This window comes from Pinus tabuliformis, chromosome 8, assembly GCF_031772625.1.
Source record: "Pinus tabuliformis cultivar Carrire ecotype Pingquan chromosome 8, CPIR1, whole genome shotgun sequence".
Taxonomy (NCBI): Eukaryota; Viridiplantae; Streptophyta; class Pinopsida; order Pinales; family Pinaceae; genus Pinus; species Pinus tabuliformis.
Genome location: NC_142294.1, coordinates 2,045,192,947 through 2,045,265,035, shown reverse-complemented (window position 1 = coordinate 2,045,265,035; position 72,089 = coordinate 2,045,192,947). Strand labels below are relative to the sequence as shown.

General features: G+C 39.3%; 1 protein-coding gene and 1 pseudogene across 1 annotated transcript; both read left to right on the top strand.

The window, feature by feature from the left end:
• The first annotated feature begins 49,516 nt into the window (after positions 1-49,516).
• Positions 49,517-49,954, top strand: LOC149244669 (uncharacterized). The gene has a single exon (XM_089374961.1). The coding sequence runs from the start codon at positions 49,517-49,519 to the stop codon at positions 49,952-49,954; it is 438 nt and encodes a 145-aa protein (XP_089231087.1).
• A 50-nt stretch (positions 49,955-50,004) lies between these two features.
• LOC149244668 (homoserine kinase pseudogene) lies at positions 50,005-51,362 on the top strand (annotated as a pseudogene).
• Positions 51,363-72,089: the final 20,727 nt, after the last annotated feature.

The window sequence follows — 72,089 nt, the reverse complement described above, 5'->3', positions numbered from 1 at the left end:
CAGAGATTGAGTGAGGGGAAGGGGTCCAAAAGGGCAAAACACAGGCCCAACCTAGAAAATTGTCAGGTTGTAGCTAGAAACTAGGGTTTGTGCAAAAATGAGGAATTTGGCGGATCTAAGGGATGGGAAGTGTTTGATAAGGTACTTTAAGGATAGGGGAAGGTGTATGAACATCAGGATACAAGTTTTGCCGATGATTTGACCGTCCAAGAGAGATTGGCTTCAAAACCCTAGGAGAGGGAAATGACCTTGCCTGGGCACAACTAAAGCATGAACAAGGTGTAAAATGACCCAATGGAACCTGATATGACGATGACAACCCTCTGAATGATAATACACTCAGCTGAATGATGACATAGACTAACATTTGGGCAACTTTGAAAAGAGTGAAAGCAAACCCTAGACCTAATGCCAAGTGACCAAATTTTGCTTGAAGACTCACTGAAATGACAAAATTTGACCTTGACACTTCGAAATCACTTTGTAAGAGCACGTTTGATCACTGGAGGAAGGTTGGAAAGACTGACACTAACACGTGTCACTATCCCTCGTGTTCTACTATTTGAATGCATTAACTTATGATGAAGATACTTTGTGCTCTTCAAGTTTATCATCTAATGAGTAGGATTTTGGATTGACATAAGGCAGTGAGATTATCCTAGATTAAGGAGAAATGAGGCCATCAAGTATCCATTCCATTTTGTTATGCAAGATTTAGGATTGCGGACAAAAGTAACTCCCCTAGGTTTGGTGGCTAACCTAGAACAATAGAAAGACAAAGGACCCAATGTTTTCCTTAAAGTAAGTAGATGAAGGGAACTTTGAATCTGTCGTATGTTTCTCTCCTTCTTTGGCTTGAATGCTCCAATCCTAGCTCCATTTGCCAAAATTAGAACCTGCACAACTTGACAACACAAACCAAGAAACTACGATATCTATGTAGCATCATTTATCTACTTTATACAACATATGAACATGGTATTGAAATACATGAAATAACGAAATCACATATAGGAAAACAAAGAACTCTTTGTATTAATATAAATGGAGAGATTTGCAACCATAAATAGGTGTTGATGTTGTAGAAGAGCTCCTCCAAGTTGTTGACTTATCCTTCCTTTGTCACAAAGTGCACCTCCAACCACCCTAAATGCATGAAAATATAACTTTCACAATAGTAGCATAAGGGTAGAATCACTCTCCAAAATCCAACCCCTTGCATATGGAAGGTTGTAAATATATAAAGGAGTGAGGTAAGTTGGGATATCTTATCCTTTTACCAATCTTGGGATTGAGATCCACTCTTGATGGGAGGATGAGATCTAAGGATAAGGGATAGAAACTCCAAGGTAGGATATGATAGGGATCGAAAGTTTTATCTGATTTAAATGGTTACAACAGATCCTGGAAGCTTCTCGAAATGGAGGTTTCAGGATTCTCTCTCTTTTTCCTAGATTTATAGAACCAACACATGTGCAAAGGGGAGAAACTTGTAGGTGATCAACGCAAGCCACAATGGAGCAACTTGTAAGTGAATGCTGTCTAACAAGAGGCCAAGATGTGTTGGTACTAAAACTGGCTCAGATGATGCAGTTTAGGGCAAAAACTCTAGGGAATGAAAGATTCATCCATAGGGCTTTGTGCAATGATGATATAAAGGGGGAATAGGATGTTGATTGATCCCATTAAGAGGTTGATTGATCATATGAGATAAAATAGTCTATAACATAGTGCCCCCTAAAGCATAAAGTTAGAGATGATGACTTATGACTGAAGTGCTTTACCTTGTGACAAGTTGGGATCAAGAACAATCAACGACACCATCTTCTGTTACAACACATTTACATCATGACATCATTTTTCTGAGGGAGGCATACACATACTCAGCACATAAGCTAGCATAACATGTGCAATGATTGAAATACATGTCTACTAATGATTGATGGTTTACGCATGATTGGATGACTATCAGTATGATCATAGCCATCATACATAATGATCTTGTATAATCTTGAAATCGCAGCCTGAATGGAGGAAACTAGGTATGGGGTCTTCTATCTCATTCACATGACCAACCAATGTACGAGTCTAACCATGTGAATCAATGAGCTGAAATCAAACATGGTAGACACCATCTGATTACGGCTAATGATGTAATTTGTTAACAGACGTGAGAGAAACCATGGATGATGTTAATGGCTCTCAAGGTAATAAAGTACAATATGTATGGTGTGAGTAAATGAGTTGATGTCGAACACCAGACAAAGTATTTTAGTCGAAGGCCATTTATGTAAACATGTTGCCAAGAGTGAGGAAACTTGCCATTGATGTATGGAAGCACCAAGGTACCAAGGGATGTTTCTAAGTCAACTTCCTGGATAATGTGTTAATGTCGATAGGAAGTGACCCGTCACCAAGGGGCTTTGATGTATCACTCATCAATGACACAAAAAGAGTGTGATGATTGAGAAAGAATTATCATGATGATGTTGGTATGGATCTGGATCAGGAAAGACAATGTTATGAAACTAGCTCACAAAAAGATAGAAAGGATAGATCAACGCCTTAGAATTCAGCCTCTTCGAGGGAGCAACCTCCTTTACATTACACAAATGAATGATTCTTTGATGATTCAAATGACAAAACCTCCTTTCTATATATAGGAGCCTAAGGAGTCACAATATAACCCAGCCGACCTAACAATAATAATATAAAGGCACAAAAATAACAATAGAGGGATTCTATGGGGCACAGTAATCACAATATGGGAACAATAGGGGCACAACAATATTAATAAGGGATACAACTACAATAGTAATGGGGTAATCACTAGTATTATAGGGACCTAACATGCCCCTCTCCTTCAAAAAAGTGTTGTCCTCAACGCTTAAGTAGTTCTGGATGCTTCTGCATAAAATTCTCATCCTCCCATATGGAATCTTCAGTGGATAAGTTCTTCCACTTGATGAGATACTCCGAAATTGATCGATTTCATAGCTGTCGAGTTCTTGTTTCTGTGACTACTTCCGGTTCCAGTATAATTTTTCCTTCCTCATCAAGTTCTGGCAATATTGTTTGAACTGGGAGCTTGTCGCCTATAACCTTCTTTAAACATGAAACATGGAAAACTGGGTGCACTCGAGAAGCTGCAGGAAGCTCCAATTTATATGCCATAGTACCAACCTTTTGCAACACCTTGTATAGACCATAATACTTTGGTGATAATTTATTATCCTTCTTAATTTGCTTGAGGTACATTTGTTTATATGGTTGTATCCGTAGGAATACCCAATCACCTACATCAAAACTTCTTTCGCTGCGATGTTGATTTTCCTGTTGTTTCATTCTATTTTGTGCCAACAAGAGGTTATCCTTTAAGAGTTGGAGGACTTGTTGTTGATGCTCGATGTGATGTTCCACTACTTGAACCTTAGAATTTCTCTTAAATATGATGTGATGGATGGTGGTTGATATCCATAAAGTGCCATAAATGGGATCATTTTTGTTGCTATATGGAAGGAAGTGTTATACCACCATTTAGCCAGAGGCAACCATTTGACCCATTGTGTTTGTTTATCAGATACAAAGCAACGAATATATCCTTCCAAACATTTGTTTACTAGCTCAATTTGCCCATCAGATTGAGGATGATAAGATGAGCTATGAGCTAACTGTGTACCGAGATAAGAAAATAATTCTGTCCAAAATTTCCAGTGAAAATGGGATCCCTGTCACTTACAATAATCTTTGTGTTTCCATGTAGCTTTTGAATTGTTTCCATAAATGCATTAGAAATTGTACTGGCTTTAAATGGATGTGATAATGCACAAAAGTGTGCATACTTGGTAAGTCTGTCAACTACCACCATGATGACACTCTTTCCCTCAGACTTGGATAAACCTATGATAAAATCCATTGAAACCTCCTCCCAACGTTGGTTTGGAATGGATAAATGTTGCAATAGACCCAGGGTCTTAATTGTTTCAACTTTATTTTGTTGGCAAAACCAAACATTCGGCCACAAACTTTTGAATATTCGATTTAAGTCCATCCCAAAAAAATTCCTTCTTAACCCTGTGGTAAGTTTTGAAAAATCCTAAGTGCCCCCCTAAGGGAGAAGCGTGCAATTCCATAAGAATATTTTGCTTGAGTTGGGAATTCTTACAAAGGTATAAGCGATCTTTGTACCATAACGAATCATTTTGCCGACTAAATGTATCAGATGTACTAAAATATTGTTGTAACTTTCAAATAAGTGCCCACACTTCTTCATCATTCTTCCATTCCTCCCTTGCTTCGTTTATCCAATCTGGTTGGATAATAGAAATGGCGCACAACAATACTTCCACATCCTCATCCTTTCTTGAGAATGCATCTGCCACCACATTTTGCTTCCCTTTTTTGTAGATGATTTCAAAGTCATAACCCAACATCTTTGTGACCCACCTTTGTTGCTCTTCAGAAGATGATCTTTATTCTAAAAAGTATTTAAGGCTATCATGATCCGCGTTTACCTTGAAGTGTATTCCCATTAGGTAGGGTCGCCATTTCTTAAGTGCATGTAGTATTGCCAACATTTCCTTCTCATAAATAGCTTTGTGTAAAAAAATTCCCTTGATTCGGCGACTTTCAAAAGAAATGGGTCTTTCATCTTGCATTAAAACAGCACCAATTCCATTTCCTGAAGCATCACATTCCACAATAAATGTTTTTGTGAAGTCCGGTGTAGCTAATACCGATGCTTGACACATTGCCTCTTTAAGATGTTCAAAGGCCTTTATTGATTCTGGAGTCCATGAAAATGCATCTTTCTTCAATAATGTTGTTAGAGGTGCTGCTATTCTCCCATAATTCTTAACAAACTTGCGATAATACCCTGTCAACCCAAAAAATCCTCGCAGATGCTTTATGGATGTGGGGATTTTGCATTCCTTAATGGCTTTAATTTTGCTAGGGTCTACCTTAACTCCTTCATGAGATACAATATGACCCAGATATTCCACCTCTTGTACTCCAAAGAAACATTTGGATCTTTTTGCATATAATTGTTTCTCCTCCAATAGTTGTAGCACCCTGTCAACATGTTCAACATGATCCTTCCAAGACTTGTTGTAGATTAGTATATCATAAAAAAATACTAACACAAATTTTCTAAGGAAGGTATTGAAAATGGAATTCATCAAACCTTGAAATGTAGAGGGTGCATTGGTAAGGCCAAAAGGCATGACCAAAAATTCGTAATGACCCTCATGAGGTCTAAATGTTGTTTTTGAAATGTCTTCAGTCTTCATTCTGATTTGATGATATCCTAAACGAAGATCCAACTTGGTGAAGTAAATTGATCCATGCAATTCATCCAGTAATTCATCAATGACAGGAATGGGAAACTTATCTTTAATAGTGAGCTTTTTGAGCTCCCTATAATCTGGATACATGCGCCATGATCCATCCTTCTTGTGCACCAATACTACTGGAGTAGAGAAAGAACTTTGACTAGGTTGAATTATACTAGCCTCTAGCATTTCTGCAACCATACGTTCAATTTCACTCTTTTGGGCATAGGGATATCTGTACGGCCTGACGTTTGGAGGAACACTTCCTAGAATCAGATGAATAGCATGATCATGATCACGAATAGGTGTGAGACCTTTGGGAGTCTCAAATACCTTGGAATGATTGGCCAAGACTTTTTGGAGATCTGGAGAAATAGATGATTTCGATGTGGAAACATCTAGTGAGCATAATTGTGCAATTACACCTATTTGTTCCTTTTTTAGAATCTTTGTCATACCGTTAGAGCTGATTATCTTTCCCAGTTTCCCTACAATACCCCTTAATTCAACTTCCTTTCCTTCCGCATAAAATTTCATGAAAAGTTCTTGAAAATTAAAAGCTATTGTACCCATGGATCGTAGCCATTGGACTCCTAGTACAACATCAACACCTCCCATTGGAATGGAAAGCATTGGGCTAGTCAATACATATTCTCCCATGGATAGCTTGATATTATGGCACTTTCTAGAGCAATTTATTGTTCCTCCATTTGCAACCATCACTTGACACTCTGGTGCTCGATATAGGAAGCAATTCAATTCTTTTGCTACCTTATAATGAATAAAATTGTGGGTACTTCCTGAATCAATCAACAATATTACCTTTTTTCTTCTTGATTTGTCCTTCTATCTTGATGGTTTGAGGAGTGGTAATTCCAGCCAATGCATTACAAGATATGGTCAGATTCATTTTTTCTTTATCTAGGCTTTGTTCCTAGAGTATATCCTCTTCTTTTGACCTTTCTTGCTCCTTTTCTTCTTCCTCTTCACAATCTATGTAGAATAATTTCTTCTCAGCACACTTATGACCTTTAGTGTATTTGCTATCACAAATGTAACAAAGCCCTTTTGCTCTTTTTTCTTCCAATTGTTGTGGTGTCAACCTTATAGGTTGTGGAAGACTAGGGGCAACAATACTTCCATCTTTATAGTTGTGAGTGGTATGCTTCCTGGTTGCCATAATTTTGCTTTCCATTTTTCTTGCTAACCTGAATGCCTTCTCTAATGAATCAGGTTCCCAAAGGCAAACATCATGTTGGATATTATCCTTTAAAGTCCCTATGAACACATCAATCTTATGCTCCTCTGGAATATTTTTTACCCTTCTGTTCAATTTTTGGAACTCCTCAATGTGCTCCATTATTGAACCCTTTTGTTTGAGACTTATCAATTGGCTAAAAAATGTGTTTCTTTTTGTATCCTCGTAATGTGCTATCAATTCTTCCGTAAAAATTGTCCAAGTGATAATTTGTTTACAAGAGCAAAGCCATTGATACCATACAAACTGATTTGGTTCCAAATATAAAGTTGCAATACGTACCTTTTGTGTGTTTTTCACATTATTGAGATCGAAAAATTGCTCCATCTGTAATATCCATGTTGTGGGATCCTTGCCATCAAACTTCCTCATATCTATTTTTGGCATATGGTGGGTCTTCGATCCAACATTAGAGTCTATGAAATCATGATTAACATTTTGTTTGTTCGCATCATGAGTTTCCTTTACTACCCTTTCACCATTCGTAAGTATTTCTTGTAGAAAATTTGTCAAATTTGTCTTCAAATATATCTTCAAATCATCAATCTCAGCTTCCACGCCATTCATATTAGCTCCCATGCCCTTTATCTTAGATTCCACACCATCTATCTTAGCTTCTGTTAGCTTTTGTGACAGTGAAATTTGTTGCACTTGGTCTTGTAATTTTGATATATCATGTAGAATTTCTTCCTCTTCTTCATGAGTCATGCTAGAGATTTCAGGTTGCTTACTAGGTGTTTGCATTTTCTTTCCTCGGGGAATCAGTTACCGATAATAATTCTCTACTATGCCCTTTGAATTCCTTCAAAATGATTTTTCAAACCAATCTTAAGCAAAAATTTAAAAAAATTCTACACAAGTTTTTTCACTTTGTAGGAGCTTGATATTGCCTCTGATGTATCTCTATAATTCTGGATCCTCCAGTTCTGAAATTATGACCTGTAGTATCCCTCTGTGTCCTCTTTCCAATGCCACCAGTCTGATCCCAATTGGATTCTCCAAGGAAGAGTTATGCCAAATCTCCCACAGTGACCTGATTATAGACTAGTTCAGTAGAGCGAATTTGTACGATGTGCCACATGTCCCTGTTTCAACCTTTGGCTCTAAAAAATATATACAATAAACTACAGTCCGTTCTCTTTCTGTACCTTCTTACGAAATTTCAATCTAATGCTCAAAATTTATGACTATTTTCCCCAGGTCACCTGTTTGGAATGTAATTGAGGAGTCTACAAAAATACCAACTTCCTCAGATCATATCTCCGCAAATATAGCGCGAAAAGCTCTGAAATTCAGACCCGAGCTTCAGTGCGATCTCATCTCAAATGGGTTTTTATTTTAGCTTGTGAAACGTCGCAGAAAAAAAGTTATAGCGAAAATGCCATGATTACCTATTTGGAGCAGTGAAACCCTAGAATTCAAAGCTCTGATACCAAATGTTATGAAATCGGCTCACAAAAAGATAGAAAGGATAGATAAACACCTTAGAATTCATCCTCTTCGAAGGGGAAACCTCCTTTACATTACACAAATGAATGATTCTTTGATGATTCAAATGACAAAACCTCCTTTCTATATATAGGAGTCTAAGGAGTCACAATATAACCCAGCCGACCTAACAATAATAATACAAAGGCACAAAAATAACAATAGAGGGATTCTATGGGGCACAGTAGTCACAATATGGGGACAATAGGGGCACAACAATATTAATAAGGGATACAACTACAATAGTAATGGGGTAATCACTAGTATTATAGGGACCTAACAGACAAACATGGAATTAAGGCTTAAGAATATTGCAACAGATATAATTTGAATGACTTCTCTTGAACACACCAGTGGCACTGAAATGGAGTTCACGGCATTGACCCAAAACTGAAATGGAGGTTCTGTGAAGGCATGATGAACTGAAAGACAAGCTGATTACCCAACCCAACAACCATGGAGATGAAGTGGAAGAGTGTTGTGTTCAAGAGCGACTCGCTGCCATTAAGAAATGGAGTACCATGTTTTCCCAATTTCCTCACCATACTGGTCGGTACCTATTTATTTTTTAACAAGCTTGAGGAGGATAACATACGCTTAATCTACAAGTACATCCTTCAGATGAATTCCTCCTAGAATATTTAATGAACCCAGAGAAGGAGTGGTTCAGTCTTGTCATGATAGATGAATCTATCACTATTAGATGTTTTTACGAGTCCAGTGACAGTGAAAACTCGACTTCTTTTTCATGTTTAGAGAGTTTGAAAAAGAGGCAAAACAGAAAACTCCAGATGTCCCTTTTCATAGGCATTCCCTTAGGTCCTAAAAGGTAGAAAACAATACCCAAGAGAACCTCTTATCCATGTTCAACTAAGGTATTATTTTTTCGTAATTAGTCTATCTCAGTTCGGAAAAGGGTTAAACTTATACTGAGTAGACGTCTTTTCATTTACTTTTACGAGTTTGAAAAGACAAGTGCTCAACAATCTTTTCATGTTTTGGGAGTTTGAAAAGAGCTAAAAGAGGACTCCAAGGGGTTCCTTTTTCATAGTTTTAAAGAGCTCGAGAAAGAGATAAAAGTGTACTCTTTGGTCAAAATAACATGTTTAGAGCAAAAAAAATCCATTAACAACTATCGACCTGCTTTAAACAACACAGAAAGGATTAAACATATATGTTTCATAGTAAAAATGAATCACGACTAGGTCAAAACATTAAATATGAATAAAATAATGAAAAATATGACCATATATACTAAAATGACTATTCATCTTTACCATTTCACATTTACCTTCAACCGTGAAAGTTCTGAGCACTTTTTCCCTCAATCTTCTACAATTGATTACAGCCAATCTAGTGGACAATTTTAAGTACCATCTCTTCCAAGTCGAAGCCAAAACCCTTCTCTTTGTGGTTCCATTTTATGATTTCATGCCAAATTTCTAAGTTTTTGAGGGCCATGGGGTTCCAAAATTTCGCCCTAAGACCAACGCAGGCCCATATGGTCAAAAACTACGTTGCACCTAAGAGTTCATACACTACAGATAGGGGTGAAACGCTCTAGTTTGTTCTTCTAGGGTGCGTTGGGTGCAAATCTAATGTTTTTTCAACAATTTTTCCTCAAAATTTGTCAAGTTTTTTGCATGAAAAGGATCCTAATGAATCTCTTGTTGATGTTTCAAGGGTTCATCAACATAAAATGGCTTTCATGTGTAGAGAAAGAGAACATGAGGAACATGATTTAAATGCAGCAAATGATCCTACTACCATCCAATCATTAAGGAACTATGGGTTATTAAAATTCTTTTGGCTTCCTGGTATGAGGCAACAGATGGAGTTTTTGAAATACCTTGTTCGTTCATGGAATGTTCAGGCAAAAGCGTTTAGGTTTGGGGAACATATACTTGAGATAAAGGTAGAGGATATCTACTTTCTTATAGGTTTGTCCATGAGATGTGTGTGAAGATTCGTCAAACCCCGAATCCTATTACATCAACTAATGTTAATTATTCTAATTGTTAATTTGATTAAACAATTTGCTTGTTGTGTGCTACAGAAAATATCGAACTAAATACATTGTAACCTTCACAAATAAAATATTGTGGAAGGAATAAAAATGTTGGAAGATTAGATGCACACACACACAAATACACATTTATTTTTGGACTGTCCACGGAAAAACCCAACTCGAGAACATCGGTCCAGCAGCTGATGGTTTTAATATTATGCAGTAGTAAATCTGAGTACAAGACTATGGATGCTTAAATCTAGCAATCCATATGGAGAAATGTCTCGAAACAAATCTAGTGAGAAAAATCTCACTCCCACAGTGATCCGAGACTAACCTTGGCTCAAGTTGAGCTACTCTTTGATGCCTCTGCGCAGTCACTGCGTCAGCCTACACAGTATTGTGCCCTCACAACTCAAAACTGCTTTCCTTCTCACTATCTGATCAGTTGCTCTATGTAATATGGATCCTCCTGGCCTTCAGACTCTCTATTCGGCTTCTAGCACTGAATCACTGCTTCTCCCCAGTGAAATACAGAATCTCCTTTGAAGCACTGAGTTGCCTCTATGTGGAACTTATTGCCTCTCTACAGTGCACTCACTAGAACTGGAAAAACTTCCTTCGGCCTTACTATCCTTGCCCCTCTCTCACTACTTCAACCTCACTAGCTTTCTCTCCGACAACTCAGTGTTGCTACTCGAGAAATCAATCTGCGAGTGAAATCGAATTGTTGGGGTGTGTTCTCCAAGCCCCATCGAGTTTCTTCTTTTAATCTCTCCTTGAGATATTGACAGGCACGATTAAAAATTAATTGATGGATAAGATTAACTAGAACTCGTTCCAAGTATTTTTCAAGAAAATTCTCACCATGACTTAATTAATACCCTTTAATTAATCATATTTCCTAAGTTTAGGCTTAGGAAATATTAAAAAATTGATTAATTATTTTAATTAAGTCATCTCTAGGTGGAATTTCCATAAACGATTTTTGGATTTTTGAGAATACATGTATTCTAGCCTCTCCACCAAATTTTGTGGCTAGAACACATCTGATGCTACAAAAACTAACAAGGTTCCCCCATCTCTCTCATGGGTGGGAGATGGGGTGGAAAAACTGTGAAAGATTACATAGCTACCTATTGCAGACCTCAAGTCCAACCAACAAAAGATGGAAAAATCAGTATAAAAGAGGTGACCCAGTTACCTTTGAGAATGATTCTATTCATTATCGCAAGATTGGGAGGTAGCTCAACATTACATGTAGCAAGTAGATCATACATGCAATATGGGTTGGATGTTTAGAGCCAACACTTTTCAACTGGAGCAAGGGATTTTTGGTCAATACAAAAGAACAACTACATAAAGAAAAAGAGGGAAAACTAAAGAAATTTGGATACAGTGCGATCTTAGTTTCCTTTGCACCAAAGCAAGTTCCATTATTTCAACCTCAGCAGATTACACTCGAGTCTATCGATCTAAGGGTGCCATGGATGAGGAGGTGGATAGATCACATGTCTCGACATGTAGGGCCATCAGCGACTAGCTTCTCACCAGACTTCTTCGGATGGCTGCGTAGATAGTTGATTATGATCAATGATTATCCTTACGTAGGCATGGATTTTCGTGATGACCCTAAGCTCGTGCTTCTTGAGGGTGAGGAATGGGGTGCTTCAGGTAAGAAATTTTGGTCTTTTAAGTTTTGAAACCTTTATGATATATATATATATGTGTGTGTGTGTGTGTGTGTGTGTGTGTGTGTGTGTGTGTGTGTGTGTGTGTGTGTGTGTGTGTATTCGGGGACTAAACTATTGATGTTTCATGCAAATATGGGACCAATTCGACCTTTTGGTGCTTCATATCTCTGTCGTGCAAAGGAAGGACAACAGGAGGAGGCATTAGAACCATCATGGGTCGTTGCGGTAGGAGGGGATATGTTATGGGATCCTGATGTAACATAGGACCTTTTAGAGGTAGAGATCCATAGGGAAGGGTTGACACATGGGACTGATGAAATCGCAGTCGACCAGATTCCATTGTAACTTCAGCAATACACCATAGGAGTGCCTAGTCGTATTGGTCGACTACTGCGCAAGATGGCTCATGAAGTGTCATTCTATCATGAGCACCTTTGATTTGTCTACGTAGATCTTTGCATGTAGTTTTTTATATGGCCGATGTATGCGATATGTGTCTCGAGCAGAAGTTTTTGTAAAAGAAAATATATATATATATATATATATATATATATATATATATATATATATATTCAGTGTTTTTGGGTTTCTATTGTATTTTCAATATCATGTGATGTGAATTGAAAATCAATTACATTGTTGCAAATGTCTATCTAAAACATGATTAGCTAGGGAATATGCCAATGTGTTTAGATTTCTATAAATGTGTTCATATTGTATGAAATCGAAATGTCTTTCTAGAAGTCGAACTCTTAAAACCATGCATAAGATGGTGGAACTTTTAACTGAATAAACACTAGCAAGTTGTAGTACTACGAGTTGTGAGTCAATTTTGATGACTAAATGATGGATACCATGTGCAATAGCATCAGAAAGTAGCTCGAGCACTTCGTTATACTTAGCGATGTTGTTAGTGGAGCGACCAATACAAGTCCCTTACAGACTGGCTAACTCGCCATTTGGAGCAAAGATAACCCATGTTTAGGAAGATAAGTTTCGAGTACTACGACTGGCACCATTAGCATAACCGATAAAAGTTTCAAGAGATATCGACATCTATAAACCAAACGTAAAAGGGAATCAGCAGAAACCGTGTGAAAATCTTAAAAGACACACTACAAACACACTCAACACACCTATAGACAATATGTACATAGTGAAACTACACTTGAGATCAAGCATAGTATTTTTTGAGGTACAACCCATTTCTAGGCTGCGCCAGGGGAATTCCATCAAAATATACTAACTCATAGGCCCCTTTTGCAAGGAATCGCTTGACAATATATGGACCTAACCACATGGGTTGAAAATTCCCTGAATATAACTTATCAGACTCCTGGTCATATAAGAGAACAAGGTCTCCCTCTAAGAAAACACGAGGCTTGACACTTTTGTCATATTGTGCCTTGATGCGTCTTTTATGAGCTTCATTAGCTATAGTAGCATCGTGTCAGGTTTCATCTAAACAAGTTAGATGTAAAAGACGCTCCTCCTCTATGAACGTGGCAGGAATAATTTCAATAGCTAGCTTAAATTATGGAATTTCTCATTCAATTGGGAGGATAAGTTCTAGGCCATATACCAACTTAAAGGGTGTAAATTTGGTAGCAGTCTTAACTGAGGTTCGGTATGCCCACAAAGCAACATAAAGGAGAAAATGTCAGTTTGATTTGTGGACCCCTACCATGCGTTGAAGCATCGTTTTAAGAACTTTGTTGATGGCCTCAACCTATCCATTAGCTTGAAGATAGTATGGAGTGGAACTTTCATAGGAAATTCTCAGCTTAGCAGTTAGTTCGGTCATCATATGATTCCAAAAATGTTTTTCATGATCCGTAACTATTGCTTGTGGAACACCAAACCGTGCGATGACGTGGTTGAAAAAGAAGTATGCAACCATTTCGCCAGTGTTGTTAAATGTAGGCATCGCCTTGGCCCATTTAGTAAAGTAGTCAACTGTGACAATAATATAACCATGCCCCCCGGGCGAGTGAGGGTTACATGTAATAAAGTCGATATCCCATTTTGCAAAACGACCAATAGCGATAACGAGATGCATACAAGGTTCAGAAAAATTAGGTAAATACCCATCAATGAGATTATCCTTAATGGAATCAAGTAAGGAGGAACGATGGTGTTGTTCATCCCATGATACATCGTCCGACAACATGATCTCCATGATGCTTTCATCGGTATGGAATACACGCAAGAAAGTATCGGAAGATGTACCATAATCCAATTATATGTCTACCCAATGAAGTGAATCAAAGGAAGAAACCACATAATCTAAGTAAATGGCTTCGTAATCTAGCTCAATGGGGTTTTAGTGAATTTGGTCGCCAAAATTTTAGATGTCAGTTTCATCTGGTAAAATCCCCGAATTAGCTAGGATAGTCGAAGACGATATCATGTTGATATAGGCTACCAAAGATGAGTTGTCAGGAAGGAGAGGAGGAGGGAGTGAAAAGGTTCCCATAAGTGAATAATCCTTCAACAATCCAACTCCGACATGTTGATATGACTGTAGGGTTTCCCCTACAAGAGGGACACTTCTACTAACATGTGAATCAAAGGCGAAAAAGGTGAGTTGGTCTATGGCTACAATCTCACCTTTATGAGGAAAGATGATCATAAAAAAGTAGGTCAAGACGACAGTAGCCATGGCATAAACCCACATACATCCCAATAGAAGATTATAATCGAGAGGTCCGTCAATAACTTCAACTTCTATGGACACAATTTTTCCCCCTAATTCAACTTGCAGGGAGTTCAAAATCCCACAAGGTTTGTATGTTCTCATGTCAAAGGTTTTCAATGTAGTAGGTGACTACTCAGTTGAGGAGAACCAATCGCCTTCCAAAAAGACATGGACATAATGCAAGTTGAGGATCCCTCATCCACAATAGAATGATGAATATTCTTACCACAGACGACGAATTGGATTATAAAAGATAATTACGTTGGAAGTCGAGGGGTATAGTTTTCATGAGATAAAACGACAACATTGGAATCCGATGGATCCACATATCCGATAGCTGAAAGTAAAGCCTTCTTTTGAGCAGGATAGTTTTGCAACACCTCAAGAGTCGACATAGCCTATGGAGATTGAGCCAAGTCTTCAACTGCGTTATAATTATGAGCGACTCTTGCACAAGGGTTGAAAGATGACTTATGAATAACACCTTTTGGAGGTTTAATAGTCAATTCGGTAGGAATTGACGGTGGAGTGGGATCTGACGAGGATGGTGTCGAACAAGTAGGTTGATCAGTAGCCTGACTATTCAATGGATTCACATTACCATAATCATTATTCCGAGTAGCTACAAAAACATAAGATCTCGTCTTTGAGGAGGAAAGCATCAAAACTGTGTTAGAGGAAGATGGGTCATGAGCAACCATATGAGTCTCTTGATTAGGAAACAGGTCGGTCAACACTGTGGGAGAAGTGGAAGACTTAAGAAATTGATTTTCTTCGGTGCGGTGAGGGCAATCATGTGTAAAATGTTCCTTGTTGCAAATCAAGCAAGGATATCTAGGATTTTGTTTCTCATCAGAAAACTGATTTGTTTTTTATCCTACACAGAGGGATCTTTCTTTTTCTTACCTTTTCCTTTCTTCTTGCTTCCAGGTTGTTGTTGAGAATTGCATTTATCAGATGAAATGAAATTTATCTCGGAAGCAGAAGCCGCAGGAGGATGGGATTGAGGGTTTTGAGTAGATGCAGATGGAGCAACACCATATGGTTTACTTTTTGTCTACAAGCTTATAGAACCAATAATTCCACCAACAACATGAGATTCTTTACTAGGCGAACAAGGAACAATATTAGAAGGTCTTGGAGTGTTTGGTATCTTATCATAGAACATGCTAGATTGGGTATAAACTAAATCCAAACATTGCACACGAACAATCACTTGCTCTTCAGTGACTCCACCTTTGGCCACATCTTATGTTATGGGTGCCAACAGAGATTTAGTAAACCATTCCACCAACAATTGATCAGGAACACAATTTTTGGCCAAGCGACGTCGATGCCTCCACTCATGAATGTGATTTGAAATGTGAGTGGAATCAGATTGTTTAAATTTGTTTAACATTTTCGTTTAGGTTTCGTATCTAATGGGTAACTAGAAGTGTGTGAGGAAAGTTGTGGCTAAGGAGCTGAAATCATGGAATGAAGCTCTAAGTAACTCAATATACCATTTAGCAGTTGTACCCGTAAGTTTTCTTTGGAAAAGACGAAGTCGATTAGAATCATTTTTAAGGGAGTTTGATGAACACCATAGATGATACATCATGACACGCATCAACGGGTCTTCTCCTGGATTCCCATTGAATTTAGGGATATCAGAAGGCAATTTGGTAGGAATATTCAACCACCAAGGGAATGAGAAATGGGGTCGTTGGTAAGCCTAGTCAAATTTGGCAACTCGAGAGTGGCCACAAAAGGCAATTGTCGATTAAAGTCCAATGGAGGATGACCTTGACATGAAGGAATAGCCTGGGAAATAAGAACTTGCATTATTGGATAAGGAGGGTTCTAGTAATAAGGAACCTGGGTACCAGAATAAAGAGGAACCTGATAACCAGAATAAAACTGACCTTGTTGACCAGCCCAAGGGTAACCATGAATTTGTTAGCCTTGAAAAGGTACTTGAGATATACCTTAATAAGTTCTATATTGTTGCCCGATGGGAGTTTTCATTGTCCCATTATAAAGAGGGTTCGATTGAGGTTGTGCCATGTTGTACAGAGTCTGTCTTGTTGAAATTTGAGGAATACCTTGTGCAAGCAATTGAGATTGAAAAGGAACTTGTAAAGGTTGAGTAAGTGGGACCTCAGAGGTACCAAATACTAAAGTAACGGTTGAGATGTGATCACAGCCTTTACAAGTTAATTCACATGAGCTTGAGCTTGTTAATGTATAGATAGAGGAACATGAGCTTGAGATGAAGATGGCACAGGTTGGGAAACAAACAATGAACCCAACATCGAACCAGGTTGAATAAGAAAAGTAAGCTGCCAAACACTAGCAACCATCCCATGATAAGGAGGACCATAATAAGGTTGGTTACCAATTTGAGGTATACCAACAACAAGTTTCCCCCTTGCCAAAAGGGGAGGGGATGATGGAGGCAACTGCCCCCATGTGGAGGGTACTCAACATAAGGATAATTAGGTTGTTAAAAAAGACCTTTCCCACTAACATAAGGGCCAACCTATTGTTCAATCCTCGGTGTAGGAGGAGGAGAAGGAGAAGGCTGAGCAACGCTCATAAGAGTAGCACTAAATGGAATTCCTAAAGTGGAAGACATGGGGGATGTCCATAAACTAGAAGATGCACCAGATGGAATTCCCAAAGTGGAAGACATGGGGGATGTCCATAAACTAGAAGATGCACCAAAGAAGTTACCTGATAAGCACTGATAACCTAGTGGGATGAATGCGCCACCGTACAGATGTGCCTTTGGTGATGTCGAAAACATAGATGTGGAAGAAAATTTTGATGTTTCAACCATAGTTGTAGACATGGGCTGGGAAGCCATATCGGTTCCAGTCATGGTCAATAATCCTGATGTAGATTGTCGCATGAAATTCGCGGGTGAGTCAAAAGAACCAAGCAAAGGAGTTTGTACAGGAGGTGGAGGAGGATGAAGAGGATGGGTTGGATAAACGAAAATTCCCTCCAAATGAGTATAAGGACGAGTCTCTTCTTGTGGGATTTCCTCGATACTTGCAAGTCTAGGTGGAAGTAGTTCACTGTCGGAGCCGAGATATATGGTAGGCATATCTATCTGAGGCAATGGAAGAGAAGATGGAATACCTGAAGTAATAGGTAAATATGATTGAGGCTCCTCAGGTTTGATGACCTTGGGAAGTGAAGTTTTTGACTCAGGAAGGTCAGGTTTTATAACCTCAGGCAACAAAGTTTCAAGTAATTCAGTATCGTTTGTGTTAGTTTCACCGACAAGAGTAGATGTAACCCCATGTTTGGTACTCAAAGGGACAGATGATTCTATTTTATCAGATTCAGGAGGAGGAATAGAATTAGTTCCTGAGTTTCCTAATTCGGTATTTTGTGTTCTTTAATGCTTCTAACGATGGTCAAGAGTAGCCTCTGGTGGAAGAAGAGGCTTATTTTTCGTTCTATGCGAATGACGGAGTGGCGGATATTATTGTTCCATGTTGGATAGTAAATTTTATTAATACAAAAAGAAATAAATAAAAAAGAGGGTAATCTAGGCATAAAGGATTACCAAGCAATCATGAACTGCAATATACACCTTAGCGAACAAAGGACTTAATGTGTTGTAGCCAATCTCCTCAAATGTTGTGTTCAGTGTATCATGGTATACAAGGTGGCATACTCGGTTACCTATGGATGGATAGAAACCTATTGGGGACTCCAAAAATATACTCGACGACATGTGGGAGTGTAGTTCCTAGTATTGTTGTCTAATGCATAACCGTTCGATGAGAGCATTCCCATATACTTTACGTGCATGAAGCACCACCAACATACCCAAAGGTACATGGAGAATGATCTTATACACTCAAATATGTGGAACGATATTTCACCCCCGGGATGCAACGCTGGCAAACAATGACAACTCCTATGTTTAATGACATCGTAACACGTCTCTAGCCTAGACCTCTATGTGTCTGCGTTAATGTTACAAATTCTCCTTAGGTTGATTCAATAAATTTTAAGTTGATCTTGAATTAAGTTTTAGTTTTATGGCTCACCATGAATTCGCCTGAATTCCTTAAAATGGAAATCTAGCATGAGGAAATGGAATATTTCTCTTCAATGAAAATCTAGCTAAGGAAGGGAAGAGACAAACAATATGTAGCATAGAAAATGTAGCAAACAAGACACACAATGCAATTCTCTTTTCATGCAACTGTTCCTAAATAAAAGTAGATGAAAAAACCATTAATGTTATTGCAAGATTTTTTCTTTTCACCACACTTAATTTTTGAAAATGAGGAAAACTAAGATGTAAAGTCTAATCAGTGATTCAAATGCACTTTTTAGAATGAGGACTAGAAACTACGAGATCTATGTAGAATCATCTATCTACTTTATTCAACATATCAACATGGTATTGAAATATATGAAATAATGACATCACATATAAGAAAAAAAGAACTCTTTGTATTGATATAAATGGAGTGAGTTACAACCATAAATGGGTGTTGATCTTGTAGAAGAACTCCTATAGGTTGTTGACTTGTCCTTGTTTTGTCACAAAGTGCACCTCCAATCACCCTAAATACATGAAAAGGTAACTTTCACAACATCATCATAAGGGTAGAATTACTCTCCAAAAGCCAACCCCTTGCATATGGAAGGATGTAAATATATAGAGGAGTGAGGTAAGTTGAGAGTTCTTATCCTTTTACCAATTTTGGGATTGATGTAGGTTTTAACCCCGTATAGAAATTACCTGCATACGAACCTAGAACACAAAAAATAAACAATGCGAGAGCATAACACATAAAACACATATACACAGAGATATTCCCCTGGATCCCAAAACTGGGACTACCAACTTGATTTTTCATTATGTTCATTTCAAAGTTACAATGCATATTTATACATGCTGACACATCCAATACCATGGACTGAAAACCATCGTGTCCAAAACCATGTGCGAAAAATCATGCACAAAACCATAGGTAGGTCCGCCCAACCTAACATAGGGTCCAAAACCAAAATTTTCCGAGGTGTTGCCCCGGACCCCATAGAGTGGGGTTACCTGCACCCCTCAAACCCCCTTTGACTCCCCCCGCTATGCAATCGACGCAACAAAGGGTGGGGTTCTGCCCCCCTTCTAACCCCCCGGTTAACTATGTGGGCTAGTCATGGAAAGAATATAACACAACCCATCATTCTCCCACTTGTTGTTTTCTTTCCATAGGGGGGCACAAGAGAGCTTATTCATTTATCCAACCCTGCAACACCTATTGTTTCTCTACACCAAGAGAACTTCTTATGTCTTGAGACACTGTTCAACAGATAACTTTACACCTATAGGAATAGGAACCTTCATCGGTTTACTATCATGCATGTTAAACCTCTACAATATTGCTTGACACACTTCCTCTGGTTTAACCAGAGCTTCCTCTTTGTCCGATCTCTTTTAATTTCCATGCCCAAAATATAGTTTGCGGCACCAAGATATTTCATGTCGAATTTTGAGGACAATTGGTTCTTCAAATCCTGGATAATTTCTTTGTCATTTCCAACCAGCAACATATCATCCACATCCAAGACCGGATAAATAACACGGTTACCAATTAATTTAAAATACACGCAGTGATCTACTTCGCTTCTGGTGAAGCCAAGTCCCCATAGAAATGTATCAAATTTCTGATACCACATCCTTGGTGACTGTTTTAACCCATACAAAGACTTCTTTAACTTACATACTAGTTCTTTCTTACCCTTCACCGCAAAGCCTTCAGGTTTCTTCATCTAGATCTCCTCTTCCAGATCCCTGTGAAGAAATGTTGTCTTCACATCAATTTGTTCTACCTCAAAATAAAAAGCAGCAACAACAAATAAAATTAATCTAATAGAAGTTACCTTGGCAACACGAGAAAAAATATCACCAAAATCAATTCCCGGCCCCTGGGAATAACCTTTTGCTACCAACCGAGCTTCCTATTTCTCCACCTTTCCTTCTTCATTTGTCTTCTTCTTGAACACCCATTTTCTGCCAATGGGTTTCCTTCCAGCCGGCAACTCCACTAGATCCCAAGCCTCATTTTTGTGCAAAGATGCCATTTCATCAACCATGGCCTCTTTCTAGAGTTTTCCATCCTCTGACTCTACTGCTTCCTTCACAGTTCTGGGATCAACATCAGTAATAGATAAAGCAAAATTTGAACAAAAAGAAGATGGGCTATATCTTTCTGGCTGCCTTCTTTCTCGAACTGATTTTCTCACACCCAGAGTTTGTGGCTCTTCATATTCTGATTCCTCCTTTGTTGTAGAGTCTAATTCTTCCTCCTTTAGCTCAAACTCTATATTCTCAGGTTCCTTTGGTTGGACTTCGTGTTTAATAACATCTTTCACCTATCTGAACACCACATCTCGGTTGTACACAACCTTCTTTATTACTGGGTTCCAAATTTTATAACCTTTAAACCATCCTTATACCCAATAAAGATGCACTTTTCAGATTTACTATCCAACTTGGTTCGTTTCTCCTTTGGAACAAGCACATATGCATCACATCCAAATACCCTCAGATGTGAAAGAGAGGGTTTCTTACCATTCCATACCTTGTGTGGAGTCTTATCCTCCAACGTTGATGAAGGTGATCTATTGACCAGGTAACATGTTGTCTCCACCACCTATGCCCATAATTCTTGTCCCAACTCGGCACCATTGAGCATGCTTCTTGCCCTTTCCATCGACGTCTTGTTCATTCTTTCTGCAACTCCATTTTGCTGAGGTGTATATGGAGTAGTCTCCTGCCATGCTATACCACACTTCTTACACAATTCTTCAAATTCCTTACTGCAAAACTCTCCAGCGTTATCTGTCCTCGACACCTTTATCTTCTTCTCTGTCTGGTTTTCCACCAGAGCCTTAAATTCTTTAAACCTGTCAAAGACTTCAGGTTTCTTCTTAAGGAAATATATCCATGTATTCCTTGATAAGTCATCTATAAATGATACATAGTACACAGACTTACCCAGTGATGGAACCTTCACAGGTCCAAACACATCACTGTGCACAAGCTCTAATATCTTTTTCGCCCTCTTACCACTAGAGGGGAAACTCACCCGATTCTGCTTCCCATATACACAATTTTCACATAAATCAAAATCCAGAGACTTATTACTCATACCTTCTACCATACCTTTACCATGAAGTATTCGAAGGCCCTTCTCTCCAATATGTCCAAGCCTTTGATGCCACAACATGGTCTTCTCTCCAGAGACCACTAGATTTTCTGCTCCACTTTCAGGAACCACAGAATTGTTGCACCCATCAACAACAGTGCTACCTTGCAGCTTGTACAGAGTTCCAATCCAAACTCCCCGCATTAATACCAATGCCCTCCGAACCATCTTGCAGGTATCCTTCTTGAACACTGTTTTTACACCTGTATCATCCAACTTGCTTACAAAAATCAGATTTCTGGCCAATGCAAGAACATGTAGAACACCCGGAAGTGTTCTACCCTTCCACCTTGCAACTTCAACTTTACTTTTACGCGACCAACAATTCTAGCATTCCTATCATCCCCTAAAAAGATATCACCACCATCATATTTCTCATACTCTCAGAACCACTCTCTATGGGGAGTGAAGTGAAAGGATGCACCTAAGTCAATCAACCATGCCTCATGATCTACATGTGTACTTGAAGAAGACAAGTACAGATCCCCACCTTCATCTGAGGTGGTTTTCGCCTCTGTAGAAGGAGCATCATTAGATCCCTTTCCTTTATTAGGAGCTTTAGATTTACAGTCCTTTTTGTAGTGTCGTTCCTTTCCGCATTTCCAGCACACCACCTTTACAGGTTTTCTTGGAGATTTAGATCTCCCACTCGATGACTTATTTTTGTTTATGTTCTAGGACCGTCCTCGTATAGGCAAGGCATCACCATTCTGGCTCTCCATATTTTTCCGTCTCATCTCCTCCGTCAGCAAGGATGAGACTATTTCATCAAACTGCAAGGTAGTTTTATTGCTATCTATTGAAATAACCAAACTGTCCCACGAATCTGGTAGAGAACACAACAAACTGATGCACTTATCTTCATCTAAAATTTTAATATCAATAGATGATAACTAACTTACCATAGTATTAAACGCATTCAGATGCTCTACCACCGAGTCTCCATCTTTCATCCTCAGGTTATACAGTTTTTTCCGTAAGAACAGTTTATTCACCAGAGACTTAGATTAGTAAAAAGTCCCTAACTTGTCCCATAAAGCCTTTGCCGTAGCTTCCCCTGATACATTCAGCAATACTAAATCTGAGACACACAATCGTATTGTGCTCTTTGCCTTCTAATCCAACTTCTTTCATTCTTCATCGGACACTCCCATTGGTTTAGTACTCGGATCTACCGCGAACCACTGATCTTTATCCACCAACAAATCCCCCATCTTGAGTTTCCACAACTCAAAACTATAACCATTAAATTTCTCAATCTCTATCTTTCCACTGCTCGCCATCTTCTTTCACCACCAGAATCGATCTCGTAGATCTCCCACTGAACAGGGTCTACCACAGGCCCGAGCGGAACCCTTCAGCAACAAAGGCGTCCCCTTAAAGTGAAAACAACTCTGATACCAAATGTAGGTTTTAAAGTCATATAGAAATTACCTACATATGATTCTAGAACACAGAAAATAAACAATGCGAGAGCATAACACATATACACAAAGATTTCCCCTGGATCCCAACACCGGGACTACCAGCTTGATTTTTCATTATGTTCCTTTCAATGTTACAATACATATATATACATGCCGAAGCATCTAATACCATGGATCGAAAACCATCGCGTCCAAAACCATGTGCAAAAAATCATGCACAAAACCATAGGTAGGTCCGCCCGAACCCCATAGAGTGGGGTTACCTGCACCCCTCAAACCCCCTGTGAAATTTATGGCGCAAGTTCTATTTTTTATCCCAGTAGGGATGATCACAGTGTGGGTGACCACAGTATGAGTGATCACAGTGTGGGTGACCACAGTGTGAGTGATCAAAGTCTATTTTTAGACTGGCTGTCAAAAATAGAGAAGTCAAATATTATTCTCATAATAAATTTGAACTATAAACTTGATCTTATTCTCTTGGAGCACTTCAGGATGAGCTACGGATGTGGTACATGCAGATCCCAGAGGGAAATACGTGGTTACCTATGGGATGACTAATATTTGCATGCAGGACTTCAGTTAGAACTCAAGTGAGTTGAGTTTAGTGGACTGGAGGTGCAGTTGATGGAGTTGTGTTCAGTTTAGCTTTGTTAAACTGGTTGTATTTATTCTAACTGGAAAATAGACTAGAGATGAGTTGGGTGAATTAGTTATTAATTAATTCACAAGTCATTAACTCATAATGCAACTATAGAATTCATCAGTTAACTCAGTTTCATGTCAGTGCATGTTCAGTTCAGCAAGGATAGGTGTTAGAGGATCAGATTGTTATCAGTTGTGACTATAGTTGTGCATGATGATTTGCACAATCAGAGGGATTGAGTATGCCAATGAATTGGCCAATATCAAGAATTGTAGCCTATGCTCACGTTTGACAGAGTGTGAGTGATTCTTTGCAGGTGAAATACGAGTTTGGTAAACCATTCTCATCAGTTCTTGAGTAGGTATTGAGCTGGAGAGGCAGGCAAGCAGTGGAATAGATTTGGAGATCAGATCTTAGCTGTATTGTGTGTAACAGGTGGAGCTGGTACTAGATTGCTTGTGATAAGCATTGTACTTTGTAATGTTACATGTTCTCAATCATTAATATACAGATAGTGTGGGGTTTTTAGCGAGATGCTTTCCCCGGGTTACATACTGTGTTAATGTGTGAATGCTCTTGATGTTCTATTGTTATTGATGCTGCTATATTGATGATCAACGTAGAGGAGCTTATGTATTGTGTATGTATTCCGCAATAGTACATGATCAGGATAATCTCCATTGAATATGTGTTAAATTATTCAAAATTTCTACATGGTGTCAGAGCTGTTGATCGTCAGATCTACTATTCAGGAAGTGTTTACATTCTATTTCTTCAGGCAGAGTCTGTAATCGGGCCAGGTAGCCTCTGGATTCCTCCTTCCTTTGGAAGGTGAGATATCCGGTGAATGCCCATACAGTCAATCTCTGTACGAGAAATATTGTGTTCTCACAAATCTTAGATCCAAGGCGGTTGAGTTGGTTGCTGGTGGAATTCGAATTTGCAGCAGTGTTTTCTTGGTGACAACGCAGCAATGTCTTTCAACGGATTGCGATTGGAGTATGCTCTTGAGGGCAACTCAAACTATATTGCATGGAAGGACAGGATGGAGGTAGTATTGCATGATAACGGGCTGAAGGAGTTCATAGATACGGATATCCCAAAGCCTATTGATGCTGCTGAGGCGGAAGTTTGGCAAAAGAAAACCGCAAAATGTCGAAGGATTCTGTTGGAGGGCGTGAAGGATCACATTGTGTCCAGCCTCCATGGAAAGGCTACTCCATATTTGATGTGGAAATAATTAACATAATTATTCCAAAGAAAGAGCGATCAGAGGAAGCTGGCGCTCAAAGATAAACTCAGAAACATCAAATGCAAGAAGGGTGACAGTATTCCCAAGTATCTCACGAAGTTCACTCAGTGTCGAGATGAGATGGGAAGTGTGGGGGTTACTGTCGATGATGAGGACTTGGTGAGCTTGGCTCTCCTTGGTCTTCCGAAGAGTTGGCATTCCTATCTGGACTTTGTCAATTGTCAGGAGAAATTGCCAGGATGGGAAAGACTATCGTCAGACCTTGTGCAGGAGGAGATCAGGCGGAGTACCAGGGACGGATCTTCGTCAAAGGGAGCTGATGAAGAGAATTGTGCTTTGGCTGCCAAAGCAAAGAAAGGGAAGAGCAAGAAAGCTTCTCAGTCTGGTGTGAAAGGCAAGAAGCAGGATATGTCCAAGGTGAAGTGTTTTCGCTGTCACCAGCACGGACACTATGCCACTAATTGTCCGCAGAAGAAGAAGAACAAGCAGGCTGCTGGATCTTCAGCAGCAGAGGCTCTAGCCTCACAGTTTGAGCTTGATTTTTCATTGATCGCATGCTTGGTTTCAAGTGTGATGGGATCAGTGTGGTTCTTGGACAGTGGTGCATCTTTTCACATGACGGGAGATAGAGATTTGTTCTCTGATCTTGAGGATAAAGATCTTGGAGTGCACATCGAGATGGGCGATGATGGTAGATACAGTGCGACCGGTATCGGTACCATTTCCTTTGAGATGGAGTCTGGTAAACCCTTCGTATTGAAGGAAGTCATGCATGTTCCAGTATTGAAGAAGAATCTTATCTCAGTGGCGATGTTAGAAGACAAGGGGTATGATGTTGTTTTCAGCGAGGGAAAGGCTTTCCTGTGCAGCAAGACAACTGGTGAGACCCGGAAGATAGGGGTTCGAGTGAGGAACCTTTATCAGTTGCATGTAGATGGATGTGCAGCAATGGCGGGCAAGGCAGAAGGATTGGTGAGCCGGGATGATGGCGAGTTGTGGCACAGGAGATTGGATCACCTTCACCATGGAGCCTTGAAGATACTGCAGCAGATCACTACAAGGCTTCCTAAAGGCACACTTGCACAGTCAGATCAGTGCAAGGGGTGTACTTTGGGGAAGTTTGTGAAAGCCACCTTTCACGAGAAGGATAGTCGCGCCACGACGATCCTTGAGAGAATTCACACAGACGTGTGTGGACCTTTCTCAGTTGCTTCGACAGCAAAACACAAGTATTATGTGATTTTTGTTGATGATTTCTCTCGTAAGTGTTGGATCTTCTTCATGCAGAAGAAGAGCGAGACATATTCAAAGTTCTGTGAATTCAAAGCACTGGTCGAGAAAAAGTCGGGGAAGAAGGTGAAGGATCTTAGGAGCGATAATGGTGGTGAATACATCTCGGACGTGTTCAAGGATTTCTGCAAGGTAGAAGGGATTCGAAGAGAGCTCATAGCTCCCCATAACCCACAGCAGAATAGGGTAGCTGAGCGGAAGAACAGAACGATTGTGGGTGCTGCACGGGCAATGTTGCATGACCAGGGCCTACCCCTTCACTTGTGGGCGGAAGCATGCAATACAGCAGTTTATGTGCAGAACCGTTGTCCTCATAGGATACTTGGCATGAGTACACCCGAGGAGGCTTATTCTGGTAAGAACCCTGATCTTTCTCATTTAAGGATTTTTGGTGCTAACGTTTACATGCATGTGACAAAGGATGCCAGGAAGAAGTTGGAGCCGACCGCAAAGGTTGGGATATTTGTGGGGTACACTGATACGCCCCACAACTATCGTGTGTATTTGCCAGACAGTGGTAAAACTGTCGTGCGACGGGATATAAAATTTCAGGAGGAGAAAGCCATGAAGTGTTCGCTTGAGAGGGAGCTACACTTGCATGCAGATGAGGAGCTATTAGTTCCTAAGGATGAGCTTCAGGACGTGGATCAGCCACAGGATGAGGTTCATGGAGTGGAAGAGACCACTCATGCAGCGCCAACCATCAAAGGGCGAAAACGCTTGACAGAAGCTGAGCGACTGGCTCAAGCTGCAGAGAAAGTTGTAGGACCACCTATAGCCCAACACAAGCAGAGACAGTCACCTAATCGATACACTGGATACATGGCTCTTATGAGCAAGTGTGTTGTGACTGATCCATCCTCTTTCGAGGAAGCTGTGGAGGATCCCGCATGGGTAGACGCCATGGTGGAAGAGTATGATTCTATTGTCAGAAACAGTGCATGGGAGATTGTTCCTAGACCGGAAGGGAAATCAGTGGTGGGTTCGAGATGGATCTACAAAGTTAAGCAGGCAGCTGACGGGAGTGTGGAGAAATACAAGGCAAGATTTGTTGCCCGAGGCTTTTCACAGATAGAGGGGATCGATTATGAGGAGACCTTTGCACCTGGCGCAAGGTATTCTTCCATACGGACAATTCTTGCTCTCTCAGTGCAGATGGGATGGCACATTCATCAGATGGATGTGAAGACTGCGTTCCTCAACGGAGTCATTGAGGAGGAGGTGTACATTGAGCAACCCGAAGGCTTTGAGGTCTTCAGCAGCGAGTCGCATGTGTGCAGGCTCAAGAGAGCGTTGTATGGGTTGAAGCAAGCACCACGTGCTTGGTACACACGGATAGACAGCTATTTCACAGGACTTGGATTCTCCAAGAGCGAGGCGGATCCTAACCTATACCAGATTGTGGTGGAGGGTAAGTTGCTTATCATTGTACTGTATGTTGATGATTTGATTCTAACGGGTGATGAGCTGTTGATACTGTCATGCAAGAAGGATCTTGCTACAGAGTTTGAGATGAAGGATTTGGGCCTCCTTCACTATTTCTTAGGATTGGAAATATGGCAGCGCAGTGGTGGACTGTTTGTTTCTCAGGGCAAGTATTCTCGGGAGATACTGGAGAAGTTCAACATGCATGGCTGCAAGCCTGTTGATAGTCCTCTTCCTGGAGGTTGGAGGAAGGAGGATGCCACTTCGGGAGAAGAAGTGGATGCCACTGTTTATCGACAGTTGGTGGGGTCGCTGATGTATTTGGTCAATACACGACCTGATATATGCTATGCAGTTAACCAGCTTTCACAAGCTATGGTTAAGCCTACCAAGCTCTTCTGGAAGGCGGGCAAGCATGTATTGCACTACTTGAGAGGCACATCGGGATATGGTTTATTGTACAGATAGGAGGATGAGGTGAAGCTATGTGGCTTCACGGATGCAGATTGGGCAGGGAGCCCAACGGACAGAAAGAGCACATCAGGAGGGGTCTTCAGTATTGGATCGACAACAGTTTCTTGGCACAGCAGGAAGCGGAGATCCGTGGCACTCAGTTCAGCGGAGGCCGAGTATATGGCAGCAAGTTTGGCTGCATGCGAGTCTATATGGATGAGGAAGATCCTGGTTGGTTTGTTTGGTTCTCATTTGGATCCTACTGTGATTTACTGTGATAGCCAGAGTTGCATTAAACTCTCGGCTAATCCTGTATTTCATGATAGATCTAAGCATATTGACATCAGGTACCATCATATCAGAGATTGTGTGCAGCGGAGGATCAGGATGCTGATATTCTGACGAAGGCTCTCACCAGGAGCAAATTCGAGTACCACCGAGGCAGGATAGGGGTTGCTGATAATCCATATCTTGTCGAGAGGGAGTGTTGAGATTGCAACAAGATGATGGAGCTTAGTGAAAAGAGTCGCCTTCACTAAGTGGGCCCACAGGCAAATTATGGTGCAAGTTCTATTTTTGATCCCAACAGGGATGATCACAGTGTGGGTGACCACAGTATGATTGATCACAGTGTGGGTGACCACAGTGTGAGTGATCATAGTATGAGTGATCAAAGTCTATTTTAAGACTAGCTGTCAAAAATAGAAAAGTCAAATATTATTGTCTCGTAATAATATTTGGACTATAAACTTGATCTTATTCTCTTGGAGCACTTCCGGATGAGCTATGGATGTGGTACATGCAGATCCCAAAGGGAAATACGTGGTTACCTATGGGATGACTAATATTTGCATGCAGGACTTCAGTTAGAACTCAAGTGAGTTGAGTTTAGTGGACTGGAGGTGCAGTTTATGGAGTTGTGTTCAGTTTAGCTTTGTTAAACTGGTTGTATTTATTCTAACTGGCAAATAGACTAGAGATGAGTTGGGTGAATTAGTTATTAATTAATTCACAAGTTATTAACTCATAATGCAACTATAGAATACATCAGTTAACTCAGTTGCATGTCAGTGCATGTTCAGTTCAGCATGGACAGGTGTTAGAGGATCAGATTGCTATCAGTTGTGATTATAGTTGTGCATGATGATTTGCACAATCAGAGGGATTGAGTATGCCAATGAATTTGCCAATATCAAGAATTGTAGCCTGTGCTCACGTGCGACAGAGTGTGAGTGATTCTTTTCAGGTGAAATAAAAGTTTGGTAAACCATTCTCATCAGTACTTGAGCAGGTATTGAGCTGGAGAGGCAGGCAAGCAGTGGAATAGATTTGGAGATCAGATCTTAGCTGTATTGTGTGTAACAGGTGGAGCTGGTACTGGATTTCTTGTGATAAGCATTGTACTTTGTAATGTTACATGTTCTCAATCATTAATATACAGATAGTGTGGGGTTTTTAGCGAGATGCTTTCCCCGGGTTACATACTGTGTTAATGTGTGAATGCTCTTGATGTTTTATTGTTATTGATGCTGCTATATTGATGATCAACGTAGAGGAGCTTATGTATTGTGTATGTATTCCGCAATAGTACATGATCAGGATAATCTCCATTGAATATGTGTTAAATTATTCAAAATTTCTACATGGTCCACACTACAACACTAGAAGAAACAACAACAGGTTTGATGATCAAAGAGGAAGAGATGATCGAAAGAATGATAACACTGGAAGAGATGGAAGAAGATGAAGAAATGCTCCTAGTGACCATGAAGAAGATCGTCATCCCCAAAAGAAGTCGAGGTTATCTAGGTATGAAAGTAATGTTGCAAATAAATATGAATATATTATTATTTCTTCCCTCACTAGTTCTTCTCCTTCGAATTCTTGGGATAGTTAGTTGGTTTATAATGGGGCCACTCATCACTTCTCTGGTTATAAGTAAGATCTCTCTAGTTTGGTAGAGAGGGATTCGAATTTGAAAATTATTCCTGGACACAACTCCACTCATGTCGTCAAAGGATTTGGGTGTAGTGCCCCACTCTAGTTGACTAACAATGATATGAAATTAACATTTATTTATCCCTAAGGCCTGCACTTTATTCTTTGAGGAGATTAGGTTGAGTATTCGAACATCGACTCTATGATTAGTGGATGTAATGTTTATGTATGCTCTTTATTGATATTATGATGCTAATAGCCTTAATGGTTATGTATGCTCTCTATTGATATTATGGTGATGATAGAATTAATGGATATATATTCTCTCTATTGATATCATGATGATGATAACATTAATGGATATGTATATTCGCTATTGATGATATGATGATGATAGCTTTGTTGTATATGTATGGTTTCTATTTATGTTAGGATGATGACAACTTTGATGGATATGTATGTTTCCTACTGATGTTATGATGATGATAGCTATGATGGATGTGTTCCTTATGTTAGCTACTTCCATTAGTTTCGATTCACAATGAACAACGATGTGAATGACTAGGTCATGTTGATGATGCTATTATGACAATGACTAGCACTGATAAACTTTGTCACTGGTGATTATTGAGTATGACGGAAAACCACCAGAGGCACTCCTATGTGATGAGTTGACGACTTCTGGTTTGATGTAAATTAATATTTTGTCTTTGAAATTCAAAATTCAATTTAAAACTTTCTGTGTGTGTGTGTGTGTTAGTGGTTGTGGGCATAGGTTAGTTTCTTGGTCGAATGACTCACACATGGGTGATGGGGTTGTACAATTGGATTGAACTGCATGGGAGGGGTGGGACAGTGTGCCTGATCTCACCCGCTAACACTCTTGTTGTTACTTAGGCTAAAAAGGTTGAAACACCTTCGCATTGAAGATCACGATGTTGTGGGGCATGTCCCAAATTTGGGTCGCTCATGAGGATTTTACCAGGGGAATCACATCAAGGAGGATTCCTTGATGCCAAACACCATTAGTCTCACTATAGCAGGCAACATAAGAGATAATAGCGATTTATGTCTATGCACCTAGACTTTCCCTTCGTAGCCACTAGATTCTTGAAGGGAAAGTGGTGTGGCACCCTTGGAACTTCAAGGGAATTTCTTGAAGGGCGTGACTGACTTGGCACCCTTGGCATCACAAATAAACTATTAGGCGTGGAACCCTTGGAAATTCAAGGGAATTTCTTGAAGGGAACGACCAACTTGGTACCCTTGGCATCATTTAAAAGAAACTAATAAATATAAACAAGATATGAAAATCCTACAAATTCACATCAAGCGGTAAATGACGTTAGAGTCGAGGCAATTAAATCAAGAATAAAACTTCGAGTAAGGGGAGAATAGGAAGAAATAAAATATTTTACCTTGAGAAATCTACTCTTCCCATGTTGGAAAATATTAGGTAGATAATGTACATAAGTAACTTAATTAGGTAAAAGGAGGAAAGAGGGAAATTGAGTTAAGTATAAAGATTAATCCTAAAATAGTTAAACTTCATTAAGAGAAGAGGGTGGTGAATTAAAATAAGATTAATAAATTAAAATTAGAGAAATTTAGAGAACCTCCATGTGGCAAGAGCCAACATAAGAATATCCATCTAAGAGGAAAATTGAGTTAAATTAGGAAGTAGTTAGGGGACCAAATATGAGACTTATCAATTGACTTTAGTAATGAACACAAATTAAGGAGTAGAAAAAGGGGATCAAGAGACAACTAGGAGAAGAAATAGGAAGTCTTGTTGGGGTGAGGAAAAATATTATTTTTAATTTAAATTTAAGTAAATAATTTTGGAGAGCCTTGGTGAGAGGGTGACACATGGGTGGGTGAATAATCAAACTTTTAGATTAATAAAAATAATTAATTATGCATGAAGTGCCAAGTGTCACCTATGAAGCCTCCTATAAAAGAAGGGGCAAGCCATGGGAGAAGGGACTTTTTTTTACCCTATTGTTGGATGGATGAGACTATGTCATTGTAGTGGCTATGAGCTATAGTTGAGTTTGGTGAGGTAGAGGACTTTAGAGAGGGGACTCTTGAGCCAAGGAGTGCTCACCTCTATCAACTAGCACACTTCCTCCATTGTACAACCCCATTGCAACATGGGGGTTGGCGGGGAAGGAGAGTACCCAAGGAGTACGATGGGAGGTCAACTGGGAGTGAAAGTAGTGGTAAGTAAAGATTGAGTCTCGTCTACTAGTGAATGGTACTTATGTTATTGTGATGTTCTTTTATATGATTTCATTGTGCCTATAGTTAGTAGCATGTAAAATACATGATATGTGTAGTGCAGTGAAATTCATCGATGTTTGTTTTAAGTGCTTAATTTTTTTGAGTTCCCAATATTTATCTACTTATGGTTTTATTCTCAGTTTATCTGCAATTTCAAAAAAAAAATAGTGGCATAGGGAATATCCCCACATTGGGTCGATCAAATTTCATTTGAATTCCAGGGAATCTATTTTGCTCCATGATGTGATGTATATGCAAGGATTGAAGAAGAATTTGGTATCAATATATGATTTGGAAGACAAAGGGATGAGGGTTGACTTCATCAAGGGAAAGGTTCTTACTTGACTCGTTGGATCACCTATGAGAGATGCATTCACATTGGGATCAAGATATGAAGGACTCTACAGGTTTAATGTAAGGTCTCTTCTAGCATTGGTCCATGATATTAATCATCTAAGTGAGCTATGGCACCAAAGATTGGCCCATCTACATTATGATGCTCTTATGAAGTTGCATAAATTGGTGTCTGGGATTCCCAAGGTTGAAGCCCGACGTGATGGAGTATGTTTAGGTTGTGCCAGTGGAAAGAAGATAAGAGGACCATTCCCCTCTAGCGAGAACACGAAAAATGACATCCTCCATCTCATTCATTCCAACATATGTAGTCTGATGCCCGTGCATCCTATTGGTGTCCATCTCTACCACATCACCTTCATTTATGACTTCTCGAGAAATACATGGATATATTATTTGAAGCACAAGGAGGAATCCATGGAAATGTTCAAGGAATTCAAAGCTTTGATCGAAAATCAAACAGGGAAGAAAATATTTAGCTCTGACAATAGTGGAGAGTACACATTAAAGGAGTTCATTGATTTTTGCAAGAAGGAAGGTATCAAGAAAGAGACAATTGTGCCCTATACTTCTGAACAAAATGGAGTGGTTGAAAGAAATAACAGGTCCATTATAGAAGTTGCACGTGCCATGTTCCATGATCAAAATTTGTCAAAGTTTCTTTGGGGATAAGCAATAAATGTTGTTGTATATGTTCAAAACAAGATGCCTCATCAAGCATTAGACTACAAGACCCCCAAAGAAGTATTCACGGGTGTCAAGCCTAATGTTGGTCATATCTATATCTTTGGATGCCCCGTATACTGGCATGTGTCGAAGGACAAAAGAAACAAGTTGGATGCCACGAGAAGAAAAGGTACATTTGTTGGATATTATGAAAATTCTAAAGCTTTTAGAATATATATTTATGGTCAAAGGAAGGTTTATATTAGCAAGGATGTAACATTTGATGAAGATGCTTCCCTTGGGAAAGCAAGGGACCTTCCTCCGCCTCCTCCTCCTAAGAAGAATGATGATATGGATATTTTAGATGGTCCATTTGTGCTTGAATCTGAGACAGAGATTGTTGATGATCTTAGGGAGTCCATGGATCCCTTAGATCCTCCTCAATGTGATCCTCTCGCTAGGAAGAGGCCACTTTGGCTCCGTGATACTTTACAGGATGACGAGAGACACATTCCTATTTGAAGATCATTGAGAGAAAGTAAGAAGCCTTGTATGTACCAGGGATATGTTGCAACCATGAGAACTATGATTCAAGCTAAACCTCCCACCTTTGAAGAAGTCGTAAAAGAACAAGTTTGGAAAGATGTTATGGCCGAAGAATATGAATCAATCATGAAGAATGATGTATGGGATGTTGTGTCGAGACCAAAGGGGAAATTTGTGGTAACTCCAATGTGGCTATTCAAGATCAAGCATGGAGTTGATGGTAGCATTGAGAAATAAAAAGCAACATTCATGGCCTGAGGATTTCCCTATAAAGAGGGAGAATATTATGATTATATCTTTTCACCTATGGCTCAATATACAAACATTCGTTGAATAGTTTCCCTTGTCGCATGTCAAGGATGGACCCTTTATCATATGGATGTGAAGACAACATTCCTTTATGGCATGTTACAAGAAGAAGTGTATGTTGAGTAGCCATGGGGATTTGAAGTAGAGGATCGAAAGACACATGTTTTCAGGTTGAAGAAGGCATTGTATGGTTTGAAACAAGCCCCCAAAGCATCGTACGCCCACATAGATAGTTATTTGGTGAAGTTGTGATTCACAAGAAGCAATGATGATCCTCTACTTCAAGGTAGTCCAAGGTATGTTGTTGATCTTGATTTTATATGTTGACAATCGATTATTGACAAGTAGTGAGCCCTTGATGATCGCGTGTAAGAGGGAGATAGCCTCTTAATTCAAGATGAAGGACCTTAGACTCATGCACTACTTTCTAGACCTTGAGGTGTGGCAAAGGCCTGATCAGATTTTCCTTTCACAAGGAAAACATGTTGTGAAGTTGTTGGAAATATTTGGAATGACATAATTCAAGTCCCAACCCACACAGATGGAAATGAACTTCAAGAACTTATGTGGGGAGGTTGCAGGACCCGATTTGGTGAATCCATCTGAATATATACAATTGTTTAGGGCTCTAATGTTCCTAGTGAACATCGGTCCTCACATATGCTACGTAATGAATACATTGGTTCAATTCATGACCAAGCCTCTCCATGCACATTGGATCACTTCCAAACACATTTTCATATATTTGCATGGGACAATCACACTTGGTCTGAGATATTCTACCACAGATGTTTGACTTCATATATACACCAATGCTGATTGGGCGGGAAATGTTGTCGACAGGAAGAGTATGTATGGATGTTGTTTTAGTCTTGGATTTGCCATAATATCTTGGATGAGCAGGAAGCAGAAGTCCGTAGCATTGAGTACCGTCAAGGAAAAATACATTACCGCTAGCATGGTTAGTTGTTAAGCAGTTTGGTTGAGGAAGCTCTTTGGAGAGCTCTTTGAGAAGGTCTTAGAAACTACAATGATATATTGTGACAACAAGAGTGGGATCCACCTTATAGAGAATCGCGCATTTCATGACAAGTCCAAGCACATAGAGTTACAATATAACTTCATTAGAGACATGGTTCAGAGAGGAGCCGTTAAACTCCATCACATATCAACAAATGAGCCGATTGCAGATATTCTCACCAAGGCTTTGCCGAAAGGGAAGTTCTTGGTTTTCAGAGAGCAACTTTGACTAACAAATGTGACCCCGCCTGATAACAGGCATCGTTGATCGAGGACATTGAGCGAACTCTTCCCCCTGTCTAAGCTCCCATGGTGAGGAATTGATATGGAGGGCTCCTGGGGTTGAGGGATCTCTAGACAATAGAGTTGTATATGTTGCTCCCCTATCTGTTACTCATAGGGTTGGAGATGTTGCTCCCTTGTCTTGGTTTTTGCAGAGTATACCCTAGTTGGCATCATACCCACAAGATGGGATTGTTGGGAATACTACTCCCCTTTGGCCAACGAGATGAGAGTGTACTTGGGGTGTACAACCCAAGTTGATTATGATGCAGGTGTTCTACCACATGACTCTTGAGGGTCATTGTTGGGAAGATCAATGGCCAATAGGATGGGCTGATATGTGCTCCCTTATATCACCTATTGATCAATATGGGGTTGTAGATTTTTAGCTCCCCCATGATATTTCAGGTTGAGATGTTCTCCCCGATGTAGTTTCAAGTTGAGCTATGATACCTGATATTATTTTTGGATTGAGATGTGCTCTATGATAATGTAGAGGGTGCTAGATTTAGCTCCCCGATTATTCTTCTTCTTTATATTCGATAATCTTTCAACATATAGAGTTGGGCAGAGATGGGACATGATGTGACAACAAGATATTCATGACATAACAAATGATGGTCAGATATTGACAAGTGGAATTATCCCTAATTGAGAGGGAGTGTTAAATTATGAAATGAGGTTAAAATTACGCTTTGGAGAAATCATTTGATGGAGATAATTATTGAATCGAAATTCTCTTTTTGAGAGGACCAAAACCGACCTAAAGATCATCAAATTTGGACAAGGGAAAGTGTACTTACGAAGAAAATCCCACATATGCAATTTGGACAGGTCATCCCTAATGGTAAATTGGTCACCCTTGGAAGCCTATAAATACAAGTGACCTCAAGTTCATTTTGACATCACCAAGCATCTTCTTCTTCGCTTCTTCATTGATTGGTTCGCACGAGTCTGAGGCTATGTCAACAAAATAAGTTTGCAAAGGTCTGAAATTACAAGGTCTGAAGGTCGCATCTATTTTTAGGGTTTTGGGTTACAATTGCTGGCTCGTCAAAGGACTAATTCGACCGTAGTCGTTGGCTTGTAGGATCAAGGGAGCAACTAAAAGCCTTCATTCGCTTACACATCTCCTCCTCCTTGCGACTAGAAAGTTTGATTGAAATTTGATCATTGACCGTAGTAAACCGCAGATAGGAAAAGTTGTCTCTCATACCTATTGATGTTGGAAACATATTTATGAATGTTATTAGGTTTTTTTTTTTGAATGATATTGTATTGGGCTCATTGTACTCTTTGATGAACATTTTATGACAATCTAATAGAAGAATAATTTCAAAGGGTTTTCCCCCTTGTGAGGTTTTTCCCTGGTCTTTGACCAAACTTGTTGCCTCTTGTTAATGTGTTGATTACCTCCTTTGTCATTGCATTTATTGTTATATCTTTAATTATTGTTGATGATTGGAAAGATTAATTGGTATTGAAATGATTGCTAATTGAAGTATTGAATTGGGCTAAAGTAATTGATAAAACAGAGAACAATTTGAAAAATTTCACAGGGAGGCCGAAAAAGCAGTCTGGAGTAATTCAAAGGGCATAGTAAAGTATAGATATCATTATGTGGTTCCAATATGCCTCGAAACAAAAAAATTGATACTCCTAGTAAGCAACCAAAAATCTCTAATATGACACATGAAAAAGAGGAAGAAATGCAACATGATATATCAAAATTACAAGACCAAGTGCAACAAATTTCTCTCTCACAAAGAGCAACCAAAAATGAATTAGAAGTGATGATGAATGTTAAGATGGATGGTTTAGAATAAAAAATAAAAGTTGATATGGAAGGTTGAAGGATGTTCTAAAATCATATATGGAAGGTTTAATGGATGGTTTAAAAGCATATATGGGAGGTTTGAAGGAAGGTTTGACAAAGTTTCCACAAGAAATGCTTCCTAATGGCGAAAATCAATTCCATGAAACTCATGATGAGAACAAAAGGATTGTTAATCATGATTTTAGAGAATCCAACTTTGGGTTGAAGGCCAACCACATTCCAAAGATAGATATGAGGAAGTTTAATGGAAAGGATTTGGTATCATGGATACTACTGATGGAGCAATATTTTGATTTACATGATGTGCAACACACACAAAAGGTATGCATTGCAATATTTTGATAGGATCGCATGCCCCTCGTCTTTCTTTTCATCCGCCATGGGAGGCCGTCAGGATTTGCGAGGCTAGTCTTGCAAAGGTTTGACCTGTTCAAGCCATAACTCCTTATATCCTGACCTCGTTGGGGACATGCAAAGAAAAATAGAGAAAAAAAGCAGACCACTCTGATACCACTGATACGGATTCAAACAGGAATGCAATAAATTACAGAGATAACCATAAACACGGAGATGCAGCAAAAATAATACTTCATTTCATTAATGTAAAATACTAAAATATGCTTACAAACAGAAATGGAAATAAACCAGCTAGGGCAATGGTAGCTTATCTCTGAGAAGAGATGAGGCGGCTACATGCCTCTGAACTGCCTTACAATGAGGCTCAAGGGCCTTTTTATTATTGAACAATACGAGCAAACCCTAAACAACCAAAACCCTAACCCGAGGAGATGTAACAACAAGAGTTTATGGGCCCCATTGGGGTGAGTTGGACAGCCAACTTCCCGGGGTCATAACTTGGTCATATTATTTCTGTTTGATGCGCATGATAACTCGTTGGAAAGATCTCTCTGAGGACTACGACTAAAAATATGGTATCATACACAAAATCATTGGCGGTAGATTTCCAAAAAAACGTCATTTATGGCATCAAAACGGCTCCGGAAGTTTAGGAACCGAAAAACTGCTAAAAATAGTAAATTGTGCTACAATGAAGGAAACTGAAAAACTAAAAGAAGTAATGGTGGGGGTCCAAGTGGAATTGGCGGGTGGCCACCAATATCCACCTGGATCATTCCTCCCCCCTTAGGAAGCAATGGCCCCCATTGCGTTAAGTTCGTCCATGAGATGAGGAAACTTCTGTTGAACTTGGTCCCTGGTGAGCCACTTGCCCTGGTGAAGGAGTTGGCCTGCTTTGACAACTCGATACAGTTGGATATTCTGTTGGCGAGTGTGCTTGATCTGTGTGTCCATGATCCGATCAGTTGCAGCTTGTTCCATGCAATCTGGATTTAACTCTGTGGGTGTGAGTTGTTCTGCAATGTCGGATGTGTCTAGTAATGGTGGAAAGTATGGCCAAAGGCGGTCCACATTGAACACTGGGTGCAGGCCAAGGAATGGGGGAATGTTGAGTTGAAATGTATTGTCTCCCACAGCCTTGGTAATGGTGTAAGGACCATATCGGAGTGGTCTGAGTTTCCAATAGGCTCCGATAAGGCGTTCCTTTTGCAAATGCAACCAGACTTTGTCACCCACCTGAAACTTGTGTGGCACCCGATGTTGATCATGTCGCTGCTTGTACTTGGCATTTGATCTCTCCAGAATGTCATGGATTTGGTGGCAAATATGTTGGATGTGCGCAATGAAGTTGTTTGCCTTATCTGTTTCGGACTAGACATGAGCCGAATCTATGTGAGTAGCTGCAAATGGCATGGCCACATCAATGGGACATAGTGGCTGGAATCCCAAGCCCACTTGTGGCCATTCGAGCTGTGGAGAGCCCAGTTGTAGCTGTGTTGAACATAGGGGAGGCTCTCGTCCCATGTGCATGGATGCTTTGAGTTGTACATGTGCAGAATGTGTATGATCATCCTATTGACAACCTCTATCTAGCCATCAGTTTGAGGATGGGAGGCTGTGGACTTAGTGAGTTTGGTTTCCAGCGGTTAGTTTTAGTCTTTGCAGCCTTCTTCCAGTGATCAAACATGCTCTTACAAAGTGATTTTAAGGTGTCAAGGTCAAATTTTGTCATTTCAGTGAGTCTTCAAGCAAAATTTGGTCACTAGGTATTAGGTCTAGGGTTTGCTTTTACTCTTGTCAAAGTTGTCCAAATGTCGGTCCATGTCACCATTCAGCTGAGTGTACCATCATTCAGAGGGTTTTCATCATCATGTTAGGTTCCACTGTATCATTTTACACCTTGTTCATGCTTCAGTTGTGCCTAGGTAAGGTTCATTTCCCTCTCCTAGAGTTTTGAAGGCAATTTCTCTTGGATGGTCAAATCATCAGAAAAACTTGTATCCAGATGTTCATACACCTTCCCCTATCCTTAATGTACCTTATTAAACATTTCCCATCACTAAGATCCCCCAAATTCCTCATTTTTGCACAAACCCTAGTTTCTTGCTACAACTTGATAATTTTCTAGGTTGGGCCTGTGTTTAACCCTTTTGGACCCCTTCCCCTCACTCAATATTTTAAATTCCACTTTCCTCTACTTCCTAACATCCCTCCCTACTTCCAAAAATTTTCTCAAGAATTTAGAAGCCCCTTATCCCCTTCATTTCGCTTCATTTCGACAAATCCCTCATTCCATACATCGAGATAGGTTTTACTCCAATGATTTTTCTGAGCAATAAAAGATGAATTTGGGAAAACTGTGATAGGTTTTTGTCCACAATAGGCCAAGGAAGAAAAACCTCCTTCACGTTTTACACAGGTGTCATGGTTTTAGAGAAATGTCAAAAATACAGTTGCCTCGGGAGAATTGATGCACCTCTAAAGTGACCTTGGGAAAATCAAGTTTTCTCCTAGCTTGGTTGGCCAAACGACTTGCTTGATGAGTAAAATGATAACTCGACACAAATATCTTTCCAATGAGCTATCATGAGCTCAATTTGGAGTTGAGGAAGACCTTCAAAAGTTGACTGCAACAGCACTCTGCCTTTAGGCAGCCTCATTTGGCACATTTTGACTAGTCTTGGGAGATTTGATTTTTGATAGGGTAAATAAACTCCAAATTGAAAAATTCTAGTTGGGTTGGAAATTAGATTAAAATACCTTTCCAACGAGCTATCCTGCACCTAGTTTGGACACCAATAAGGCCTCCAAAAGTCTCCTAGAAAAATCGCAACGCATTGGGCAGGTGGCGCCGCGCACATAACAGGCACGGCGCATTGGGCAATGCTCTGTAGTGTAAATTTACACGGGCGCAGCGCACATAACTGGCATGGCGCATTGGGTTTGATGCGTGGCGCATACAGCCAGCAAGTCCAAAAACTTCAAAAACTTGCTCCAAATCACTCAAAACGCGTGGGTCTTCACTTGTACAAGTAAGTTGGGCTTCCATCATTGCTTTTCATCCAAGGTTAGTGCTTGTGGTTGTCTTATGGTGTTTTTATCATCAAACCCTACTAAGGAAAACAGTGCTAGAGTTTTGTATTAACTGTTTGGCTACCAAGTTGTTTCCCCCCACCTCACATTCCCTTACTCCATTTTCTCTTGATTTTCCTATTCCCTACATTCACATACCCCTCAATTCACTAATCCCATACCCCAATTCCCATTTCCCCAAAATCTCAAACACGAACTCCCAAACCCTAGTGTTATACCCAAAACTCATAAATCATTTCTAATCCCCTGTTTCCCTAAATAAACCCTATCCTATCCTAACAGTCCTAAAATCCCTCATTTTTCCCTCCCTCTACAGTTCCTCATATCACTTTTCCCTTGGTGGCAAAAGTCAAATCACATCACAAATCACCTTCTTTTCATCAAGGCAGCTCCAAGACAATTCATCCACTACCAGAGATGGCATATGATCCTTCATATGACCGTGATGAAGAGACACATAGTGACTCTCCTACAGAGGTACATGCACTCAGGAGACCTCATAAAGGTGGCAAAACATTCGGGCGAAACACCAAGCTACCCAAAGGAGGAGGGTGGAGTTCACTTCACTAGAGCAAGAAATCAATGCCGATCAGGAGTCTTGGCTCGAGAGAGTCAATATCCACTTAGAGAGATTGTTTGAGAAGGCCAAAAAGGAGAAAGACTTGTTGAGACACGTGGCTTTTCATTACATGGCGAGGAACAAAGTTTGCAAGGCGAGAATCAAGAGTTTAAAGGCAAAATTGAAGAAGGCATCAAAGAGGCAAAAGGAGCATGATCGACTTCAGATATTGGCTGAGGCTTCCTTGGCCCAACATAGCTCTTGATAGAGAAGACTTAGCCCAAATTTCAAAAAATTTGGAGCAATTTTTGCATTTTGGAAATTTTTTGGCACAAAAACAGGATTTTCTGCCCTATGCGTCGCGCCACGTGGCGCTCGCTTTTGCTAGGAGCCTCCAAATCACAAAAACTCAGCATTTTTGGATTTGGCATGAAAAATTATGCTTTCCTACCTATGGCCAAGAAATTTGGGCAGGTTTTGAGCCCTCAAAAAAGTCAAAAACACCCTAAAAATGGCCTTTCTGCCCTTATTTTGACACACAGGAAGCAGTGTTGGGAGAACTGAGTTTTGGAGGGGAAAATGGAGGCCAAATTGAAAAAATCTACTTGGATTGGAAAGTAGATAGGCAAACCTTTCCAACAAGCACACTTGGAGCGAATTTAGACATCGGGAAGGCCTCCAAAAGTGGGTCCAAATAGGCGCTACGCATAGAGAATCAGGCACGGCGCATAGAGGAAAAATTGTTAATTTGACCAAGTATTGCTCTGTTTTTCAACCAGCTTTGGCCAGTTTGACTTTTTCACTTTCTTAATGGAAAATTTGTGATGTAATTTAAGGTAAATTGATGGATCATGATGTAAATATTTCAAATTTTCACTTATGGAGGTAGATTCATCCATCAAAAGGTAGTTTGCAACTGAATGAATCAGTTTCCTAGTTTTTAGAGGAAAGTTGTTCCACTACCTACTTTTTAGTTCTCATTTTAGAATTTGTTGGAACAGCTCCTAAACTCATGATCTCGACCCCTATAAGCTAGGATGAGTTGTTGTTTGCCTATATCTTATGTTTTTTCGGTCATTAGCATGGTTGGACTTTTGAGAAAGCCTTGAGCTTCATTGTACACTCATATCAGCATTTTGGCTAAGGAATTGAGACCAGGGTTTGCAGCACTCTTTGGGATCCTTGTGGAATTTTGTTTTGGTACAGTGCTTTCTTTTGTATTAGTTTATGTGTTACGTATGACATTATCTATCTTGTTTCTTCCTAACTAAATCAAACAAGAGTGTAAGTAGAATCCATTGAAATTGCAGTGCTCTACTTGAGGTTTGCTTTAGTTTTTTTATGTTTTCAGTTGTTTGGAGAGGATCCATGGTTGCTCTTGCCCTCTTCAACTCCTCACCTGTCTAATCCCTCCATCTCATTCGATTTGAAGTGCCAAAATTAGTTGCCTACCTTGCCCCATTGAGATTTCTGCAAGACTGAGCCTCATTCCCCACACCCAAAATCTGCCTTTCTATTAGAGCCAACAAAAACATCATTTTGTTCAATCAAACTCTTTGCACATATACCTGGCCTAAGATCAGTAGTTATATAAGTCATCTCAAGCCTTTAGCGATCATCTTTTGCTGAGATTGACACGGAGAGAGCCCTCTCCCGACCTAGTAGGGCTAGCTACCAGGTTAAGCGTGGTTTGATGTTGGCCCTGGATCCTACCTTTCCCAGCCTGAGGTAAATCTAGGCACTAACACCAGCATCGACCAAAGACTAGACCAAAATGTACCGAGGAACCTACTGTCCCAATCTGAGATGATAGACTGTGGGATCCCAAAGTGTACCCACACTCGTTCAAATAAGAGTTTAGCAGTGGCTTTAGCTGTGATATTCTTCTTGCATGCTGCCATAATGGCCATCTTCGAGAACTTGTTGACGGCCACAAAAACACAGTGATTTCCATGCTTAGTGGAAGGAAGGCCTGACATCTAATCCATGGAGATGGATTCCCAAGGTCGACTAGGGGTAGGCAGCAGGGTATAGAGGCCTTGCTTCTTGATGGTCGGTTTGGCAATAGCACAAGCAGTGCATGATCTGATGTACTTCCCGACATCCTGTCGAAGATTCGGCCAATAGAAATACTTCTGCAGTATTGCCACCATTTTCTCGACCCCGAAATGCCCAGCAGCTCGACTATAGTGTGCTTCCCAAATCATCTTGGCACGCTCGCTTGAAGGAACACAAAGGTGACCCAAGTAGCATAACGGGCAGCCTAGAGGTGAAAATGTGGAACATGCTGACCCTCCAAAAGTGTCTGGTATGTGTGGCTGAATTCTAAGTCGCTTTTGTAAAGAAGTAGCCAATTAGAAGTCTCGTGCCCACAAGAGTTGAGAACGGTGGTTAACACCATGATCGGTGGTCGACTGAGGCAATCTGCAACATTATTGGTGCTGCCCTTCTTATACTTGATATTCAAATGGAACTGTTGCAGGTATGTGGACCACTTCTGATGGCAATCATTCTGCAATTTCCCTTGGGTCTGTATGAATTGCAAGGGTCGGTGGTCTGTGTGGATGACCGTTTCCTTCCCCAAAATGTAATACTTCCATTGTCGGCGAGCCTGCACAATGGAATACATCTCTTTGTCATAAGTGGGATAGTTCTGGACTGTGTCTGAAAGTGTCTCACTGTGATATGCCACTAGATGCCTGTGTTGAGTAAGAACTACCAACATAGCATAGTCAGAGGCATCTGTCTCGACCTCAAATGGTTGTTGCAAGTCTGGTAATGCGAGCATTGGTGCTGACCAGAGACGATCTTTCAACTCTGTGAATGTCTTCTGTTGATATTTATACCAAAAGAATTTTACTTTTGCTCCTCCCTTAGTGACTTGACTCAAGGGCCAAGTGATATGAGAAAATCCCAACACAAACCTACGGTAGAAGTTGGCAAGACCTAGAAAGTTGCGGAGCTCTATCAAAGTGGTTGGAGATGGCCAATCCTGAATGACTTGGATCTTGGTTGGATCCACATGCACCCCCTGTTCATCAATAATGTATCCCAGATACTGAACCTAGGTCATGCCAAAAGTGTGTTTCTCCAAATTGGCACATAACTTGTGTTGCCGTAGTGTTTGGAGAACCTGTCGGATGTGGTGGAGGTGCTCTTCCCAACTCTGGCTGAAGATCAGGATGTCATCCAAGTATACCACTACAAATGAGTTGGTGAATATGTCATCCATTAGCCTCATGAAGGTTGCAGGAGCATTCATCAATCCGAAAGGCATAACCAATCATTTGAAAAGGCCCTCCTTGGCTTTGAAGGCAGTCTTCCACACATCGAAGGGTTCGATTGGTAACTAGTGATATCTTGACTTCAAATCGATCTTGTTGAAATATTTTGCCCCCTTCAGTTGGTCCAGGAGGTCATCAATCCATGGGATCAGGTACCTATTACGAAAAGTGATCTTGTTCAGCACCTGATAGTCAATATAAAGTCTCCAAGTCCCATCCTTCTTATGTACCAAAATGATCGAGCTCCCACAGGGTGATGAACTTGGACGAATATGACCTTTCTACAGCAGCTCCTGAACCTGCCTCTTGATTTCATCGTTCTCCAGAACGGAGCGCTGATAGATTGGTCCATTGGGCAGTGGCGCACTTGGGGTCAGATCGATGGAGTGCTTAACCTGACAGTGCAAAGGAACCCCTGTGGGGGAGGTGAAGATGTCCTCGTACTGCTCCACGACCTTGTCCATCTGTAGTTTTCGGGCGGAGGGGCCCTGTCTGGAGGTCGTGGCCACCATCTTCTTCTTTCCTTGAGGGAGTATCATCAGGAAAACAAATTTCTTTGTTTTGGAAATGAGCTCACTGCATCGTTTTGTAGTAACCAAAGAAATGGCAGTAGGCGGTGCTACCTCCGGTATCCTGTACAACTTATTTCCCAAAGTAACAATAACAACACGGGGCCTTGATTCATACACAACATGTTGCTTCCACAAATATGGTTGTCCTAATAATACATCACAAAATTCAAGGGGAGTAATGTCACACAATACCTCATCCGTGAAGGGCTTGATGTTGTATGGAAGGCGACACTGCTAGCTCACGCGAAGATGCTGTCCTTGGTGAAGGCACTCGATGGTGTACGGTTGTGGATGTGCTGTGGTCGGTAAGCCCAGACGCTTCACGACCTCTGCTGAAATGAGGTTCTTTTGGCTCCCGCTGTCGACAATGAACTGTAGCGGGGAGCCCTTTACCCACATCTGGGAGTGGAAGAGACGCTCCTCCTCCTCTAGATCTTCGGGTTCCTCCTTCTGGATCTTCATGGTGGCAATAATGGCATTGGGCTTTGCATCGATAATCTGCTTCCCTTTGTCATTCCCCTTCTCGGGTTCTGGCTCAGAGTCGAAACATGCATCTGATTCTGAAACCTTTAGCTCAGCCACCAGTGACTACTTGGTCTGACACCCACTTGTGTTGTGAGTGGAGCTCTTATGGAACTCACAGGCCACATTATTTGATACAAACCAAGGACTTCTGGGCTAGTTGACCAGTGTTGACCTCAGGGTTGACGGCAGCAAGAAGTGCAGACTTTGACCAAGTTTGACTGGCCGTTTTGGGATTGTTTTGGGCTGACTTTGACCAGCAAGAGAGGCCGAGTTCCTCTCCTTTGACTGAACTGTATTGGAGAAGTTTGACCAGACTTTGACTTATGTTGACTTTCTGGTTAGGGCTGATTTGACTGCTGTTGACTGAGGGCAGAATTGCAGATTTGACAGCGCTGTTTAGGACAGTGGTATTGGGTCATCAATTGGCAAGTCAATTTTGACTTTGAATTTGCATTATTGTACTCTCTTTCTCTCTGTTGAACATTTGATATTTATAATAAGAAGATTTGATCAAGGGTTTTGCCCATCTTGGGTTTTTTCCCGGCTTGAGCCAAATTCTTGTGTTCTCTTGTCTGGGCTTGTATTTTGCATATATTGTTTATGTTCTATCTAAAGTTACTGTCAATGTGCTTAATGGTTAATGTAATTGCTATTGGAAAATAAGTGGAAATTATCATTAGGCTAATAAAAGGGCTAATAAAAGGAGAGTGAAGTAATTGTTGCAAGCATAGAACATACCATTGTTATCTACCCAAAGTGACACATCCCAGGAGATTGAGTCCACTCTACCCAAAAGGGGAAGTTTATATTGAAAAAAATATCTCAGAGATGGTAAAAATTCAATAATACAATAATCAATTATCTTTGTCCAGATTTGTGGTAACTATAGAAAATATGAGAAAAAGATTATGTTCCACGTTTTATTCAAATCAGCAGATACAAATCTTACATTTTTTTTCTCTACAAGATTTCGTTATAGGTTCAGTTTAAAATCAAAGTAGATGATTTTTTTCTTGTATGAAATTTTCAGTGCATGATGTATCATGTAGGGAGAGAAGAAAAGGGGATGCATTCATGTATGAGGGTGTATGAAAATTGTAGTATGGGTGTTGCTGAAGGAATGGCTGAAAAATTGATTTAGATTCATGGGGATTTCACCTATCATTATAAGAATATTAATTGAATTTCACAGCCTGTGGGAACATCTATCAACAATATTGTCCACGAAATCAAGAATAAGATTCAATGGGTGCTTCCAAGAAAGAAAAAACACTTTCATTCATATCGATTCATGGGGATTGCACTGATCATTATAGGAATATTAATTGAATTTCACAGCCTGTGGGAACATCTATCAACAATATTGTCCACGAAATCAAGAATAAGATTCAATGGGTGCTTCCAAGAAAGAAAAAACACTTTCATTATGGAAAAGAAAGTACAAATGTGTATTTTGCCTTTGAACATCTTGCAGCATCAGTGACAGATATGCAAAATCTACAGTCATGTCCGAGGATATTTCCTGAATCTCTAAACTGACTTCTAGATGTCCTTGTCAACAGGATTTTTTACAGCTATGCTTGTAGTACCAGGTAATCAAAATTTAGATAGAGAATGTAAAATTCTAATAAGAACATTCCAGAAACAGCAAAAATAAAGCCATTTGTATTTGTAGCGAAACCTGTCCCTTCATAACATGATGTGGCCAGAACTATGTAGGCAGCCATGTCCAAATAACTGGAAGCTGATTTTCCCTGGTTCTGTGTTGCACCCTTCTTTGGGAAATTTGTCAGCCTCACAGTTTTGGACCCTGAAGATGTGGGAGATGGAAATCCTTCTAAAATCCTTGATTATGAGTATGTCTTTCGTTTTCCCATTCAATGACTACCTTGGAGTCTCCAAAAACTACAATGTCTGCAAGATGGAGCCATTTAGCGCAAAATAGGACACCCCATAATGCGAGGAGTTTCGCCCTAGTGTTAGACCCTTTGCCACTATACCAATAGAAATGATAAAACAGCTCAGACTCCAAGTGAATGGCCATCCCACTTCCACAGGTCCCTTGGGCATTGATTGGAGGGTGGCTTCTGCACCTGGGTCCTGAATTCGTTATAATATGCCACAATTTTATTGCTGGTCCTCTAGGAATCTGGCAATACCTGCTCGAATATACAGGAATTTCTTGCCCTCCATATGCCCCAAAGGACAAAGAAGGGCAAAGTCTTGTGTGTTCCTTGTACTCTGCAAACCACTGATGGAGACTGAGCCCGATGTCGGTCCTATCCCAATCAGCTCTGAGATGCAGCAGGTTAAGCACACCATGCCATACTGAAAACGAGAATGGGCACTGAAGGAAGATGTGGTTAACGTCTTCTTGTGCCCTGCATAAACTACACCTGCCTGGGCCCTGAAATGCCCTGAAATCCCCTCTTAAGCAGGTCATTCCATGTCAGAATTCTGTTGTGTACCACCAACCACACAAAACATATGAGTTTCTGAGGTGCGTTCCATATCCAAGTCCTGTTGAGCCATTTGAAGTGGTGTTCTGGAGCATTAGCCAGTTTGATGATATAGTGTATGCCTCGCTTACTTTAACCTGTCCTTTATGGAAACCACCACTCTATGTCAACCTGTTCTCTTTTGGAGTCAACATAATGCCTGCAAGTTTCAATTGAAGTATACATTCTTTCCTTTCATCTGCTAATAGTCCCTGCAGACCTTTCCAAACAGTTGAATGCAAAGTGGATGCGGGAGAAATAGCAACGTCCTTGAGGACGTGAATGCCCAAATCATGTAAAAAGGAGATAAGAGAAAATGAAAGCACGTGTTTACCTTCCACTCCAAAGAAAGTATCCAGGCTGACCTCCGGAAGGGATCTAGTGCTCCCATTTAAGGTTCCCAAGGAACTAATGACCAGAGCCCCCTCTCTAATCCATCCCAGGAGTCCACAGTTTTTTAGGTATTTGGCAACTGAAGTTGACGGATACGGAGGAAATGAATAACCATTATTAAATGTCGAATGAAATTCCCAAGAAAACGCAGTTACCGATTTAAATCTTTAGCAAACCAGAGGAAACACAACCATTAAACATGGACTCTACAAACCACTTCAAAATGCTTTTTAAAGTGCAGCAATTGGTTTATTACTAAGCAGTAGAGATTTCGATGATTACAGAATAAATTTTACACAAAAATTATTCTAAGAAATGCTGGTCCCAGTTCTTGAAGAGGCCTATAAGACCGATGATATTATAGATATTTAGGATGAATGTCTTCTGTTTGTGCTTGATAGTTCAACTTGCATGGTGTGTAAGCACATCAGGGCTCCTGCAGCTTCCTTTGTCAAAGTATTTGATGAAGCCACTAAAGGATGGGCTTATAATCTAATCATTCCTTCTATATGTAAACCCACGAATTGTCTGAACATGGTGAACTCTACGGAGACAAAAGAACTCATCCATATAGTCTATTTGCTATTTTTAATCTGTTTTAATTTTAAATAATTTGAAAGATTGATTCAGATTTGATTGACAAGTCAAAACACTTGCTGCTTGCAGGGTTCGCAGGAGACGTAAGACCACCTTTCCAGGCCCATTATACTTGCGGGTTCTCTTCTGCACAGGCATATTATGCCCTCAAATAGCCACAGTCGGAATAGGACTGTAGACTATAGGCTTTGAAGCTTGCATTCTGGTCATGCTAGGTTCATCTGGGCAAGCGGCAGAATCGGCAGACATATTTGAATCCTCTGTAAATATTGAGGATCAACACATTCAGCAAGGGTATAATGAAGGGTTCAAAGACGGAGTAGAGTTGGGAAAATCAGAAGGAAGAGATGCTGGTTTGAAGACTGGTTTTGGGACAGGTGAGGAATTGGGTTTTTACAGGGGCTGTATCAATATATGGAAAGCTGCAATTGAGGTTGAACCAACTATATTCTCTGCAAGGGTACAGAAGAACCTAAAACAACTTGAGGAATTGGCAGATAGTTACCCACTTTTGGATCCAGAAAATGAGTCAGTTCAGGACATTTTGGGAGCCATGAGAACAAAATTCCGAGCCATTTGCGCAACATTATCAGTTCATCTTGAATACGATGGATATCCCAAGAGTACGGAAGGAACTGAATTTTGAGTGCACAATTTTTCCCTTGCATAAGTTTTGGCAGAGTTACTGATCAAGGCACATATGGAAAGCCTTTTTGCACAGACAAAGAACCATTGCTTTTATTTAGAACCTGATTTGGGCCTAATTAATTCTTGTTTTGGATTGGGTAGATTTAGAACCAAATTCTCACATGGGCACCTACCCCATGTCTTCAATGTCCGGTGCAATGCACAACAAGTGAGTCTGAAACAGGTGATCCCGTTTGAAGCAACCCCTGTTCTTCAGTCCGTTAAAGCGTTTGCTCCTGCAACAATAGCTAATCTTGGACCCGGATTTGACTTTCTGGGTTGTGCTGTTGAGGGACTCGGGGATCATGTCAGTGTAGAGGTGAATGAGGATGTGGAACCTGGTAAGATCGTGATTTCTTTTATCGATGGGGGTAATAATCGACTCAGTCTCAACCCAATGAAGAATTGTGCTGGGATTGCAGCCAAAGCAACTATGGAATTGCTGGGAGTTAGGTCGGTGGGCTTGTCACTGGTTCTTCATAAAGGCCTGCCTTTGGGAAGTGGTCTTGGCTCAAGTGCAGCTAGTGCAGCTGCTGCTGCAGTGGCTGTGAATGGTTTGTTTGGAAATAAATTAACAAAATCAGACCTTGTTTTGGCTGGATTGGAATCGGAAGCTGCAGTTAGTGGTTATCATGCTGACAATGTTGCTCCATCTCTGATGGGTGGTTTTGTTCTTGTGCGGAGCTATAGTCCACTGGACCTTATTCCCCTTCCATTCCCCAGTGAGAAAGAGCTCTTCTTTGTACTTGTAACGCCTGCCTTTGAAGCTCCAACTAAAGAAATGAGAGCAGTTCTGCCCAAAAGTATCACTATGAAAGACCACATACAAAACTGTAGCCAGGCAGCAGCTCTTGTGGCAGCCATCCTTCAGGGTGATCCTTGTCTCCTTGGAGCCGCACTATCATCAGATTCTATCGTTGAACCAAAGAGGGGGGCCTTAATTCCTGGAATGATGGCAGTCAAGGCAGCTGCACTTGAAACAGGTGCGTTTGGGTGCACTATAAGTGGAGCAGGGCCAACTGCTGTAGCAATCACAGACACTGCAGAGAAAGGCACGGCTATTGCTTTTGCTATGGTGGATATGTTCCAAAAGAAGGGGCAACTGGAAGCTACTGCATCTGTTCAGAAGCTTGATAGGATTGGTGCACGGGTCGTTTAACCACGTGCAATAGAAACACTGATCTTATGCTTCCTTATGCCTTAAAAAATCAGTTGAGCATTATTTCGTAGAAAATTGAGCAGTTTCAATTGTTGGCTTAAGCTGCAATGCATTTATACTTAGGATGCCCTGTATTTTGTTATAATTACAATTGCATCATAAGATGTTATGGGCACTGCTCAATTGATTTTGAACATGTTTGCACTAACTTGTTTCACTGACCACGTCAGCAATTGTAGACATACATAATTTTTTCTACCCAAATCAATTCGTTTTGGGTAAGCGATGAGCGATTGAAAATTTTGGGAATATTTTAAATCATTGGAGTTTTTTGAAGCTGTCTTATCAAGGGCAATGATTTCTCCAGCAAGTTTTTTCAATTTGTCTCGTGTGTGGATTTCAGCAATTCGTTTTAGTTAAGGCCACATGAAGTTTCTATCCTTAATAACATTGTTTTTATAACAGTAACGATTATATTAAAATTTGTCATATATCTTCAGTTAATGAATGTCTTTCGAGGGTTTTCTCAGTGCTCATAACACTATTTTTTGTGTCAGCTCCAGTTTCAAGGGGGGTTGATGTTGGTGGAGTGAATCCTCAGCAGAATATCTTCTTTGGATATGGAGATGAGTTGGGACGTGCTGGATTGTCATGGTATATGTATAACACGTTAAAAAGCAAGTGGCTGGCTTCCATGAAGAGAATATGGATTCCTAAGAGCCATGAACCCTGATTTTGGCTACTTTGAAGTAAAGGTCTTTCTATTTCACAATTCATTCAGTAAGAATAGAATAGTAGATACAGTAGACACCTGGTGTAGTAGAGTCTTTATCCATGTTCAGTAAAAAAATGGGATAGATACATGTATATTGTTATACCGATTCATCTCATACAAATGTTGTTATGATATATAACTATTCAAAGATCCTGAGCCTTTGCTGATACACTGAGGATATTCCCAAAAGATATGAGATATACCTATAGCCAGAAGATTATGGATGACTGCAGATATCTAATTCTCATTATTATAAATGTTTGCTTATTATTCTCGAGATTCCAAGCCTTTCCTGATACACTGACCATAGTCTTAGAAGATGTGAGATATACCTATAGAAGTAAGTTTTTTTGATAATCATATTGCTAGAATTTGGTCGACATTTTGAACCAACTAATGTGATTTATTCATTCTAAAGACAATGTGAGAAATCCATCAATCAGAAAGAAAAATTAAAAAGAATGATTTAACTTTTCAAAATTTTCAATATAAAAATATAATTAAAAGCCTAAATTAAGCACCTAAATTAAGCTGAAGGTATATATATTTCAACACCCGTTAATATTTTTTTATCAAGGGTCAAGATGGATTTTTCAGCGAATATTCTTCTTCTGATTAGCACATCAACGGCTGTGATTTCTAGGAGGGTGCATAGAAGGTTATTCAAGGTAGCCATTGGATTTCTTGTGGGAGGAGCGTACGCTATTGTTGACAAGGTGAAGTCTGCCTTTGCGGCGCTCAAGGTCTTTTCAATAAAAGATAATCTATAGCTGAGTTTAAGCCATCAGAAAATGGGTTCCTCCCAAAATATCTTGTGACCAATGACAATAACGTTTAAAACATTATTAATCGAAATTTTGTTTTTTAAAGTTTGAGGAGTATGTTTTAAGAATTTCATAATTGTATTTTTAAATTTATTTATTTTTTTAATTAAAAATATATGTATGTTAAGATATCTTTACCTTTTGTAATAGTATATTTGGATTGAGTAAGACCTTTACCAATTTGTAATAGTATATTTGGATTGAGTAAGATCTTTACCCAGTGTGGGAGTATATTTGGATTAAGTATATAACACTAGCATGCAATGTCTTGATTTAAATGAGTGAAATATTTATTTTAAATGTTTTATGAAATATTTTGTTATTTTAAATATTTAATTTAAATCAGTGAAATATTTTGTTATTCTAAATGTTTAAATGTTTAATTCAAATTAGTGAAATATTTTGCTATTTTATAATATGATATTTTTCAACTATTATTTTAATTATCAATAAAAATTTCTTGGAATAAAATTGAAATCAAGATGTAAGAAAATTTTAGTGGCTAATATTTGTAAATAGGCATGTTTTAAATGTTTGATTCAAATTAGTGAAATATCTTGTTATTTTAAATGTTTGATTCAAATTAGTGAAATATTTTGCTATTTTAAAATATGATATTTTTCAATTATTAATCTAAATAGATATGGTGTAAAGAATACATTATTTTAATTATCAATAAAATTTTCTCTAAATAAAATTGATATTAAGAGGTAGGAAACTTTTAGGGGTTAATACTTGTAAATAAGCTCATTTCTCATGTTTTTTCCAAAAAAAATGGAACATCTTTTTCGTAAAAAAAGAATCACTCAAATTTCATAACATAAAATCATTTTATCTTAAAAGGTATCAATATCTTCTACAACTATATAAAATCATTATAAATTTGAATATTTTTATAGAAATATGGTTAAACAGTTTACAACTTGCATATTAAGAATTAGTAAAATTACTAAAGTTTCTAAACTTTGAAATAAATTCTCATCCTTAAAATTATAGCTAATTAACAATTGTGTAATAGTCTCAAATCCAACATGATAGAAACAAACGGTCTAAGTATTTAACTATTTAAAAACTTCAAACCTTTTATTTTTGCAGCCAAATTTAATTATTTTTGTAAAAACATTTCTTTACTAACTTGCAAAGTTCTAATTAAAAATTAATGTGTTTTTAACTATTTAAAAACTTCAAATCTTTTATTTTTGCAACCAAATTTAATTATTTTTGTAAAAACATTTCTTTACTAACTTGCAAAGTTCTAATTAAAAATTAATGTGTTTTCAACTATCGTGTGCAAGAACAAAGTGGCGTTGGCTAAGGCTAGATCTAAAATTTATTTTAATGTATAATCATGGTAATTTTTTAATGTGTAGTTAAGTAAAATAAGTTTTGTGAAAATAATTGCGACGAAGATTGTCTCAATATGGAAACAAGATTGCCTCAATATGGAAACCAGTCATGGTGAAACATGGTCAAACATCGTATTGTGACAAAGATTGTCTCAATATGTAAATCATTGTCTCAATATGTAAATCAGCCATGGCGGTCAACCATGCTTATTTTAGTGTTTATAATATTTATTTTAGGATTTATCATAGGATTTTCTCGATATGGAAATCAATCATGGTCAACCATGGTCCAACGTCGCATTGTGACAAATATTGTCTCAAAATGAAAATCAACCATGGTCAAACATGGTCCAACGTCCCATTGTGACAAACGTTGTCTCGATATGCAAATCAACCATGGTCAAACATGGTCCAACGTCCCATTGTGACAAACGTTGTCTCGATATGCAAATCAATCATGGCCAACCATGGCCCAACATCTCATTGTGACAAAGATTGTCTCGATACGAAAATCAAGCATAGTCAACCATGCTCATTTTAGCATTTATAATATTTATCCTAGGGTGTATATACCTTGGGTTTATAATATTAATACCTTGGGTTTAATATTATTCCCTTCGATTTATAATCCCTTGGGTTAATTAATCTAAGGCTTCATTTTCTGAGGGTATAATACTATTCATAGGGTTTATAATATTAATCATGGGGTTTAATATAAATCCCTTGAGTTTATAATCATGGTCAACCGTGGTCCAACATCACCTTGTGACAAAGATTGTTTCAATATGAAAATCGACCACGGTCAACCATTGTCAACCATGGTCCAATGCCACAATGTGACAAAGATTGTCTCAATATGAAAATCAACCATGGGCAACAATGGTTCAACGTCGCATTGTCACAAGGATTGTCTCAATATGAAAATCAACCATGGTAAGCCATGTTTATTTTAGGGTTTATAATATTTATCTTAAGGTTTATATACCTTGGGTTATAATATTAATCCATTTGGTTTAATATGATTCTCTTGGGTTTTTAGTATTAATCCCTTTGGTTTATTATTCCATTGGGTTTATAATATCAATCCCTTGAGTTTATTGATCCAAGGGTTCATATTCCTAGGGTATATTATTATTCATAGGTTTTATAATAGTTATCCTTAGGTTTAATATAAATCCCTTGAGTTTGTAATCATGGTCAACCATGGTCCAACGTCACATTGTGACAAAGATTTTCTCAGTATGAAAATCAACCATGGTCCAACATCGCATTGTGACAAAAATTATCTCGATATGAAAATCAATCATGGTCAACCATGGTCCAATGTTACATTGTGACAAAGATTGTCTCAATATGAAAATTAATCATGGTCAACCAGTTTTGTTTTATGGTTTATATACCTTGGGTTTATAATATTAATCCCTCAGGTATACTATTATTCCAATGGTTTTATATCCCATGGCGTTTTAGTAGAATCCCTCGGGTTTATAATATCAATCCCTTGAGTTTATTAATGTAAGGGTTCATATTCATAGGGTATAATTTTATTCATAGGGTTTTTAATATTAATCCTAAGGTTGAATATAAGTCCCTTGGGTTTATAATCATGGTCAATCATGGTTCAACCAAATGTCACATTGTCACAAAGGTTGGCTCAATGAGAAAATCAACCATAGTCTAATGTCGCATTGTGATAAAGATTGACTCAATATGAAAATCAACCATGGTAAACTATGCTCAACCATGTTTATTTAGGGTTTATATACCTTGAGTTTATAATATTAATTTGTTGGGTTTAATATTATTACCTTGAGTTTATAATCCCTTGGATTTTTTGTATTAATCCCTTGGGTTTATAATATGAATCCCTTGGGTTTATTAGTCTAAGGGTCCATATTTCTAAGATAAGGTTTATAATATTAATCCTTGAGCTTAATATAAATCCCTTGGGTTTATAGTCATGGTCAACCATGGTGTAACGTCTCATCGTGACAAATGTTGTCTCAATATGAAAATCAACCGTGGTCAACCATCATCAACCATTGTCAAGCATGGTCAATTTGGGTCAACCATGGTCCAATGTCATATTGCGACAAAGATTGTCTAAATCAAGGTAAATTTAATGTGTATTTAAAGTAAAATAAATTTTGTGAAAATAATTTTGACAAAGTTTGTCTCAATATGAAACTTAGTATGGTCAACCATGATGAACCATGGTCCAATGTTGTAGTGTGACAAACATTGTTTCAATATGTAAATAAACCATGGCCAACCATGTTTATTTTAACGTTTATAATATTTATCATAGGGTTTATACATGGTAAACCATGGTTTAATATCACATTGAAAAAAATTGTCTCAATATGAAAATCGACCACAGTGAGCCATTGTCAACCATCGTCACCCATGGTTAATCATGGTCAACCATGGCCCAATGTCACATTGTGACAAATATTGTCTCAATATGAAAATCAACCATGGTCAACCATGGTCCAATGACACATTGTCACAAAGATTGTCTCAATTTGAAAATCAACAATGGTAAATCATGCTCAACCATGTTTATTTTAGGGTTTATAATATTTATCTTAGGGATTATATACCTTGGGTTTATAATGTTAATCCCTTTGGTTTAATATTATTCCCCTTGGTTTAATATTATTCTCTTGGGTTTTTAGTATTAATCCCTTAGGTTTATAATATTAGTCCATTGGATTTATCAATCCAAGGGTTCATATTCCCTGGGTACAATATTATTCATAGAGTTTATAATATTAATCCTTGGCTTTAATATAAATCCCTTGATTTTATAACAAGGTCAACCATGGTCCAACGTCACATTGTGACAAAGATTTTCTTAATATGAAAATCAACCATGATCCAATGTCACATTGTGAAAAATATTGTCTTGATATCAAAATCAATCATGTGTAATCATGGTCCAATGTTACGTTGTGACAAAAATTGTCTTAATATGAAAATTAACCATGACCAACCATGTCCATCCATTTTTATTTTAGGGTTTATAATATTTATCTTAGGGTTTATATACCTTAGGTTTATAATATTAATCCCCTGGGTTTAATATTATTCCATTGGTTTTATAATCCCATGGTGTTTTAATATAATCCATTGGGTTTATTATTCCCTTGGGTTTATAATATCAATCCCTTGAGTTTATTATTGTACAGGTTCATATTCCTAGGGTATAATATTATTCACAAGGTTTTTAATATTAATCCTAGGGTTTAATACAATTCCCATGGGTTTATAATCATGATCAACCATGACCCAACCCAATGTCACATTGTGACAAATATTGTCTCAATACGAAAATCAACCATGGTCAACCACGGTCCAACGTTGCATTGTGATAAAGATTGACTCAACATGAAAATCAACCATGATAAACCATGCTCAACCATGTTTATTTTAGGGTTTATAATATTTGTCTTAGGGTTTATATGCCTTGGGTTTGTAATATTAATCCCTTGGGTTTAATATTATTCCCTTGGGTTTTTAGTATTAATCTCTTGTGTTTATATTATGAATCCTTTGAGTTTATTTATATAAAGGTTCATATTCATAGGGTTTATATTATTAATCCCTGAGTTTAATATAAATCTCTTGGGTTTATAGTCATAGTCAACCGTGATCCAACGTCTCATTGTGACAAAGATTTTCTCAATATGAAAATCGACCATGGTCAACCATCATCAACCATCATCAATCATGGTCAATTTTGGTCAACCATCATCAAACATCATCAATCATGGTCAATTTTGGTCAACCATGGTCCATGGTTGCATTGTGACAAAGATTGTCTAAATCGAGGTAAATTTAATGTGTAGTTAAGGTAAAATATTTTTTGTGAAAACAATTTTCATAATTTGTGAAAATAATTTTGACAAATATTGTTTCAATATGAAACTCAATAATTGCCAACCATGGTGAACCATGGTCCAACGTTGTATTGTGACAAATATTGTTTCAATAGGTAAATCAAGCATGGTCAACCATGTTTATTTTATCATTTATAATCTTTATCCTAGGGTTTATATACCTTGGTTTATAATATTTATTTTATGATTTTTCATAAGATTTTCTCAGTATGGAAATCAATCATGGTCAACCATTTTCCAACGCCACATTGTGAAAAAGATTGTCTCAATATGAAAATAAACCATGGTCAACCATGGTCCAACCTCGCATTGTGACAAAGATTGTCTCAATATGAAAATCAATCATGGTCAACCATGGTTCAATGTTGCATTGTGACAAATATTGTCTCAATATGAAAATCAATCATGGTCAACCATGTTTATTTTAACATTTATAATATTTTTATACATGTTGGCTTTATAATATTAATCCCTTGGGTTAAATATTATTCCCTTGGGTTTATAATCCCTTGGGGTTTTAGAATTTATCCCTTGAGTTTATAATATTGATCCCTTGGGTTTACTTATCTAAGGGTTCATTTTATTAGGGTATAATATATATATCGTTAAAGGAAATGGGTAGAATTTTCATTATATAGATTGGAAAAGGGCCAGGTCCAGTACAAAATTCCGGATTTTTCTTTCTGCAATTTTCATCGATTTACATTGGATAGGGACCTTCTTGTTACCGATATTATTTACATATATTCTTATAGAAAAACTATAACTGTAGAACCTCCAGAAAACACCACTATATTCTATACATTGACATAGCATATATATAAAAATAAGAGGAATTATTTCAGCTACTACTAGGATCAACTTCCACCCACGGGATCATCCACATAAGTGGTCAATTCCTCCGCGACATCCTCTTCTTCATCCAGGACCCGCACAATAACAACAACCTCGACACTAGAAGTGTTGATGACCGTAGCATCCCCAACCCCGAAAACTTCCTTTAAGACCCCAACAGTCACAGTTTCCACCTTAATTTCGATGTTGTCGACCTTCTACTAAACACTCAACACATCTATGCACATGCCTTCCATAGCCTTCTATAGTAATTCCAAATCTTTTCCCAATCCAGATAATTGGGCATAAATAACAACCATGTTTTCATTAATTTCCTTGATGATATCCTTTACTACTTGTTTAGAGGAGCTCTCCACCAGGTTCTCAATGCTTCCAAGCCTCGAACCATGGCCATACCCCGAGCTACCAAGATTTGAACCTCCCCCACTGCCATTACTCGCAGAGGCCATCTTTGAAACAATACACCTCTGAACAATAACAATCTTTTGATTAAATGACTGAAGCCAGCTGCAATATATAATAGCTTGATCAATCCAAACATTCCTCCCGATCTTATCCTTCATAAATGTAAGATGATTCAAAGTCTTATCAATGCCAATTCCCTCCATATTTCCCACCACCATAAATAACTAGGATCATAATGCGATGGTACCTTCTTTTCCAGGGGGAATAACTATATTACATATTCCGGTGAGTAACTGAAACCACAATGCCCACCTGTCCTCATAAATGATTTGCATTCTAACGACACCACACCTTGTGCCTTAAATCACAACCTACTATCCCTGCTTCCAAGGCACTGCGAAGGGACCTCAGGGAGCTAGCGTTCTTAACTACCATCTTAATACTCTGACGACCCGTACCTCTGCAGTATAGAGCCAAACTGTTGCAACTGATAAGGGGATGTGACATGAGGAGTTGTTTTGATTTATACATAATCACCCTTATTCTAATAACACCCCTGCGTTGGCTTGACCATCCGCCATATGGTTATTGGCACACAACACGTGGAACAAATAAAACTTATCAATTTTTTAACAAATAAATAATTATTTCCATGATTGAGGAGGCTTCATCATTGAGGAGATTGGAATCCTCGAGGAGATTTACGCATTTTTGGATAATCATCATGGAGTCGCCAACTATAGATAGAATTTTGATACCATTAGCCAAGCTTATTTTCATACTCTACCAACAGCAAAGGGCTTCCGCTTGATTATTTGTCATAATTCCAAGACCCCAAGCATACTTTACTTCTATTTTTTCTTCGAGGTTGATAATTACCCCTCCTGCTCCAGCCTCCCCAGGGTTACCTTTCGAAGCTCCATCAAAATACAGATGACTCTCCTGACTTTCCTTTGCCATTCAATAAATTCATCACCTTCCAGTCTGATACAGAAGGACCAAGGTTCATAAGGCCTTAATCGAGGAGCTTTGAGGTTGGGGGAGGAGATACTGAGTCAATATTTTTCAGAACTAGTCATCTCTTTCATATCTGTAGCATCAAAGCCCTGGGAAGATATGACCCCAAAGATAAGCATCATTCCTTTTATTGTAGCAGTTTCAGAGTTATGTCGCTGATTTTGAAAGATAGCCTAGTTACGACACAACCATATCGACCAACACATATATTTAGGAATTTCCATCCAACATCGCCTTAACAAAGGGTTTGGGGAGCAAGGATATTTATGTTTCCAGTGAATAAACATGTCACTCCAATCATCTGCAATTTAGGGAACGAAAGCCAAAGGCACTAGAGAATAGTTCCATGCATCCACAGTAAAGGAACAGTAGTAGAATAAATTCTTGATGGATTCCTCCGCATTTCTAGACAAAACACAATGGGAGGGACCATTGATTTTCCTCTTCTTTATGTTCTCCGCCGTAAGGATTTTCTTGTGGACCAATTCCAAACAGAAAATTTTACCTTAGGAAGACCATCGCCATTCCATATTTTCCCCCATAATTTTGAAGGTGGCGGGGGAGGAAATTTTTATTAAAAGAGCATAGCCATCTTTAACACAATATTTTTTGGCTTTTCCTCCCAACTAGACACACCTATATAGTTTGATAGTAATTGTTGGAACAAACCAATTATGACTTTCGATTAGAAGATGCCAATGCATGAGAAGGTGATTGGGCAATTCCAGAGGGAGCCACCCACACCACAAACCCATATCATCCCAATGGGATATATCCATAAGATGGGAGAGCACATGCTCAACCAACCAGCCAAAGAAAGCAGGGTCAATGCATTTCACACAATCGGATCCAATAAGAATGTGTTTCCCGTTCCTTGGAAGCCAGCCAAGATGGTTCAAAATGAGGAAGGATGAGGCTTTGCAGAAGCTCCAAATTTTTTATCCTTTCCCTTCCCAAGATTCATCCTTCGGTTTAATGAGGCGATTTTTGGGGAAATATTTCCTTATAAAGGCCTTTTTCCACCATTCATTGGAGTCCAAGAGAAGCCTCCAAACCACTTTATCCCCCAATGCCAGATTCATTAGTTCAGGGTCCTTTATTGCCAATCCTCCCAAATTCTTAGGTTGCTTAACCAAATTCCAATTTACTAGGTGAAATTTAGGTTCATTGCCCTGACCTCCTTGCCATAAGAATTTTCTGATGAGCTTGCTTATTTGTTGATTGATGTAGCATAGTGCTAAGATAGCAACACCCACATAAACCGGAAGGGAGGATAAAACAAATTTAATTAGGGCAACTCTCTCGACCAAATTGAGCCATCTAACTCCCCATAAGTGCACCTTGTTCCTTATTTGAAGTACATTTTCCCAATCTTCCCCTGAGGTTTGTTTTAGTGATATAGGAACCCTAAGATATTTTAAGGAGGAATGATGAAGGTCCACATGGATTCCCAACAGCCGACCTATAGTGTTCAACGTTTCCCCTTGTAAATTCCATCCAATTAATTGACATTTCAAATTGTTGATCAATCGCTCAGAGAGATGAAGAAACCCATCTAGATTTTTTTTTAATCTAGCAGTGATCGCCAATGAGGCTCCTCTGATCAGGAGAGAATCATCGAAGAATTGAGAGTGATTAATTCATCTAACATTTCTTGCAATATTAAGACTTGGAAGGGAGCCATTCAACCACCCAACTTCTAATTCACTACTTAGATATTCAACCATGATTACATAAAGAAGAGGTGACAGTGGGCATCCTTGGAAAAGACCTCTTGAGGCAGCAAAGAAGGGGGTAGGATGCCCATTGATAAGAGGGGTGATCCAGGGAGAACCAATACAAGACATAATCTGAGAGATGAATTCATTACTAAATCCTAACTTTTCCATGACAAGGAAGAGGAAGGAGTGATTTACCTGATCAAACGTATTTGCCATATCCAATTTGATGACCATTCTAGCTTCTCCCTTCTCTTTGTTTGAATGCATTGCTTCCTGTACCAAGATGATATTATATAGGATGTTCCGATGTTGAATGAAACCTCCTTGGTTCTCAGAAAATATGGAGGGAAGCAAGGGTTTAATCCTATTGGCAATGATTTTCGTCAAGACTTTATAGGAAGAGTTGCAAAGCGAAATAGGTGAAATCTAGAGAAGGAGGTGGGATTGGCTTCTTTTGGAATCAGGGCGAGAAAGGAAGAAGTGGTGCAAACCCCATTTTTTTTTTAAAAAAAATTTACTTACTTACTTATTTATTTATTTTATTTATTTACTTTTTATTTAATTAATTAATTAATTTTTTTTAAACTCTGTTATAGTTCAACATTTTAATGAGATATTTTTAGATGACATTCGAGAATAAACGATAAAAACTGATAGAAAAACCATCTGTACCTGAAGCCTTCTAAGGTTTGAAATGCCATATCGCACTTCGAACTTCTTCTTCTGAAATTACACTAGAGAGAGACACATTAGAATGCAGAGAGACAACCTGGGGCAAAGCCCGAAGGAAATTAGGGGCACCATCTAAAGAAATGCAATCCGAATTAGGAAGATTTTTGAAGTGATTACACGCCTCCATTTTAATTTCTGATGAGGTGCTGATTGTTTTCCCACCCACCGCCTTTATTTCCATGACACTATTCCTGTTCTCTTGGGCCATTTCTTGTTTGTGGAAGTAGGAAGTGTTAGAGTCTCCAACTTTCAACCAAAGACTGCGAGATTTAAGCCTCCACAAATTTTCCTCTTGCCTACTAAGATTGAATATGTGAGTGGAGAGGTCTTTTTCCTTTTGACTATGTGATTCTTCAATATGATTTTTTCCATAATATTGTAATGTTCTTCTAGTTCTTAGACTTTCTCTTTTCTTTTTTTCCCTGGATGTTGATAGTTCTCTTGAAGCCATTTCCTCAATTCTTTCTTGATATTTTTTAGCTTAGATTCCCAAACAAAGTTGGGTGAGCCCTGAATTTGACGAGTCTAGGATTGCTTTATCATATTCCCAACCTCTTCATCTTGGCACCAATCTGCATTAAATTTGAAGGGCAACGACCCAATATTTTCAACCTTTTCCATAGAAATCATGATAGGGTGATGATCTGAGTCTCCCTGAGATTCGATAGGTGAGGAGCAATCCAAACCATTAAGAAGCCAGTTTCTATACAACAAAAACCTATCCAGGCGAGCAACAATATAATGATCACCAACCCGTCTATTAGACCATGTATATTTCCTGATCTTAGGTTTGATATCAATCAAAGCCCATCGTTCCATAATTTCCTCCATTCTGTCTCTAAAAGGATCCCTGATCGCAAACCCTCCTCTTTTTTCTGCCATATTTAGTACTGTGTTGAAATCCCCTCCCATTATACTATTAATGCGATAATTCCTTTTCTTTAACACCTCTAATGAGGCCCAAAAAACTGCCTTATCAATGGACCATAGATATTTATGAAGGGTATTCTTTCCCTTGTCTCCTTATCCTCCAAAAGAACCATTACCCAAGATTTTGTCTTAATTTCATCAACCAAAGTAAATTTCTTGTTCAACCAAAATATGCCTAGCCCTCTTGAAGCTCCCCTTAAGGACTGAGTTGACCCCGAGTTGTCTCTCCAAAAATTTCCAAATGCATTCATAATCTCCGCTTATTCTAATTTTGTTTCTTGAATAAATACTACTGATGGAGATTCTTGTTTTATTATGTCTCTAACAACTAGGTTTTTAGCAAGGTTTCCTAGCCCCCTTATGTTCCAATATATTACGTTCATTGCTTGTGAGTGGAGGGGGAGCGACCACCATCCTTTCCTTCTTTGTTTGTCTTTTTCCCTTTCAGAATTTCTGAAATTACTGTTTGATTCCCAAACTCTTTATTTAGTTCTGCTTCCTTTTCTCTATGTGTCCTTTTGTTTGGTCTCCCAAATTTATTAGTGGGGTCAGTTTCTTGGTTGCTACAATCATTAGCCTAGGATAGAGTTTGGGATAAATTCCGAGTGACAACACGATATTTGTGCTGGCTACTCAGAGGTGCATCAATGATAGGTTCAGACTTTGGCAAAGTAACTTCACCCCCACCTTCGTTCAGGCTATTTTCCGCTACTAGTTCTCCTTCTTATCTTTCATGAGTCTCCTCCACGATTGTCTGAGGTGGAGCCTCGAGCTCCATATCCTCATCACTTAGCACTTTGAACGGGTTCGAGGAGGACGAAACCATATTGTTGACCGACATACTACGAGGTTTTAACATCGAACCTTTACCTTTCAAACCTTTTTTAGGTTTTTGCCACTTCTCCTCCTGAGCAGTCGAAACATCCAAATTTTTATCATTCCCAACTTTGGTGCAGACTCTAGCAAAGTGGCCATAGTCATGACAATGTCTGCATTTAAATGGAATTTTTTCATAGTATAAGACTTGTCTGTGCTTCCATTCTCCCAAGTTTAGATTGATTTCAGCTGGAAGTCCCTTTTCCAAGTCCACTTCCACACAAATTTTAGCACAGGCAAATTGTGACCCTTTTGCTCAGACTTATCCAAGTATTTCCCCACTCCATTACTGATAGCCCAAAGGTAATCGTCGCTCTAGCAGGATATAGGGAGTCGAAGAAGCTTGACCCAAACTAGAATGGTAGTAGGGATGTCCTCATCAGGGTTGAAATCAAGGGTCCATTTATTTAAATACATCCCTCTGGAGCCAAAGAAATATGGTCCATTACGAAAAATGACCTCCTTATCCTCCTTGTTTTCAAATAAAAAGATGAAGCCATTGCCAGTAATGGAGAGAGAAATCTCACCCTTCATCATGGGAGTCCAAGTTTTCTTAATCCAGGCCTCCATAGATCTAGGTGAGGGCCACATACCTGTGAATTTCCCAATTAACGCTCTCTTAGAGTAAGTCAAGGAGGTGCGACGAGCTCCATCCGACAGGGAGACATCTTTCACCTCAATATTCTTCTTAACGAACTTGGAAGTGACAAACACAGCAGGTCGCACACACTTGGGGAGGGAGGCCGCCAAAGTCTGGAAAGCAACATCAACGTCCAGAGGGGGAGTGGGAGAGACCCCCTCTGCAACAACCATTTGGAGAGCTTGCAAGAGTTTAAACTAGGGCTCCCTCCTGAATTGTCAGAGCACCAAAAAACCTCTAGGGTATAATATTATTCATAGGGTTTATAATCATGATCCAACGTCGCATTGTGAAAAAGATTGTCTCAATATGAAAATCAACCATGGTCAATCATGTTCCACCATGGTCTAATGCCACATTGTGACAAATATTGTCTCAATACGAAAATCAACCATGGTCCAATGTCACATTGTGACAAAGATTTTCTCAATATAAAAATCAACCATGGTAAACCATGCTCAACCATGTTTATTTTAGGGTTTATAATATTTATCTTTGGGTTTATGTACCTGTTGATGCCCCGAAAATCGTTGCAACAACATTGGGGAAACCACCCGGTCCGGACCTTAGTGCAGCTCCTTTTCCGTTTGGGATAGTGGCTCCGACTGGGGATAATGGGACCAGTTTCCCAAGAATTATAAGTAAACGGGATGGATGAATGACTTACGATATAGGGTGGTAATAAGCGAACAACTAAACTATAAGAGAAATATAATAACTATAATCTAATCCCGGGACTTATCAATTTGTAGAGTGTAGCGTTTGATAATCTGTGCTTTATGGCAGGCATATAGATGACTCTAACACTAAAGCATAGATGTTTAAACCATTTAAGATTGCTCTGCATAATTAATTATGCAGAGCGATGATAGCGAATTACTACACTTAGTCATTTATATCATTGCTACACGCATGAGTAAAAGAGATAACAAATCACAAAACATTCAATAGTGATATGAAATGAAGATTTGTTGTTATATTGCATACATGTATTCAACAATAGAAAAGATAATAACACAGCAATTCATATAATAGCAAAGAACACAGATACAGATAATAGTACCATGTAAGCTGTTTGATCAATTCCAGTATATTAATCACTATGTCGCAGTCCTTCCTTCAAACCAGAAAGCATTCCAAACAAGAGACAGTAGTGCACAATTGCATAAAACAGCCTTCTAATCAAAATTAAGAACCATCGGTCGAGTTTCACAAAAGAATATAGACTGAAGCACAATAGTGCAAACTTCAGCCTTTAAGTCTTTTACAAAATTTTACGACCCTTTCCAAAACAATGAAAGGGTCTATAAATACTATGCTAATCTATATATCTAAATATCTAAAAAACTGAAAAGCTACTAAATTGGCATTAACAAATATCATCTTCTTTTCTGGCGATCTGGCAGTCGGCGGCGATGCTTCATTCGGTGGTCTCTTTGCCTTTACTCCTTCGCTGACATATCGCCAGCATTGGCTCTACTTCTGGTGGAGTGTTGAGACGCGAAGTTAGCTGGGCATCATATGTGGCATCCTGAATGTCGGAAATCAGGTATCGGAGGGCATCTGTTAAACAGTTAAGAGCCGACCTTTGAGAGTGTGGTTTAATCAGAAAGAGCCAGTATGCGTCGGAGGTTAAAGTATTTACTCCAGCGATTAACCGTCCTTGTTTCTCCAGATCAGGATAATTTCTCTGCTCCAGCATGTTTGCTGTTGTTATGCTTCCAGGTGTGCACTGGGAGATCATGTTTGCCAGATAGAGTGTGTCGTTGACTAGATTGATCATGTTGCTGGCAATCATTTTACATCTTGAGGCCGCCCTTTCCGCTTTCATTACCTGGGTGTTCCATTCCATGAAGAGTATGTCCTTGTACGTTTCATAGATTCGGGGCAAATTTGCCGCTTTCCCTTCTTCAGAATCTTGCCACTCAAGATATTCGGATATGGTGTCTTCGGCCTGATCTAGCTCATTTCTGTCTTTCTCTATCTGCTGACATACTACTGTGGATGTTTCACATAATGACTCAGCGTCAGTAAGTTGTCGGCACAAGAGTCTGATCTGAGATATTAATGCGCCATTTATTCGAGTTGCCTCTGCTCTGAAATCGTTAACACTCTGGGCGTCCTTGATACCTTCGAGCTGTGCCGATAGCTGAGCTATTTGCTCATCTTTAGATTTCATCATCAGCTCATTTGACGCTTTCAACTGTGACAATGCCTCCGATAATTCTTTTGCCTTCTGAACCTCACTTTGGTCTATCCTCTGTTTTTCAATTTGCAGCTGTTGGGTTAACAAATTGTTTTCTTGCTGTTGAGCCAGCAACTGCTCTTCTACCTATGCTGCCTTGTTTTTCGCCTCAATTACTTCTGCCTGTAATGCATAAATTTCATGGTCCTTAGTCTTCAACATAAGACTTACCTCTGATGCTTTGTCAATAGTTGCTGCCGAATAAGCTCCCGCAAATTGCGACAGCTTAGTTAGATCATCGGAGGGGTCCAATTCCCCCTTCCAGACCACATTGCCCGTGACTGTTTGCTCAGGAGAAATAGAAGGTTGATCAAGCCTTCGTCTTTTCCTAGAGCGCCTAACAACGGCTCTATGCTTTGGGCTGTAGAAAATATCTAGGGGAGGAATTTCTTCCACCTGGAGATCAATTTGATCGGACGGGTCTTGAGTGATTACCTCGACATCCTGTGAAATGGGTGGGCCGCTGGTTCCTTCTAGAACCTGAGAAGAAGTAGTATCGGGAGCATTGCTTGTTTTAGAGGTGTCTGAGTCTTTGGAGGCTTCCTTACCACTGATAATGGAATCGAATTGGTTCCATTCTTTAATCAATTCAGGATCGGTGGAGGTTTGCTCATGTTGCTCTGTGTGGGCTTTGCTCCGTTCTTTTTCTTGTTCTGCCCTCTGCTGTTCTTCAAGTGCCTTCCGCTGCTGCTCCTCCTGTGCTTTCCGCTGCTGCTCCTCCAATTCCCTTTTCTGCCTATCTTTGCTCTTGATCCTTCTGTGCCTTTTGCTACCTTTCTATCTGCTCCTTTTTATGCCTCTCTGCCTGCAGCTTGTTTTGCCTTTCCTCCTGTTGTTTATCATGCTCTTTAATTGTAACAGGAGGTGGACGTATCTGCTGCCGACCAGGCTCGCTTGAGGAAGATGCTGGGGTTGTGGATAATAAATCTAGAGGCAGAGTTTGCAACCTCTGCTCTCTAAGTTTATTAAACTCAGTTAACGCCACATCTTCGTATCTCATTGCAGCAAGCTGTTTGGTTTGGCTTATTGAATCGGCACCTGCGAACAGGTCATCAAACTCATCCTGTTGATGGACAATCTTTGACAGTTTGGCCTGTTCCAGGGCAATGAAAGCAGTCTTGTTCGGATCATAGAGTCTGTTTGGGATAGTGGCCAGGGATATCATTTGGAGTTTTGTTGCTTCTTTTTCTGCATGCTTGTAATTATGCAGCGTATAAACTCCAATTCTTAAAGGAAAAGAGGGCCATCCTCTCTTCTTCTCATCTTTGAGAGTTTGTGTGACACTCTCGGACATAATCTGGTAGCAGATTTCCCGGGCTAACAATTTGTCTGGGATGTATAAAGGGAGAATGTGCGGCCTAGCTTTGCTTCCAAAAACTCTAATATAGGTGAAATGCTCTTCCCCGAACCAATTCGCTACGGTTGGTAAGTCAAAAGAAGCTTCATAGGAAATTCTTGGGATGGGTCTGTCGAAAATAGAATAGTGAATGGGCACCATGAAACCATTGCAAATTTGATACAAATGGTCCTTGTAAGAGGACTTCCACAATTTCCGATGGTACAAATGAATGGGTGTTGGATCATGGGTGGTCCATCTCCAACCGAGGACAGGAAACTCAGAATTAAAACACAGGGTATCCATAATGTAAGCAGAGTAATAAAATGGTGGGATTTTCCTTTCGATGACTCTGGTTTTGGCTCTAAATTCACGAACAGCTGTGACCAACTTATCAGACAGAATAGTGGCCCAATCCATAATTGTACTATTGACAGCCGCTTCCATTAGGGGAACCATGTCAATATGGATATTAGCGGAGTCATGTAATCCCCACAATCTACACATCATAATCCCAGCATAGCAATAGGGAGAAGCCAAAGAAGCATTGGAGTACTTACCCGAACTTTCATGCTTGTGTTTGGCTGGGTTCTGCCTCCAATCTCGGAGGGGTTCGGATGGTGATTCATTCTCGTTCGCGAACTTCTCCACGAAGGCTCTGTTATAGACTAGCTCCGGTTCAGGCAAATGATACATTCGCCTCAGGTCATCAGGCTTGAACGACCCGAAAATCCTCCCATCCCTTGTATGAAAAGTTCTATCAGTGAGGGTAATTTCCTCAATTGCCCAGCGTACCACATCAGTGTAAGGTAGAACCTGCTCTCTGGCTGCTATTCTGTGCAAAAAGGAGTCGGCCAAGTCTTTGAGAGTTGCCTCGGACTTCCTTTGTTCATCCACACTAGCCTCAGTCACTGTCTTTGCCGGTTGCTCGGCCTCTAACAGATTATATGTACCCTGCCATGTAGTGCTAGGAAGACCAGTGCATGTAGTATCTGAGATTAGGCCTTTCTTCGAAACTGTAGCAGCTTGACCTGCGACAGGTGTTGCAGTAGAACCCGCAGCCTTCTTGAATTTCTTCCCCATCATGTTCAGGCTTCTCTCGACAGCTGAATTCTACACAAATGCAAGAGAAATCGTAACAAGGAAATAACAACGACAATCCATAACGGGAAAGATATATTACTTGAAGCGTGGCAAGATTAATTCTAAAAGTGGCTGCGGATCTAATGATTTGAGAAGACACCGCAGATGCAATGATGGTGATTTTACGGCCTGCAGCTCCATAAATGACCATTACATCGTTATTAAACTGAATGACCCCTTAAAGCGTGCAACAGATATTTTAAAGGTCTAATCGTAAGTGTTCGTTAAATCGAAGGGGCAAAGTTTTAAATATGCATGCATTACCTTATCCCTGCATTTAACGGCATTTTGAAATCTGTGCTTTTGTCAACCGGATTTAAATATAACTTTAAAGCTTGAAGCAATCACCTTTTAGGAACTCTGATCATCGTTAAGCGTCATCGCATCGCATCGGGGGTGTGAGTGATACTATCGTTTGGGAGAGGTCTTGGCGAATGCCGATTGCGACATCGCATCGGATTAGCGCGTGAACACATTACTAGATGTATGTCAAATGATTTGCCGACTTCCGATTGCGATATCACATCGCATCGGGGAAAAGATCTGAGCGTCTTATGAAAGTGTATGGGATTCCGCCGACTACCGATAGCGATATCGCATCGGGTCGGGGCTTATAACTTAAGGCGTTTTTACACAAGAGGAAGTGCCGATAGCCGATCGCCGATATCACGTCGCATCGGGGTGTAAGATATGTGCTCTTTTTGTGTGTGCATTGAATACCGCCGATCGCTGATAGCGATATCGCATCGGCAAGGACCAAGGTGATATTTAAATGTGTTTCTCTTGTTATTGCGACATGCGATCTTGCGATTGCTTTTTCGCACTAACCAAAAATTGCTTGATATTTTTTCAAAAAGGCTTTCATTCACAAATTCATTTGATTATCATACCTTTTTCGAACAAATTCATTAATGCCAATTAAATTTTTAAAAGGGACCCATTTCATATGTTAATTGTTTGTGAATAAAAATGTTATGAAATGGGGGGTTGTTGTAGGGCACAACAATTGGCGATTCGTTGGTAGAACCAGTTATCTCTGGACTGATAAAAATACTTAAACTTTTTCAAATAGAATCTCTATAAGGGAAAGAAAATTTCTAATATAACTAGATATCTATTGATTCTGAATAAAGCAGAATTCTTCTGTTGACTTCCTCTTTTTGTAAAGAAAATAAATGCATTCTAAGTTTTAAAACAGGTCTTTAATGGTTCATAATGGTAAAACAGAAAACTTTTCCCAAATCAGCTTTTAAAGTAAACTCCTCTGTCATAGGTAGAGCCTCTGCTGCCAGCAAACGTTTATAGTCTCGGCAGGGTTACCTTTTAACCATGCTGTTGTCCATTGTTCCATTCACTTAAGAGTGTGACTAAACAGAATGAATTCAAAACATATTTTCACATTTTGAACTTCATTTTCTTTTCTTCTTTGCTTAAGATAAAAGCCATTGTCCTGGTTTGGTGGCCAGATAATGACAATGCCACTCACGGGTAGTAATCAAACTGAACAAGCTGGCTCGTGATGAGACCCCTTGTCTTGAAATTTCAAGCCATTACCCTGTTTGATATGCAGTTTTGGTAATGTCAGTTAAATTATTTTCCTATGAACATGGTAAGCAGGCTTGTAATAAGACCTCTTATCTTTAATCTTTTATATTTTAGAATTACACTCTGAGTAATCATAAACTTTTGGTGAATGGGATGAACAATCGTCTCCTTGAGAGTAAATGGATGACAGGTTGAGAGTTAAAGATGCTGAAGATGGATTAGCTCCTATTTTAATATAGATAACCTTTGGAGACCAGTTTTGAAAACCCAAAATGACTCATAGAACTACGTTCAGAGAGAAGTTTACAAAAGTTAGACTGCGATCTCAAAATAGAAAGATATCTAATTTCCTAGAAATGATCTCTCTTGGTTTAAGACTCTATTATCCAAAAGCAAATATTGATAGTGCCCCAGCGAGACAACTTTTAACTACAGCAAAAGGTCAATGGAAGATATCCTACATCCTTATTTTCTACAAATCCTACAAACTATAAAAACTATCAAACTATAAGGAGAAGGGGTTACCTCCTCAATTAAAGAATTTCTTCAAGATCAGACCATTGACAGGGAGAGAATCTCTCACCCATGATAAATCTTGCAGTATAAAAGTGGAATGGCCTATCTTTTCACAGATCTGAAATGG

Coding starts and splice junctions, on each gene's coding strand:
- LOC149244669 (XM_089374961.1), top strand. CDS start 49,517: ATGCTAGGTTCATCTGGGCAAGCGGCAGAATCGGCAGACATATTTGAA.